Consider the following 72,089-nt stretch of genomic DNA (forward strand, 5'->3'; position numbering starts at 1 on the left):
GAAGAAAAAAATGGAGCCAGGCCTGGAACAAGGCAAGAAACCAAAACTAGATAGCATCACCAGCAGCAAGAGCTTTGGGAGCTCCAGGTTTCAGGAAGTAAAAGTCTGAGTGATGCTGATGAAGAAGAGGATTCTGACGGTTTCTACAAGGAGCCCATCACTATGGAAGATCTGATTTCTTACAGTTTTCAAGTGGCCAGAGGCATGAAGTTTCTGTCTTCCAGAAAGTGCATTCATCGGGACCTGGCAGCGAGAAACATTCTTTTACCTGAGAAAAATGTGGTGAAGATTTGTGATTTTGGCCTTGCCCAGGATATTTGTAAGAACCCTGATTATGTGAGAAAAGGAGGTACTTGACTTCCTCTGAAATAGATGGCTCTTGAATCTATCTTTGACAAAATCTACAGCACCAAGAGCGACGTGTGGTCTTAAGGAGTATTGCTGTGGGAAATCTCCTTAGGAGGGTCTCCATACCCAGGAGTGCAAATGGATGAGCACTTCTGCACTTGCCTGAGGGAAGGCATGAGGATGAGAGCTGCTGAGTACTCCACTCCTGAAATCTATCAGATCATGCTGGACTGCAGGCACAAAGACCCAAAAGAAAGGCCAAGGTTTGCAGAACTTGTGGAAAAACCAGGTGATTTGCTTCAAGTAAATGTATAACAGGATGGTAAAAACTACATCCCACTCAATGCCATACTGACAGGAAATAGTTGGTTTACATACTGAACTCCTGCCTTCTCTGAGGACTTGTTCAAGGAAGGTATTTCAGCTCTGAAGTTTAATTCAGGAAGCTCTGATGATGTCAGATATGTAAATACTTTCAAGTTCATGAGCCTGGAAAGAATCAAAACCTTTGAAGAACTTTTACCAAATGCCACCTCCATGTTTGATGACTACCAGGGGGACAGCAGGGCTCTGCTGGACTTTCCCATGCTGAAGCGCTTCACCAGGACTGACAGCAAACCCAAGGCCTCGCTCAAGATTGACTTGAGACTAACTAGTAAAAGTCAGGAGTTGGGGCTTTCTGATGTCAGCAGGCCCAGTTCCGCCATTCCAATAGTGGGCACATCCGTGAAGGCAAGCGCAGGTTCACCTACCACAACGCCAAGCTGGAAAGGAAGATGGCGTGCTGCTCCCCGCCCCTCTGGGAGTTGTAGTTGGCTACAACTCGGTGGTCTTGTATTCCACTCATCTAGAGTTTGACACAAAGCCTTATTTCTAGAAGCACATGTGTATTTACACCCCCGGAAAACTAGCTTTTGCCAGTATTATGCATATATAAGTTTACACCTTTATCTTTCCATGGGAGCCAGCTGCTTTTTGTAATTTTTTAACAGTGCTTCTTTTTTTTTTTTTTTTTGACTAACAAGAATGTTAACTCCAGACAGAGAAATAGTGACAAGTGAAGAACACTACTGCTAAATCCTCATGTTACTCAGCGTTAGAGAAATCCTTTCTAAGCCCAATGACTTCCCTGCTCCAACACCCGAGACCTCAGGGCATGTAGGACCAGTGTGATTCATGAACTGCACTGATCACGCAATGCATCATGGACTCCACTGGGCCAGTTCCGCAGCCCAAAACCCAGGGCAACAAGCCCTTTAGCCCCAGGGATCTCTGGCTGGCCTGAGCAATGGCTCAGGGGTCCTCTAGCAGGCCTAAGACACATGAGGAGGAAAAGGAAAAAAGCAGAAAACAAGGGAGAAAAGAGAAACCGGGAGAAGGCATGAGAAAGAATTTGAGACCCACCATGTGGGCGGCGAGGGGGACAGGGCAATGCCATTTCAGAGGCTTCCCAGCTCTGACCCTTCCACATTTGAGGGCCCAGCCAGGAGCAGACAGGACAGAGAAGAGGGGACATTTTCTGGATTCTGGGAGACAAGAAAAGGATAAACATCTTTTTTGGAGTTAAAACAAATTTTAAAACTATACCTACGGAACTGGTTCTATGTCTATTCCCATGTGTGGCATGATTTGATTTATAGCACTGAGGGTGGTGCTCAACTCTGAGCCCATACTTTTGGCTCCTCTAGTAAGATGCACTGAAAACTTATCCAGAGCTAGGTGGTCTTCATGGCATGATGGTCTTACACTTAAAATGTCGCATTCTATTTCGAGTATTAATATATAGTCCAGACACTTAACTCAATTTCTTGGTATTATCCTGTTTTGCACAGTTAGTTGTGAAAGAAAGCTGAGAAGAATGAAAATGCAGTCCTAAGGAGGGTTTTATCTATACCAAAATTAGGACTGATGGAGGAAAAAGGTCAATAAGGTTGAGGGAAAACCCCGTCTCTATACCAACCAAACCAATTCACCAACACAGTTGGGACCCGAAACACAGGAAGTCAGTCATTTTTCCTTTTCATTGTATGGGGATTCCACTGTCTCATACTAATCTGGAAAGGTGTGGAAGAGCATTAGCTGATGCATATTAAGCACTTTAAGCTTCTTGAGAAAAAAGGTGGTATGTAATTTATGCAAGATATTTCTACAGTTGGGACACAGGATATTAGGTAATGAGCCATCACGAGAAGAAAAGCCCATTTTCAACTGCTTTGAAACTTGCCTGGGGTCTGAGCATGATGGGAATAGGGAGACAGGGTAGGAAAGAATGCCTACTCTTCAGGGTGGGCCTTGGATTGCTAAGCTGGCTGTGATGCTACTTATGCAAGTTAGGGTCTATGTATTTAGAATGTCTGCACCTTCTGCAGCCAATCAGAAGCTGGATGAGCAACAGTGGATTGCTGCTTCTAGGGAAGAAGAGTATGCTTCCTTTTACCCATGTAACTGAACTCTAAAACCTGAACTCTGAGTAACCGAAGAATGTATGTTTCTGTTCTTTTGTGTCACATTCTTGTTTAAAGCCTTTCTGTATGTAGAGATGGGACTGTCATCAGCACATTCCTAAGCAGGCTCCACAAAAGCCTCCAAACAAAACCAGTCTAGAGCCAGAAGAGGGGACAAATCTTTGTTCTTCCTCATCTTTACATACGCAAAAGTACCTGTGACAGCTGGCAGTATTATAAATCAGGTAAGTGGAATGAGGTTAAACACAGAGAAAAGAAGGCCTCAAGCAATTCTCTACTTACTTTTCCAAATCAGATAATAACCCAGCAAATAGTGATAACAAAGAAAACCTTAGCTTTTCATATAATGTCTTGATTTCAATAATCTAATTCTTAATCATTAAGAGACCATAATAAATATTCCTTTCCAAGAGAAAAGAAAAACTGTTAGAATTCCGTTACTTCGCTTCTTCAAACTCAGGTTTGTAGCATGCATGAGTCCATCAGTCAAAGAATGGTTCCATCTGGAGTCTTCATGTAGAAAGAAAAATGGAGGTTTGTAATAATGAGCTATCTAGTTACACAGTGCTTGTTCATTAAAATAGCACTGAAAATTGAAACATGAATTAACTGATGATAATATTCCAATCATTTGCCATTTATGACAAAAATGGTTGGCACTAACGAAGAACAAGCACTTCCTTTCAGTGTTTCTGAGATAATGTACGCGGAACAGTGTGAGTGGAATGGGGCTGAAACCATATGCAAGTCTGTGTCTTATCAGTCCAAGAAGTGACATCTAGATGTTAGTTTTAGGGATGTGTGCCTTGTTTCCTAGCCCATAAGAATGCAAACATCAAACAGACACTCGCTAGCCTCATTTAAATTGATTTAAGGAGGAGTACATCTTTGATCAACAGTGGTGCAACTGTGTGTGTGTGTGTGTGTGTGTGATTTGTGCATAACTAAGGAAACTGAAATTTTAAAGCTACTTTTATACAAACCAAGAATATATGCTACAGATATAAGACAGATGTGGTTTGGTACTATATTTCTAGTCATGATGAATATATTTTGCATACCATTTTCATATAATAAAATTAACTTCCAAAAAAGCGAAAATAAAAAAGGAAAATAAAAGTATTCTATCCAAATAAATATAAATAGGAGTCCTATTTTCTTCCCTCACCCTCGTGGAATATCTTCTACACCACCACCCTCAGCAGCCCCTACAGCCCCAGACTCAGCTGGAATAAAGAGCATAGCCTTGGACATCAAGCAGACTGGCTTCAAATCCTCACTCTGCAGAGGCAATCTCTCTGAGTCTCAGTATCCCCTCTATAAATGTCCTTTCCCTGTGACAGTATCTCATAGGGCAATTTTAAGATTTAAAACAGATAATTAATGTAAATTTCCTGGAATATAAGAGATGTTCAATAAATATTAGTTTCTATTTATCTAAAAGCTCCCTCGGATTCCTTTGACTTTATTTTGCCACTTAATACATACCACTGTGTGCATGTACATGTGAGTGTATGGATGTGTGTGTATGTGTGCGTTTTGTATGAGTAGGTGTATAATTGTGTGCAAGAGTGTGTGTTATGTATATGGTTGTACTTTCGTGTGACTGTGTGCGTGTGAATGTCTTTGTGTACATGTACCAGTATGAGTGTACAGGTAAGTGTGTATTTGTGTGTCAGTATATGTATAGGTGTTAGCATGTATATGTGGATGCTTGTGTGAACTTGTGTGAATCTGTAAGTGTATGTATGTGTAAGTGTGTGCTGTATGAATGAGTAAAAGTGCATTTGTGTATGAGTGTGCATGCATGAAAGTTTGTGAATATACATATGTGTGTTTGTGAGTGTGCATATGAACATGTGTTTGTATTTTATGGTATGTATGAATGTGTATATGTATGTGTGTATGTCAGTGTATGTGAATCCGTAAGTATATATGCATGTAAGTGTATCTGAGTGTGTATGAGTGTGCATGTGAGCAGCTTGTCTTTTCCACTAAGCTCTGTGCTCTCAAGGACCACATTTTATTCCTATCTGTATCCATCAAGGTGTCTGGCAAAGTGTTTGGTACCCGATATGTAATAAATCCATGATTCATGGCAAGAGGCAGACTTAGCACCACCCCAGGAGGCCCTAGTGCCCCCTCCACCATCAAGCAGAGAAATGGCCTAGGAGGCAGAAGTGCTGGGCCCAGATCCTGGGGAAAGGGTCTTCAGAGGCAGTCTCCATGGAGGCAAGGGAGGCAGGCAGCCCTAGGGAAATGAAAATGGTCATGTCCAAAGGGCATGTACAGTGGTCCAAGAGCTCTCCTTCCTTCCCACAGATCCATCATGATTGATATTCACCTTGTGAAGTGCTTAATGAATGGGAGAGGTCCCTAAAAGCCACAATCCCATTTGACCTTCACAGTAACCTACATCCACAGAGCAGATATTCTTGCTATCTTTGTTTTTAAGGAAAGGAAATTACAACCCACAAAGGCTATGACTTAATTAAGATCATTGTTGAGTATATCTAGCTTGTCACAACCTTGGGGTAAACAAGACCTTCTAAGTATGACACCAAAAGTATAAGCCACAGAAGAAAAAATAGATAAATTGGACTACATCAAATTAAAAAGTTTCGTGCTTCAAAGAATACCATTATGAAAGTAAGAAGAAAACCCAAAGAGAGAAAATATTTGCAAATAACATATCTGATAAGAGACTTGTATCTAGAACACATATAATCATACAAATCACAAACAAGCCAATTTAATGATGAACAAAGGGTCTGAATACATATTTTTTCAAAAAAGATATATAAGTAAAAAGATGCTTAACATCAGCCAGCAGGACAATGCAAATCAAAACCACAACGAAATATGACTTCATACCCCCTAGGACGGCTATAATCAAAAAGACAGATAATAACAAGTGTTGGAAAGGATGCAGAAGAACTGGAACACTCATGTGCTGCTGTTGGTAATGTAAAATGGTGCAGCAACTTTGGAAAACAGTCTGGCAGTTCCTCAAAAGGTTAAACATAGAGTTAACATATGATCTAGCAATTCTACTCTTAGCTACTTACCCAAGAGAAATGAAAATCTGTCCACACACAAAAAAATGTACACTAATCATTACAACAGACTTATTCATAATGGACAAAAAGGAGAAGCAACCTAAATATCCATCAATTGATGTATGGATACATAAAATACAGTATAGCTATACAAGGGAATATTATTTGGCAATTAAAAAATGAAAGAAGTAATGATGCATGCTGTAACATGCAGAATCTGAAAATAGTATGCTAAGTGAAAGGAGCCAGTCACAAAAGACCACGGGTATTTAATTCCACTTACGCTAAATGTCCAGAGTAGGCCAATCTATGGGGACAAAAAGTAAATTAGTGGTTGCCTAGGTTTTGGGTGGCAGTGGAGGGTGATTGCTGGGAAAGGGGGCTGACTGTTAATATGCATAGGACTTCTCTTTGGGGTGATAGGAATGTTCTAAAATTGATTGGAGTGATGGTCGCATAACTCTGTAAATATGCTAAAAATGACTGAATTTTACTCTTTAAGTGGGTGAATTATATGGTATGTGAATTATCAATAAAGATGTTATTTTAAGGAAAAGATGGGGCACAAACTTATACATGCTGAGGACATCTGGAGGGCTTCCTAGTAGGGCAATCTCTAAACTGAGTTGTAAGAATGAAGAAGAACGTGGTAGTAAATGCAGTGGAACGAAGAACATGCTAGGCAGAGGGATCAACAGACAAAAAGACTTGGAAGTGAGAGAGAAGAGTTTGACTCATTTAAGGAACTAAAAGTAGACCAGAAAGGCAGGAGCACAGAGCAAGGTGGGGTGAGCAGAGAGAGGGAGGAGACCAGGAGTGTTCAGCACGGCCCAGACCACAAGAAGCCTTGCAAGCCACACTGACGGTTTGGGCCCAGCTGAATCAGCAAATGAGTCAGACTTGGGAAAGACATGATCAGATTTGAATTTTAGAAGAATCATTCTGGCTGCAGAAAGGACTAAGAGAGGCTAAGACAGGAGATGTGGACTCTTTTTACCAGAAGGAGGTTGAGGTCCTGGAGGGATGAAGTGGTGATGACCCAACATAGAGAAGTGGCAGTAAGGACAGAGCCATGTGGACAGTATTCAGGAGCAGGAATCTGCAGGACTATGAAGCGGTGGGTGTGGCAGGGAGTCCCAGGTGCCTGTTTCTGGCCACTTCACTGGGGGCGCCACCATCTACTGAGCCAGCTCAGGGGTAGGAGCGTGATGATGGACTGGGTTCTGGATGTATCAGTTTCAGGTGCCTGTGAGATGCTCGGGGCACCTAAAGATGTGTGCTCCCAGAAGATCTTCTAGATGCCAGCATTTAGTGACCAAAAGATTTCAAACAAAATCCAGATTTCTGGCTTTTCTGGAGAATGAGACTATCTGGCCACTCTGGTTTGCATTACTCTCAGTCCCTGGCCAGATCCCTGGCCCAGGGAAAATGTGATGAGCTAGAAGAGAAAGGGCCAGAAGCCAAGGCAGAAGCAAACTTTTAGAGACAGAAAAAGACAAGACAGTAAAGGAACAGTCAGAGAAATGGGAGGAAAACTAAGAGAGGGATGTTTTCTAGGAGGTAAAAACAAAAACAACAGAGCATTTCAGGACACAAGGAGTGCTCTTAGTGTCTGGTGCAGCTGAGCAGTTGAGCAGCTACGACAAGGCCGCTGGACCTCCCAGAAGGTTTAACGAGTGACTCTGGAGCGAAGAGCTTCAGTGGAACGGGGAGGCCAGACATCAGATTTGAGTACTTTGAGGAGCAAATGGGAGTTGAGAATGTGCATTTGGCTTCACGAAGTTTAGTTGTGAAGAGAGGGGAGCAACAGGGCAGCAGCTGGAGGGATCAAGGGAAGGATTGTGTTCAATGGGGAAGATGTGAGTTATGGAGAGGGAGAGAGAGAAGATAGGCACAGCTGATGGAGCAAAGTCATTGTGGAGGGGAACCGGGGTAGATGGGATTCACCTTTACCATGTGTCAGTGAGAACAAGCCCAGGAGGGCTGAGAGTGCAGATGAAGTGGGAGGATTTCTGGCAAGAAGCTAAGAGTGTTTTATCCTGACACCTTCTATTTTCTTGGTAAAATAAGTGACAAGGTCATTTGCTGATAGTGGGGGCAGGAAGAGGGTCAGAGAATTTTAGTGAGTGAGGGAGTCTGAAATACATGTAGCACAGAAAGGGGAAACTCAGAAGTATTGCTGGGTAGGGCTGTGAACCCCCCAAGCCTGGAGGCGGGGGTCTTTGGGGACCTCCACTCTCCTAGGCTGCACGAGGCAGCCCCAACAGCCCAAGGAGTCACCCGAAACAGGTGAATCAAGACTTCAGTTCTCCAGGTCCCTCCTCGGCAAAAAAACACCAGGACAATCTTCCTCCTTTCTCCCATGGGGACATTTTAAGCATGAGCTGTGCCAGAAGTCAGAGTGCATTTGAATCCACACACTCCAATGAGGGGCTTCGGCAGAACTGTAGAGACAACTCCTCTCTTTAAATTGTGCTATGTTTACACTGAAGAAGGAGAAAAGGCAGAAGGAGATCTTTCTTTAAATCTCACTATAAAACCAATGTAGTTAAACATGAGTTATGAGTGAACATCTACACAGCACCTCATATTATAAGAGTGTTCATATTGACCGGCAATCATGGGTCATGGAGCAGTCTCTCCCATTTCACCTCACAGCAGCAAACTAACGTATCCAAAGGCACACCAGGAAGGTAAAACTACATCCAGAACTCTGAGCCCACCTTGTGATGAAGGAAAGGGCAGTGGAGGGTGTTGCCAACACTGGAGCCCCTTTTCTTAACCTTGAATTCAAAGTCCAGCCCCACTTTTCCCAGCTCGTGACTTTGGGCATCTACTTCACCTCCTCTCAGCCCTGGTTTCCTCTTTGGAAAGTGGGTATGGGCCACAGTATTGACCATAGAGGATGCAGAGCTTCAGGGAGGGTTCACAGGGAGAATGCACAGGGCGCACAGCACGCAGAAAGCAGTCGACACAGGCGAACCTAATTATGACAGTGGAAAAAGGAACTGGGTAGTTTCAGAAGACCTAGTCTTGATCCAGCTTCACTACCAGCTCTGTAACCTGAGCAGAGCTCATCTTCCCTCTCTGGGCTCAGTTTATCCATTGACAACATGAAGTCATTGGACTAAGTGGCCCCTATGGCTCTTCCCAGCACTGACATGTCTGAGTCCCTGGGCCAAGGTTTAGGAAGCTATAGATGGGGGAACAGCCATCGGAGGTGTCCTCAGTCTTTGTGGGCTGAATAAAGAGGTTCAGGCACAGTCAGCCAAGCCTGAAGTAGCCACTGCCTGACCTGGTCAATTAGGAGATATATATATCTCTCTATATATATAGATATATAGATACAAAATCTCTGCTTCATTCACTTGACTAGTTTAGGATATATTTTGAAGCTCAATCAATACTTTTTAAAAACCACCCTAAAACTTAGTGGTTTAAAATAACAAAACCATTCATTATGATTCTGTGGATTGACTGAGTGGTTCTTCTTTGTATGTCTTGGCTGGTGCTGCAGGGCTGGAAGGTACAGATTGGCCCCCCTCACAGAGCTGGTCAGATGGTTCTGTGTCTACCAGGAGCTCTGCTGAGGCTGTTGGTCAGGGCCTCACGCTCCACCACCTGGCCTCTCTAAACTGGGCTTCTCACAGTAGAGCACTGGGGTCCAGAGGGAGCAACCAAGAATGAATGTCCCCGGAGGAAGCAAACAGAATCTGCCAGGCCTTAAGACCTGGGCTCGGATGTCCCAGCATATCACTTCCACATTTGGTCAAAGCAGGTACAAGGCAAATCCAGACATGAGGGGAGGGTACATACACTCCACCCCTTGACGCATACAGGAAAGGACATTGGACCTGATGGTGACCACATTTGGAGATTATCTACCACTGGGTACAAATATATATATTTTTAAGTTTCATCAGTTAATAGTTCCAGAAGAATGGTGTCCAGTGCCTCCCACCTGAGGCCTCCTTTTCAAATAACAGAACACTGAGGGCTTGAAAAGCTTTTGTCCTTCCAAACACAAGCTAGGAGAGAATGGAAGGGGCTACTCTGGCCACCACTGCTCTGTTCTAGAGACCTCACATGGTCAGTGTTGAAGCCTTGACTGGTGCAGCCCCAGAGACAATTGCTTGCTGATGAGGCGAGACCCTCACTACTCTGGCTCCCTCCAAATCACTGTCAAGGTGCCACCCACCAGCCTCCACCTGGAGCTCCTTTGGCTCACACATGCTGCAAGCCTGGAGCTCCATCGTTCCCAGGGCATGGCCCCACGCCATAGTTGCTGGGCCAGGAGGCTGCTGGTCCTGGCTGTGCTATTCCATAATCTCCCTGCATACACAAAACAAAGCTCAGGCTCTTGCATTTAGCTCAGACTGCCTTTGCCCTGGTGAATTTACCTTTGCTCTTGGTCCTTTAGTCCTTTCCTCTCACCGTAAGCCACCCTGACAGATTTGCTCGACTCAATATCTTCAGTCCCTCCCCTAACAAGGTTTTTGGCTCCCGATGTGAAATGGTTTCCCTTCCACTAAAGTTCTGTGTGCTGAGAGCTCCCAGGACAAGCAGCTTTCATCAGGCCACACACTGCCCTTGTGTGCTGCACCCTCCCTGAGAGTAATGAGATCCTCCTTGCTGCCATACGCTATACATTTGCAGAACAAAAAGGGGGACACTCAAGGAAAGTTACTCCAGGGGATTATCCTTCTGGAAGCCTCCAATTAATTAGGCCAAAAATTAATATATAAAGTAAACACCATTAAAATGATAGTGAAATAAAACTACATGCTAGTCAGCAATTATTAATATTGGCAGAATAGATTTAAGTTGATCTTCCACAGAGAATGATTTTTAAAGAAAACAAAAAACCCAGTATTGGTTCAGTTGCTCCATTCACAAAGTTGGCTATATTCTCACCTTGAGTTTATGTTCCAGCCCAAGCAGAATCTAACCCTAAGGCTTTTCTTTGTAAGTTTCAAATTTGATATAACTTCAAATTTTATGCAGATGTTTCAAGAGTAGTTCAAAGAACTCTGTCCAAAGATCATCTTATCCAGATGCACCAATGTTAATATTTTGCCCCCATTTATGTTATTCTCCTCTCCTCACTTCTCTTCATATCTAATTTATATATTATTTTCCTGAACTGCTTGAGAGTAAGTTATAGATACCATGCCCTTAAAAACTTCCCCAAAATGCCCCATGTGTATTTTGTAAAAGTAAGGACATTCTCTTACATAGCCACAGAACAAGGATCAAAATCAGGAAATTTAACATTCATCTCATGCTGTTGTCTGGTCCATATTCCATGTCCACATTTTGCCAATTGCCCTTAAATAGTCTGTGGTGAGCTGTCTTCCCATAACGCAGATCCAATCTGGGATCAAGCTTTGTATCAGTCACCTTTCATCTAGAAGGGCCCTCAGGCTTTCTGAGTCTAGCTCACTCTTAGGTAGGCACCACGGGGCTCAGAGTTCTTCACTTTTCTCCATCCGCACCTGCTGCCTGCCCCAGTTAGAGCCTATCCACCTTCTTGGTCCCCTAATCCTCCCTGGAGCATGTAGTTCTCCTTCATGCTGAACATGGAGTGAGGGTTCTCTGTGTTGTTTTCTTGTGACTCCTTTTCGGTTAGGAAAATGTGATTCTAGTAATTCCATGCTTGTTCCCTTTTCACATTAACCATAGTTCCCTTTTTACGGTAATCACATTTTGGTGTAAAAACAAAGTCATGGTAAAGGAAACTTCCTGAAAAGGAATGAGAACATAATCCTCCTCTAAGAACCTGTTCATTTTTACTTGTGCTGGCCTAGTAATACGTTTTATACTGTAGTCATTGTGCTCACTTTTTTCATCTGCCCTTTCACGTTTTCTAAAATGCAAATTATTCCCTGTCACTCCCCTCTTATGACACTCAGGCCAAGGTGCAGACATGACCTAGTGAGGGCCCTGCCTACCCTCATCCCCTGACATGTGGTCCTGGTGCTCCCCACACCAAGCCGAATACACCAGACTCTTTCTCAGTTGTATCCTTCCACCCTACTCTTGCCTCTGCTCCATCAGGCCCACTTTGTGAAGTTCGCACAAGGTGCCTAAGCATCACGTCCCTCCTGCCCCTGACCTCACCACTCCAGCCAGCGCCACTCCCTTGCTTCTTGTTCCAACAGCGGTTATCAGAGTATCATTCTATTTTGCAGATGGGCTTATGTGCCTGCCTCCCGCAATGACTGTGTGTTTCCTGTGGGCAGCACCTGTGTCTTTTATTTCAATGTCGCCAGCACCAGGCACAGCGCACAGAGGTACCAAAAAACTCTGCAAGTGAATATTGTTGCTGTAAGGCCAGCATCCTTCTTTCACACTGAGTTCCCTTCTAAGCTGTGCATGCAAACACCCATCTCTTTCGAGCATCATGGGAGCTGCCTGGGCCAGCCTTCTCACTCATCATCCCCACCACTCCTCGCTCCCTTGGTCATGCCCCGTGTTTTCCAGCTCCTCTCTGGATTCTGAGTCTGGTTTGAGTCCCACCTCTCCCAGTGACTACCGGTGTAATCTTGGCAAAGTGACTACCTTTCTGCCCTTGCATTTCTTGACCTCAAATCCTTTGCCTCCCCCATCTTTCAGCTACCCACACTACAAACCTTGTCACCTCCAGGATCTGCCTTACCAAGAAATCTTTAGCATCTCCTTCTCTAACCACAACTGCCTATAGTTCCTATTTTTGCCCATCCTCCTTACCATCACCCCCACCTGTGTTTCCACCCCATCAAGCACTCCCTAGAAATTTTGACCCACCATTTCCCCTGTATATTATCATCCCCTTGCTGTCTTCACTTAATTCTTGATTAAGTCACATGGTCCTTACCTCAGTCCTTACCAGTACACTCCATTGACAACATGTGAAGTGGGTATGACCTCATTACCCCTGGGCACTCCCTGAACATACTCCAGGTATGCTCTTCTGAGATGCCTGCCTGGAAGAATCCAACCTTGGCCCTGTCTCGCAATTCCATTTCTCTAGTTTTGTGCCCAACCTGCTAGAGAAATTCATCCAGGTGTAGGGAAAACACAAATCCATAATGTCTAACTTCAGCTGGCCCTCGGTATCCAAGAGAGCCAGATTTATCATTAGAAGCCATGGTGTCAAGTACCGGCTCTGCCATTTCGGGCCATGAACGGAACTTCTACCTTGTACAAACCCAGCAGCATCCTCCTTTCCCCTCTGAAGCCAGCTCCCTTCCCCTCCAAAGCCAGCAGGTTTTAAAAAGTTCCAAAGTCTCATAATATATAATGCCCAAATTTCCAGGTTTTTTAATCTAGTAAAAAAAAAATTGATATATCATCAAATTTACCATTTTAACCATGTTAAGGGTACAGTTCAGAGGCACTAAGTACTTTCATGTCACACAACCATCACTATCATCCATCTCTGGAAATTTTTCATCTTCCCAAACTAAAACTCTGTACCCGTCAAGCACTAACTCCTCCCTCCCTCCAGCCCCTGGCAACCACTATTCTACTTTCTGCTTCTATAAATTTCACTATTCTTGTTATCTTATATAGGTGAAATCATACAGTACTCCTCTTTTTGTGACTGGCTTATTTCACTTAGCGTAATGTCTTCAAGGTTCATCCATGTTGTAGTAAGTGTCAGAATTTCCTTAAGGCTGAATAATATTCCATTGTACCTATATACCACATTTTGCTTATCCATCCAGCTGTCTATGGACATTTGGGTTGTTTCTACCTTCTGGCTATTGCGAATAATGCACTATAAACTTGGGAGTACAAATATCTGTTTGAGTCCCTCCTTTCAAATCTTGTGGGTGTATACCCAGAACTGGAATTGCTGGATCACATGAAAATTCTATTTTTAATTTTTCGAGGAACTGTCATACCCCATAGCCTCTGCACCATTTTACAATCCCACAACAGTGCACAATGTTCCAGATTCCTCACATACTCTCTAACACTTATTTTCTGGTGTGTGTGTGTGTGTGTGTGTGTGTGTGTGTGTTTCTTTTTTGCTAAAAGTCATACTATTGGGTGTGAAGTGGTATTTTCTTGTGGTTTTGATTTTTCATTTCTCTAATGATTAGTAATGTTGAGCATTTCTTCATGGGCTTACAGGTCATTGTATCTCTTCTTTGGAGAAATATCGATTTAAGTCCTTTGCCCAATTTTGAATCAGGTTATTTTGTTGTTTTTTGTTTGTTTGTTTTCATTTTTGTTTTTGTTTTTGAGATGGAGCCTCGCTCTGTTGCCCAGGCTGGAGTGCAGTGGTTTGATCTCAGCTCACTGCAAACTCTGCCTCCTGGGTTCACGCCATTCTGCTGCCTCAGCCTCCCAAGTAGCTGGGACTACAGGCACCTGTCACCATGCCAGGCTAATTTTTTGCATTTTTTTTAGTAGAAGCGGGGTTTCACCATGTTAGCCAGGATGGTCTCAATCTCCTGACCTCGTGATCCTCCTGCCTCTGCCTCCCAAAGTGCTGGGATTACAGGTGTGAGCCACTGCGCCTGGCCGGTTGTTTTCTTCAAATAGTTTTATAGATTAGCTCTTGCATTTAGGTTTTTGATCTATTGTGAGTTAATTTTTGTATATGGAATAACACAGGGGCCCCACTTCATTATTCCACTGCATGTGGATAATATCTAGTTTTCCCAAGACCTGTGGTATTTTGTTATATACCAGTTGCCTAGAGCTGTCATAACAAAATACCACAGGCTGGTGACTCAAACAACAGAGATGTATTTCCTCACAGTTCAGCAGACTGGAAATCAAAGATCAAGGTGCTGGTTTCCTCTGAGGCCTCTCTCCTTGGCTTGCAGATGGCTGATGTCTTGTTTCCTTTCCCCCTGGTCATTCCTCTGTACACACATGCTCCTGGTGTCTGTTCCTCTTTTTTATAAGGGCACCAGTCATATTAGATTAAGGCTCAATCCTAACAGCCTCATTTTAACCTAACCACCTCTAAGACTTTCTCTCCAAATGTAGTTACATTCTAAGATAACAGGGGTTGGAATTTCAACATATGAATTTTGAGGGAATATAATTTAGTCTATAACAAATGGCCTTGGCACTCTTGTCAAAAATTATGAGAGTTTAATTGTGGGCCCTCTGTTCTATTCCATTTGTCCACATGTCTGTGTTTATGCTATTGCCATTCTGTTTTGACTACTATATCTTCGTAGTAAGTTTTAGAATTAGGAAGCGTGAGACTTCCAACCTTGTTTTTATTTCTATTTGGGCTATTTGGGGTTCCTTGAGAGTCCATATGAATTTTAGGATGAACTTTTCTATTTCCACAAAATAGTCATTGGGATTTTGATAGAAATCGCATTGACTCTGTAGATTGTTTTGTAATACTTGTAGTTAACAATACTAAGTCTTCCAATCCATAAACACAGGATGTCTTTCAATTTATTTGTGACTTCTTTAATTTATTTCAGCAATATTTGTGGTTTGCAATATACAAGTCTTTTACCTCCTTGGTTAAGTTTATTTTCTAAGTATTTCAGCCTTTTTGATGCTATTATAGATGAAACGGTGTTCTTAATTTCTTTCTCAGGGTGTTCATTGTTAGTGTATGGAAATTCAACTAATTTTGGGGTATTGGTTTTGTATCCTACAACTTTGCTGAATTCATGTATTAGTTCTAACAGGTGTTTTTGTGGAATCTTTAGGATTTTCTGCATATATGATCGTGTCATCTGTGAACAGAGATAATTTTACATTTTCCTTTCTGATTTGGTTGCCTTTTATTTCTTTTTCATTCCAATTGCTCTGGCTAACACTTCCAATGTTATATTGAATATAACATTAAACATAAGTGGTGAGAGCAGGCATCCTTGTCTCATTCCTGATCTTAAAGAAAAAGATTTCATTCTTTCACCATTGAGTACTATATTAGCTGTGGGTTTCCTTTCACATATGACCTCTATTATATTGAGGTATTTTCCTTCTATTCCTACTTTGTTGAGTGTTTTTTATTATGAAAGGGTGTTGAATTTTGTCAGATGTTGAACAATTGAGAGGATCATTCATGCTTTTTTCCTCATTCTATCAATGTCATGTATTACCTTGATTTATTTTTGTGTGTTGAGTCACCCTTACATTCAAGGATAAATCCTTCTTGGTCATGGTGTATAACCCTTTTAATTTGCTGCTGAATTTTGTTAGTGTTTTGTTGAGTTTTGCAACAATAGTCATAAAGTATATCAGTCTGTAGTTTTCTTTTCATATGTTTATCTGGCTTCACAAAGATGAGTTAAGAACTGTTCCTTCCTCTTCAACTTTTTGAAAGAGTTTGAGAAGGATTGCTATTAATTCTTTAAATGTCATTAGAACTCACCAGTTAAGCCAATTGTCTGGGGCTTGTCTTTGTTAGGAGGTTTTTGATTATTGAGTTAATCTCCTTACTCATTATAGGTCTATTCAGATCTTCTATTTCTCCACAATTCAGTTGGATGGAAACTGTTCCTAGGAATTTGTCCATGTTATCTAGGTTATACAATTTGTTGGCATATAATTGTTCATAGTACTTTCTTATGGTCTCTGTTATTTCTGTTAAAATCAGTAGTAATGTCTCCATTTTCATTTCTGATATTAGTTATTTGAGAGTCTTCTTTCTTTTTTATCTTTGCCAATCTAGCAAAGATTGTTGTTGATCTTTCTGAGAAACCAACTTTTGGTTTTATTAATTTTCTCCATTGTTTTTCTATTCTCTTTTTTATTTATCTCTGCTCTAATCTTTATGATTTCCTTCTTTCTTCTAGCTTTTGGTTTAGTTTGATCTTCTTTATCTAGTTCTTTAAGGTATAAAGTTAGGTTATTAATTTGAGATCTCTCATTTCTTCTAGTGCAAGCATTTATAGCTACCAAAATTCTAAGATTTAATTGAAAATCATTCATCTTACTAAGGACCAGGAGTATCTCAAACTAAATGAAAAAAAAGGGGGAATGGAAATCAATAGGTGCTACACCAAGAGATATTAGAATTATCTGGCAATAATTTTAAGCAATTATCATAAAAATGCTTCAATGAGCAATTACAAGCACCCTGGAAAAAAAGAAAAAAATGGAAAGCCCCAGCAAAGAAACGAAAGCCTCAGGAAAGGCTGGGTGCAGGGGCTCACGCCTATAATCCCAGCACTGTGGGAGGCTGAGGCAGGAGAATTCATTGAGCCCAGGAGTTTGAGATCAGCCTGGGCAACACAGTGAGACCCCCATCTCTACAAGAAATTTAAATTAACCCAGTGTGGTGATGCATGCCTGTAGTCCCAGCTACTTAGGAGGCTGAAGTGGGAGGAACACTTGAGCCTGAGAGATCAAGGCTGCTGTGAGCCGTGATGGGAAGCATATGGAAATTTAAGAACTTAAAAATAAAATATCCAAAAATTTTTTTAAAACTCAGTGGACAAACTCAACAGCAGACTGGAGGATGTCAACAGCAGACTGGAGGATGTCAGAAATCATGCACCAGAAGGAGATAAACAGGCAGAGGAAGCTTTATTCAAGACAATTCCAACAGGAATCAATACTGTCACAATAGGGAAGACAGATTGAATTCAACCCCTTTGAAACAAAAAGCAAGAGAATTTTAAGGCTGGAATGGGCTAGCAAAAAAGTGCTGGAGGATGTAAGCTGGGAGTTTGGTCAATGTTACTAAATCATCTGTATTTGCTAAGTGGTATTTATCCAAGTTAGGCTTTCACCTTCCCACAGAGACTAGGAGGTGGGGCTCGCTCTTTCTTGATCAGTACATTTCAGAGAGATAACTCTCAGGATCTTGAGAAATACATTCCTGAGTTGCAAAACAGGCAGGAGACTGGGAGAAGATTTTCTACATTTCAAAGTGGGCAGTGAAATAATTTGCAAATACTAGTTTTCCAAAGTGAATGCTTTAAGAAAAGGGAGGTTAGGGTCTATGGCCAGGAAAAAGAACTGTGTGTAAAGTTTAGTCCAGCTGGGGAAAATATTAAGACCATCTTGGCTAGCCTCCTGTTTTATTCTAGGGAAACCATGTTTTCCATTGAAGAACTTAGCAAACTAGTCTATGTAATTTGCTTCAGCAGACTTCTGTTGTAGTACTAGTGAAATCATTCATTGCGACTTGACAGTACAGGATCTTTTCTGGATGGTATGAGCATAAGGCATTTCTATTAAGAGAAACAGAGAAACAAAGAATAATCATTGAAGCCGACTATAACCTAGTTTCCCAGTCCAGAGGGCAACCAGTAGAGAAAATTTTTAAACATGGGGCTCGGTGCGTCATCAGATAGTGGAGTGAGGATGACAGTGGCAATCCGACAGATTTCCTAGTTTGCATCCTCAATGTTTTTGGTGATGGCATAGACATTAGGGAGGTTTCTGTAAGACTGTCTGATATTTCCTGGAGCAATCTAAAGACTCAGGAGTTTAGTAACCTCCTGAGTGGCTCACATAGCAGCAGCTCCGGGCACCAAGGCTGCCCACCCGTGATCAGCAGTGGGGACGAGTCCTTCAAAGTTTACATCAAGTCATTCAGTTTCAGCTCCCCAGCAACTTTGGATGCTGGGGGAAAAGCCCAGCTATGAGAGAATCGAGAGCCCTCTAAAGATCTGGGCAGTAGAGTTTTAGTTCTTAGTGACACTACGTCAGGAGGTGGGAGAAATACTGGAAACATTAGTTTGGGGAATGTAGGCAGATACTGAAGAAAACTGAAAGAATTGAGAATTTGGTAAAGCCGGGCAAAATGTGTAAGATGGCAGGATCTAGTCCAATTTACAGGTAGATAACAAAGCCACATCGTTTACAAAGAGGTGAAAAATAGTGCAAAGACGATGAACAGAACTGTGTTCTGATAACCCACAGGGGGTGCTATGGTTTTCTACTGAAATAGAAAGTTTCCCTGTACAGTAACTCGCGCTTTGAATCAAAGATAATCAAAGTAACATTATTCTTTATTTTCTTTTTAAAAACTTTTTTTTAACTCTCTTCCCTGCACACTGATCAAAGTAACATTATTCTTGATTATGAAGTATGTCTGATCTCATTAGATTTGGCCTGATTCTTTAAATAAGTGCATCAAGAATGGTAGTTGAACCTTTTTAAGTTTGCTTTGCTGGAACATTTTATAAGGAATCTCAGATTGAACTTTTAAAAGCTTCTCAAGGCTAGGAAGCCAAGCCAAGATCTGTCCACCTATAGTACCTAGAGATTTGGGTGAATTCCTCTCTTCTAGGGGTTCCCAAAATTTCCTGGGCCAGGAAGTGACCTTTCTTTCTCATCTGTGAGGCTGGGAACCTATAAATCAAGTACGAGGCAAGTTTGCCCAATAGAACTTTGTAAACCTTGGCTCCATAAAAATCAATCTTAGTTTCTTAAAACTGTCTAATCGTATCTAATTCTGTGACACATTCCCAAATATGACACTTGTTGCAGCTCAGGAAACAATCCCCCAAAGTATGACTTTGGTATGTTGATTGATAAACAGCAGGAAACAGTGGATGCAAGCAGAGGTTATCTGAGGTCCCCGTATTTGCCTAAAAATGGATCTAGGAAAGATCTTCTCTCTGGAAAAGAAACCAAAGGTCAACACCTCACCCAGAGAGGCCTCAGGCTACTTGAGAGCTGCTACCTGAGAGGTTATATCTGCACAACAAGACAACTTTTGTTCACCATGGATTTTATCCCCCTACCAACCCCACTCACTGCCCCTGCCACCTTCCTGTAATCTGTCACCATCTCCCCCTAGAAGCTTGCACAATTCTGACTGAAAAATTAAAGTTGAGCAAACTTTCCACTCAATGGGTGCCAAAACCATTGTAGCCAGATCAGCTGCAGACAAGAGCAAAGCTTTAAACAAGGGGGATCAAGATCCTGAAGCATTTCTTTGAAGAATTGTGTAACAGGAGATGGAACATGGCTTTACCACTATATTACTGAAGGCAAAGCACCATCAAAGCAATGGCTACCAAGAGATGGAAGTGGTCCAGTTACAGCAAAAGTGGAGAGCAAAGGTCATGGCAACAGTTTTTTGGGATGCTCAAGGCATTTTGCTTGCTGACGTTCTAGAGGGCCAAAGAGCGATAACATCTGTTTATTATGAAAGTGTTTTTGAGAAAGTCAGCCAAAGTATTAGCAGTTGAAGTTATCCAAGTTACTGGTGGCGAACTCATAGAGGTTTGCAGCAACCTCAGTTCTTGCCTCCTCAAAAGAAAGAATTTGACTAAGGGGCATAAGGCAGAAAAAAAGAGACTGCGGCAAGTTTTAGAGCAGGAGTGAAAGTTTATTAAAAAGCTTTAGAGCAGAAATGAAAGGAAAGGAAAGTACACTTGAAAGAGGGCCAAGTGGGCATTTTGGAGGTAAAGTGTGGGCTTTGACCTTTTGACTTGGGATTTATATGTTGGCATACCTCTGGGGTCATGCATCCCCTTTCCCATGATTCTTCCCTCAGGGTGGGCCGCTGGCATGCAAACACCCTGGAGGCAAGTATATACAGTGTGTTTACTAGAATTATATGCATGCTCACCTAAGGCATTCTTACCTTTTCCAGTGCAATTTCTACCAAAGGTCATAGTCCACAATTATGCCTCTTAATGCTCGCCTAATTTTTGAGATGTTAATGGGAAGCCACTGATCACCAGTTCCAGGTGTTTTAGCTATTGGGAAATTGCCTTTCCCTGGCAATTATGGTCACCTGACACTCTTGGTGTTGGGGGGCCTTCCCCTGCCCTGCTCATGCCTGGCTAGCTACCTACTCTAACAAAAGCTTTAGCAGAAAAAACACTCAGGAAAGCTTCACCAGAGAGGCTTTCACCACAAGAATGCTCCTGCACATTCTCCCCATCAAATGTGGCCAATTTTGCAAGAGTTTTGATGGGAAATCAATGGGCATCCACCTTATGGTCCTGATTTGACTCCTTCTGACTTCTTTTTATTTTGAAATCTTAACAAATCTTTAAAGGGCACCCATTTTTCTTTAGTTAGTAAATTTTTTATCTTTTGATTTCATTTTTCTATGAATTTTTTGAAGCCCCCTCATATAGCCAACTTATCTTTTACAGGTGCATAAAAGCAATTCAATGGAGGAAGAATGGTCTTTTCAACATGGTACTGGAGCAACCCATAGGCAAAAAATTAACCTCAACCCAAGATCAAGCTACATACAGATCTAGAGAAAATTTGCAAACCATATGTATTAGTCAGGGTTCTCTAGAGGAACAGAACTAATAGGTTTTATATATATATATGTTTATTAAGTAGTATTTACTCACACAATCACAAGGTACCACAAGAGGCCATCTGCAAGCTGAGGAGCAAGGAAACCAGTCCAAATCCCAAAGGTGAAGAACTTGGAGTCTGAAGTTCAAGGGCAGGAAGCATCCAGCACGGGAAAAAGATGTAGCCTGGGAGACTAGGTGAGTCTAGCCTTTTCACATTTTTCTGCCTGCTTTATATTCACTGGCAGCTGATTAGATGGTGCTCACCCAGATTAAGGGTGGGTCTGCCTTCCGCAGCCCACTGACTCAAATGTTAATCCCCTTGGCAACACCCTCATAGACACACCCAGGATGAATACTTTGCACCCTTCAATCAAGTTGACACTCAGTGTTAACCATCACACCACATATCTGAAACACTTCTGTTTTCAATATGCAAACACCTCTCAAAATTTAATATTAAAAAAAACCCAAACAATCCAATTAGAAAATGGACAAAAGGCATAAAGAGATATTTCACTGAAGAAGTTATAAAGATAGCTAATAAGCACATTAAAAGATGTTCAACGTCACTTGCCATTAGGAAAATGTAAATTAAGACCTTGATGAAATATCACTACATATCTGCTGGCCAGGATGCAGAGAAACTGGATCACGCATACATTGCTGGTGGGACTATAAAATGGTGTGCAACAACTCTGGAAAAACAATTTAGCAGTTTCTTAGAAAACTAAACATGCAAATGCTTCATAATATAGCAATTGAAACACTGGGCATTTATCCCAGAAAAATAAAAAGTTATGTCCACACAAAAAGTTGTATGCCATTGTTCATAGTTTATTTGTAATAACCCCAAACTAGAAAATAGCACAAATGTTCCTCAACTATAGATTAGAGAAAAAATTGTAGAACATCTATACCAAACACAGCAATTCAAAGGAATGAGCTACTGATACACACAACTTGAATGGGCCTCAAGTGCATTATGCAGAGTGAAGAAAAGTCAATCTCAAAATAGTATATGATTTATCATTCCATTTGTATAACATTCTCAATGACAAAATTATAGAAATAGAAAACAGAATAGTGGTTTTCAGAGGTTAGAGATGATGGGAGGGAGGAGGTGCTGGTGTAATTGTCAATAGGCAGCAAAAAGAGCTGTTTGTAATAATGGAATAATTTTGTATTTGAGGTGGAAAGATCGTTGCTTAAGGCCAGGAGTTCAAGACCATCCTGGGCAACATATCGAGACCCTAACTCTACAAAAAAATAAAAATTAGCTGAGCATGGTGGCGCACACCTATAGTCCCAGCTACTCAGGAGGCTGAGGCAGGAGGATTGCTCAAATCCAGGAGTTCGAGGCTGCAGTGAGCTCTGATCATGCCACTGTAGTCCAACCTGGGTGACGGAGCAAGGCTCTGTCTCTGAAAAAAAATTGTATTTGAATACAATGATGATTATATTAAATATGAACCTACACATGTGATAAAAATGAGTTAGAACTACACACACACATTGCGCCAAAGTCAAATCCCTGTTACTGATATTGTACTATAATTATGTACAGTTGTAACCACTAGGGACACTGGGTGAGGGGTTTGTGGGACTTCTCTGCACTTACTATTCACTACTTATGAATCTTTATCTCAAAATTAAAAGCATGAAGAATTTCCAGACCTAATTTTGTTAAAATCACCTTCCTTTCCCTTTCAGTTGCTGCCCAACTTTTGTCTTTCTCTTTCTCTTCACATTTAGTGCTCTACTCTTTCCAGAGTGTTCCTACTCTTTCAAATAGTCCTTATTCAGCCTCTATTTTTCATTTACATTCCCTGTACTGAGCACTCCACTGGCAACTTTCCAGGTGCAAAATGCAATCAAACCCGTTCAGTCCTTATTTCACCTACTTGTATTGTTATTAGATGTTACTGACCACTCCCACCTTCTAGACACTCTTTCCTCCTGTTTCATGCTTCCTCCATTCTTTCTGGGGTGATATGCCCTGGAGTTCCATTCTTAGTACTCCTCTATCTTTGTGGTACACATCCTCCCTTAGTGATCTCACCCCACAAATGGCTCCAGTAACTGCAATATCCAAATTGCCTACTAAACATCTACCCTGGGACATGCCAAAGAACTTCAAACCTGGCATGCTCTACATGAACCTGAATTCATTGTCATTCTTCCTGAATTGACTCTTCGCCAGCATCCTCTGATCTAAGTTACGGGAGCACCCATCTCAATTCCCAAATCAATAACCTGGAATATTATTTGCCTGCTCTCTCAGCTCCCACGTTCAAACAGGCACTGAGGCCAGGCAAATATGCTTCCTACTTAATACCTTTGGAAGCCATCCCTCTTTTCCACCCCAAGCTTTCAACCTTAACCCAGGCACATGACTTTAGGAACCTCCTGGTCAGGCTGACTGGCCTCATCCTCCACCCTAAGGGCACAGAGAGCTGACTAAAATACACATTTGAGGATCCTTCTCCAACACAAAATACCTTCAATGGCTCCTCGTTCTCTTTATAACAAAATTCATTTGCATATTTAACAAATTTTTGTTAAGCATCTGCTATGCATCAGACACTATTCTAGGCACAAGGAATAGACTATTAAATAGATCCTAATAAATTAAAAAGCAAAGTCCCCACCCACATGGAGCTTTCATTCTAGTAGATGGTAAGATGAAAGATAGAAAATAAATACTAGAAGAAAAATACAGCTGAGTTAGAAGGCAGAGAACAGCAGAGTAGGTAGCAAGAGCAGCACACTATATTGTCCAAGTTTATCAGAGGTAGTCTCTCTGCTTATGTGATACTATCAGGCAGACACTTGAGGGAAGAGAGAAGAAAGCCATACATATTCCTGGGGGATAGTATTCTTAACAGAGAGAAGAGCATGTGCAAACGTCCTGAGGTGGAAGCATGATTGGGGAATGGCAAGGAGACCAATGTGGTTGGAGCAGAGTAGTTGGGATAGAGGAGGGATAGGACATATGATCAGAAAGGTGGTGGGACCAGAACACATAGGGTCTTGTAAAAAATATAAATTCCATAGAAAGCCACGTGAAGCTTTTCATAATCCAGCCCCTTCCTCCTTAAGCCTTCTCACATATAGTTCCTCCCCCAGTCCCTTCCATCACACTCGTCACCCTTTACTCCACAGTCTGTCTGCCCTATAGCTAGTTAGGATGCCTGTTTTTCTCTCTGCCTGGCCAAGCCCTCTTCCTCTTCAAAGATCAGCCTAGACATCCCTCTCTGGGAAACTATATCCCTGACATCCTCAGGCTATATGGGACACTCCTACCTGTGATTTCACAGTGCCCTGCAGCTAGATCCTGTAAGAGCCCCTAGTGTTCCAAATTGTAATTTTCTGTCAAGGTTGGTCATTTTTGTGTTCCCAGCCTCCAACGCAATGAGTGGCTCATAACAGACACTGAAATGTTTTAATGAGTGATCTGGCCCCCTCTGACCTCTCCTAAGCAGAGGGGCAGATGCCCTGCTGTGTTCTTCTTTTGCTCTGAGCACCAGTTAAGTTGGAGTCCTTCTTATGTCTTAAACATCTATACCTGGCTCTTGGTTTGAGCTGTGTGTATCAGGGTATCATCCGGGCAGAATGGCAAATTTTTGCCAAATACATTTAATAAAGAGAACCGAAGCTACTATATTAATAAATTTATTACAGACTTCTCTTCTTGCTATGTGCTTTTTCCACATTTTGTATTCTCATCAGCGTGTGACCTTGTTATGACCACATGAATCAGCTAAGGTTGGAGTCTTCATGTATTTCAGCAAAAGTGTCAGGAGGGTGCATGTGGCAGGACTGACCAGCTCATTCACCGCTGGGGGAGGTGGGATTAAAATTGGCACACACTTTCCAGAGGGTATCTTTCTCTAACTGTATTCTTAGATCTTAAAATCGTTCATACCTTTTGACCCAAGAACTTCGTTTCTAGAAATTATCCTCAAAAACGAATCAGAAATATTTGTACAAGAACATTCAATGCTGAACTAACATTTAAATTGAAAACCTGGAGACAGGCTAAGTGTCTAACAGTAAATTCCTGGTTAAAGAAATTATGGGCTGGGTACAGTGGCTCACGACTGTAATCCCAGCACTTTGGGAGGCTGAGGCAGGCGGATCACGAGGTCAGGAGATTGAGACCATCCTGACTAACACAGTAAAACCCCGTTTCTACTAAAAATACAAAAAATTAGCCGAGCAAGGTGGCGGGCGCCTGTAGTCCCAGCTACTCGGGAGGCTGAGGCAGGAGAATGGCGTGAACCCAGGTTGCGGAGCTTGTAGTGAGCTGAGATTGCGCCACTGCACTCCAGCCTGGGCGACAGAGTAAGACTCTGTCTCAAAAAAAAAGAAAAAAAAAAAAATTATGATGCACCCATATGATAAACTATATATATCATTAAAAATAATTTTGTAGAACTCAAATGATACAGGGAAATACACACAAGACAATGCTAAGTGATAAAAATAGAAAACAGTTTGATCTCAATTTTTCCAAAAAATAAAAAAAGACCAGAAGGAAACACCTCACAACATTATAAGTGGTTATTGCTGAGTTATGTTATTATAGGGGAAGTTTTGTTTTCATTTTTATTGTATTTTTCTAACTTTTCTATAATAAACAAGTATTCATTTTTTTAGAGTGATTTTAATATTAACTATGAAATATTTCAAATATTCAAATATGCAGAAAAATTAACATATGCATTAGTTTTCTTCTCACACACACACACAATTAATCCCAGATTGATTATGGTACATAAATATGAAAAACAAAATGGAGAAACTTTGATAACAAAATATAGAAGACCCTCTATGTGAAAAATCATTTTAAATGGTCCATTTTCAAGGCATGATAAATCTAAGTACTGGCAGCCAGCCTGCAAATGTAACAAACCACACGGCTCACGCACCTAGAAGTCATGATAAATGAACAGAATGTAGAGGAAGGGTCAGTCCGTAAAAGCGAAGAAAGTTTCATTATTGGGAAATGGAAACTTAAGCAAGGAAGGGGACCAGAGTATAACCTTATAAAGGGGATAATGAAAGTTAGGTAAAATCTGGGAAGATTGTAACCCCATAGTACTCAACCAGTGAGGAACTGGGGGAGGGACTTGCGTGCTAGGAGATAAACTACCTGCTGTAACTGCCCACGGTGTGCCTGCCTACCAGACACCTGATCTTGCAAGACCGTCATTAAAAGTCTCACTTCTGCTGTTCGTGTCTCCAAGTATATCTCTGAGTTTGGATGGGAGAATGTGTTTCTTACAGACTTGGGGACCCATCCGGGATCTCTGTGTTTGCATGGAGTGGGACTCCGGCCAAGAGAGGAGATGCATCCCACTCAATTTAGGTGGCCCACTCTGTCCAGGTGTCTCATCTCCCCATAGAGGCCTTAGACAAACCTAAGACTGCTATTCAGGAGGCAGCAGAGGTGACACAGGAAAAAAAGCAGGCACTGCGATACCCAGGTAACCTGGTGCACAAGCCAAGGTAGGAAAATTGGACTGTAAGTACTGCCTTGGTGGTTGGATATTTTTGGAGGTTGAGCATGTGTGACTGAGACATATCCTAGATACAAAGCGAGTGCAGAGTCCCAATCCGCAGTTCCATTCTCCTGCAAGTAATTCTCAGGGTGTGCAAGAAACCTCCAGGAGGGTGTGTTGAGTACACAGGGAAAAGCTCAGACACAGAGACTGATTGAAAGTGGGAAACAGAAACTCTAGGCCTAGGGGACAAAGGAAAGAGGGAGCCAAAGACTCCCTCTGACATTCCCATGGATAGTCTTTTGGGGAGAATGCTGCAGGTTTTGAGGGACAACCCTTGAACCAGGGACAAGGAAAAGCAAAAGATAATGAAGTATTGCTGTTTCATCTGGCCCAAAGACCCCATTCATAATCCTTCGGTCTTTTGGCCTAAGTTTGGTTCAGACAAGCCTTGGATGTGCCAAGCTTTAATTATCTATGTAAATAATAAAACCCCATCCTCACAAGAAGAGATAGGTTATGCTGTCTGCCAGATCAAGGATTTAACCCCTATGCCCCCCTCAAGGAAGGAGAAAAAGAGCCTAGTAAAAGCCCTGGAACCCCCCCATCATGCTTGCCCCCTCCATACGTCTCACAAAATAGGGGACAGGAAGATCAAGGGGCAACAAAGGGATTAGGGGAAGAAAAACCTAGAAACCATGGGGGAGCCGAACCAACTACTTCTTTAAATCCTTATCCAAATCTAAGAAAAGAATTAGAACACTGTAAGAGGACTACTAAGAACTTCGCTATCCCTTCTGCACAGCGGGTATCTAGCATGTTCCCTCTTAGGGAAGTGTCCTTGGGACAGGGAGAGATTGGCTTTGTAAATGCTCCTCTTACAAGTACTGATGTTAGGAATTTCGAGAAGGAAATGAAACCGCTCCTAGAAGATCCCCTCAGTTTAGCAGATCAGCTGGACCAATTCCTAGACCCAGCTTTTACACCAGGGCTGAAATGATGTCTATTATGAATATCCTGTTCACAGGAGAAGAAAGGGGAATAATTAGGAGAGGCAACACCCTCCCAGGCGAGAAGTCTTGCCAGCCAAACAAAAATTTCCAAATGTCAATCCTGAATGGGGTAATAATGATCCCAGGGACCGGGCCAGAATGCAAGGCTTCAGGGAACTAATAATTATAAGGGATCAAAGAGTCCACCCCTAGGACACAAAGTATCTCAAAGGCATTCAAGATTCAACAAGAAAAAAGAAGAAAATTCCTCTGCATTCCTACAGAGGCTCAGAGATCAGATGAGAAAATACTCTGGATTAGATCCAGAGGACCCACTAGGGCAAGGCCTTCTGAAGGTTAACTTTGTAACTAAGAGCTGGCCTAACTAACACCGTAAAACAGTTGCAAAAGATTGATGGATGGAATGAGAAACAACCAGGAAAAGTAGTTTGCAGAAAACAATATCCCATTTCTATTGGACTGTTAGAACCCTGCATGTTACCATACAATATTCCAATTCTCTCTGTCAAAAAATCTGATGGGTCGTATAAATTGGTGCAAAATCTAAGGACTCTAAATCAAATTGTCCAGACCCGCCACCCTAGGGTGCCTAACCCCTACACTCTCCTTAGTAAGATATCCTATAAACTAAGTGGTTCAGTGTGGTGGATCCAAAAGACACATTCTGGGCATTTCCCCTAGACTTTAGGAGTAGGGACCTTTTTGTCTTTGAATGGGAAAATCCTATAACTGGGAGAAAACAACAGTGCCACCAAACTGTGCTGCCACAAGGTTTCACGGAAGCCCCAAACTTAATTGAAAAAGTCATAGAAAAAGTCCTGGAGGAATTCCAACCTTCCAAGGGAACCCAGTTGTTACAACATGTAAAAAATCTTTTAATTTCTGGAGGCCCGAGGTATCAAAAACCACCCTAAGCTTATTTAATTTCCTAGGAAAAAGAGGATTACAAGTCTCTAAGAACAAATTGCCATTTGTAAAAAAAAGAAGTTAAATATTTAGGATACCTGATTAGTGAAGGGAAGTAGAAAATAAACCCAAATAAAATATCGAGAATAGTGGCTCTGCCTTTGCCTTAAACAAAGAGAAAGCTCCAAAAATGTTTAGGTTTAACTGGCTATTGTAGGTTATGGATTAATTCATATGCTCAAAAGACAGAGATTCTGTATGTCAAGTTACTAGAAGAGGAACCCGATCCCTTGCAATGGTCCCCAAAGGAAACTCAGGCAGTAAAAGAGCTAAAACAGGCCCTCATCACAGCCCTGGGCCTGGCCCTTCTGTCTTTAAAGAAACCATTCCATCTCTTTGTAACAGGAGAGCAGGGCATGGCCCTAGGAGTGCTCACTCAAATCTGGGGAGGGAAGAGGTAATCTGTTGTTTTTGTCTCCAAGCTTCTTGATCCTGTCTCTTGGGGGTGGCCTGAATATGTGCGAGCAGTAGCTGCCACAGCCCTACTAGTAGAAAAGAGTCGAAAACTAACCTTTGGTGGGGCCCTAATAGTAAGTGTCAGGCCTCTGAGCCCAAGCCAAGCCATGACTTGCACATATATACACCCAGATGGCCTGAAGTAACTGAAGAATCACAAAAGAAGTGAAAATGCCCTCACCTGCCTTAACTGATGACATTCCACCACAAAAGAAGTGAAAATGGCCGGTCCTTGCCCTAAGTGATGACATTACCTTGTGAAAGTCCTTTTCCTGGCTCATCCTAGCTCAAAAACTTCCCCCACTGAGTACCTTGTGACCTCCACTCCTGCCAGCCAGAGAACAACCCCCACTTTGACTGTAATTTTCCTTTACCTACCCAAATCCTATAAAACGGCCCCAGCCTTATCTCCCTTCACTGACTCTCTTTTCGGACTCAGCCCGCCTGCACCCAGGTGGTTAAAAAGCTTTATTGCTCACACAAAGCCTGTTTGGTGGTCTCTTCACATGGACACACATGGCAGTAAGCACCCCACACCAGGTCAGGAATGTATTAAATTGAAAAGCCAGGAGATAGTTAACGGATTCTCAGATTATAAAATATGAAGCCATATTACTAGAAAAAGATGATTTGGTTGTAACAACAAATACTTGCCTGAATCCAGCCAGTTTCCTATGGAAAGGAGAGAAGAACAAAGAGACATGAGACTGTAACTGTTAGATATCATAGAACAGCAAACCAAAGTTAAACTAGACCTAAGGGAAGCTCCACTACATGATGGGACAAGGCTGTTTGTGGGTGGGTCATCCCAATGATAGATGGCAAAAAAAATATTGGCTATGCTGTCATTAATGAAAATAAACACTCCTTATGTGAGAAGGTAGATTATCTAATGGCTGCTGGGCCCAAACTTGTGAATTATATGCTCTTAACCAGGCCCTGAAACTCAAAGGCCAAAAAGGCACTATATATACTGATTCTAAATATGCTTATGGGGTGGTACACACTTTTAGAAAAATCTGAACAAAGCAGGCCCTAATAAATAGCAGGGGAAAATAATTGGTGCATGGGGAACTGGCCAAACAGGTTTTAAAAAGCCTCCTGCTTCCAGCAAAGGTAACCATACTTTATGTAAATGGTCATCAGAAAGGGAACACTATAGAAGCTGCAGGAAACAGACTTGCAGATAAAGCTGCTAAGCAAGACTCCCTGGAGGAACAAATTATACTATTTAGCCAGATCCCAGACATTCCTAAGGTAGTATTAAGGCCCCGGTTTACCAGAGAGGAGAAGGAAGAATTAGACTAGGGGTCACTTAAACTAAAAATGAGAAATGAGTACTTCCTGATGGGAGAGAAATAATCAGTAAACCCCTGATGAGAGAACTAATGTCTATATTACACAAAGGGAGTCAGTTGGGGACCCCAGGCTCTCTGTAATGTAATACTATAGGAATTTTACCCTCACTAAACAAGTATGTGGAAGTTGTGTAATTTGCCAAAGGATAAACATAAAGGTAGTTAGAAAACAGTCCATGGGAGGAAAACCTCCCAGACTAAGACCATTTCAAAGCATTCGAGTAGATTTCACAGAAATGCCCAAAGTAGGAAAACTAAAGTATTTACTGGTGATCATAGATTCCCTTTCTGGCTCGGTGGAAATCCTTTTCCCTTCCAACAGCCACCACCAGGAATGTGGTCAAAATAATATTAAAACAGATTGTGCCTAGGTTTGGCCTGGTGGAAAGTATGGATTCAAACAATGGGAGACACTTTACCTCAAGGATGTTAAAGGGAATTATGGAAGGTTTACAAATTAGATGGGAGTATCACATCCCATAATGTCCCCCTTCCTCTGGAAAGGTAGAGAGAATGACTCAAACTCTCAAAAGGCATATCACCAAACTAATCTTAGAAACAAAAATGCCTTGGACTAAATGTCTCCCAATATACTCCTTAGGATTAGGACAGCCCCAAGCAAGGACTTAGGATTGCCCTCCTGAGTTATTACATGGGCTCCCATATTTAGGCAGAGCTACAAATCTCCCTACTATGGAAACCAAGGATCAATTCTTAAGAAATTATATACTGGCCACATCCTCCACCCTGTCATCCCTCAGGTTAAAAGGACTTCTGACTCAAACTCTGCCTCTTAAATTCACGGTTCACCACTTCCAGCCTGGCAAGTTGGTGCTGATTAAGACTTGAAAAGAAGACAAGCACCGCCCAAGCTGGGAAGGTCCCTATCAAGTGCTCCTGACCACTGAGATGGCCATGCAAACAGCTGAACAGGGGTGGACTCACTATACTCAAGTCACGGGACTGGTAAAAGAGATCCCAGAAGAGAGGGGAAAAAGACAGGTGGAAAGTGTATGGGTCAGCTGAGAAACCCTTAAAGTTAACTTTGAGAAAAATCTAAAAAGAAAAAATGGGCTGGCCCCATTTCTGGAAGTTAATATGGCTGGGATAGGCTACTATACAAAGAGCAGAAGCTCAAAACGTAAAATGGCAGGGGACTTCTCCCTACCCAATTAGGTTGGTAATTAATGTAACCAAGACGGTAACACCCCAGATTATAAGATTTGATGCTTGCCAGGTCTTACTCTGTGGGAATTTAGAAAATCAGAGACTACTCTTGCAGGTGAATAAATATATTTGCCCTAAACCAGATACAGGTTACAGTAGGGCTTCATCCTGCCCCAGCTGGGATGATGTATGGTAAACTGATCAATTTCAGGGTTGAACAGTAAACATGGGGTGGATAACTCTGAGCTGGAAACCCTTAAAGAATAAACTACAGTTGTCCAAGGGAAGGGCTCCTTGCCAAATAACTGTCAGAATTTAGAATGCAATCCTACACTCATCACCATTGACAATCCAGATGTTCTAAACCAAGAACCAAAAGTAGCATCTCAGGTGTATGGGTTAGGAGCAGACATCACAAGGAAAGATCCCCCTAGGGCAATTTGTTCTCAACCTAATCAAGAACTCAACCTCCCATTTGCCTGGGACTACTCCAACCCCAAATTGTAATAAACACTTTAGTCCACCATATAATAACCCTAAAAGAGTAAAAATAATTGAGGTAAAGGATTTAAGGCAACCCTTAAAACTTAAAACAGAGTACAGGGATGTGAATATGGAATGGTTCAAATTTTCCATACAAGCCCTCAACAACAGTAACTGCTACACGTGTGCTGCGTGACAACCTCAGGCACAGGTGGTTCCATTTCCCCCAGGATGGGATACCGATCTTGAAGGAATGCATTGAATGTTGGCTCTACACCAAAACGAAGATGCATGAGGAAATGAGACTTGTAAGAGTCTCTCATTGCTCTTTCCCACATTGCAGAGGTCAGATCCAAGAGCAATCCCCTTGTTCTCTGTAGGAAATATGAACCACTCCTCTTGCTTCTCTACGCAGGTGGCAGAATTCAATAAGCCCGTGGTAGAACTCTCAACTTGTACCCACATCCTAAACATCACTGGTGAGTCAGGCAATGGCAACTACTCAGCCCTTATATACCCTGGGCTGATGTCTGGTGGTATTGTGGGAAAAGGAACCTCCGTAACCTGTTACCCTCCAATTGGACCGGGACTTGTGCTATAGTCAAATTGGCCATTCCCTTCACCCTGGCATTCCATAAGATACCCCAAAATACACACGGCCACCAAAACCAGAGAGACTTGACAAATTCTTTTAATCTCAATATATGTGTTGACTCAATAGGAGTCCCTAGTGGGGTGCCTAGTCAAATTAAGGCCCAAAACCAAATAGCGGCTGAGTTTAAGTGAACACTCTTCTGGTGGTCAACTATTAATAAGAATGTGAATTGGATCAACTACATCTATTATAATCAACAGAGATTCATCAGTTATACTTGGGACACCCTCAAAGGGGTGGTTAGCCCATGAAATGCCACCAGCCAAATGGCCTGGGAAAACAGGCTTTCACTAGACATAATACCAGCAGAAAAAGGGGGTATATATGTTATGCTGGGTAGGAAATGTACTTTCATTCCCAGCAATACTGCCCCAGATGGGACCATCACAAAAACTTTATAAGGACTGACAACTCTAGCCAACAAACTGGCACAAAATGCTGGCATTAATAAAGCATTTACGGGTTGGCTAAAAGGTTGGTTTGAAAAATAAAAAGGCTTTAATCCTTACATCTCTCATAATTGTAGCAGGAGTCTTAACAGCAGTGGGATGTTGTATTATCCCTTGTGTGAGGGGACTAGCACAGAGATTAATTAAAGCAGCTATTAGTAAACAAATGCCCATGCCTTACCAGCAAAATAATCTGCTACTAGTAGAATCCAAATTAAACTCACTCTAATATAAGGAAGAAAGTAAACGACTTCTAAAGTGATTCAAGGACCAAAAGGGTTTAAATGAAATTGAGACCAAAGGAAGTAAATACAAAAGAGGAGGGAATCTGTAAGAAAATATTTTAAATGATCCATTTTCAAGGCATAAATTTAAGTACTGGCAGCCAGCCTGCAAATGTGACAAATGGCATGGCTCGTACACCTAGAAAGTCACAATAAGTGGACAGAATGTAGAGGAGGGGTCAGCCCATAAAAGGGAAGAAAGTTTCATTATTGGGAAATGGAAACTTAAGTGGGGAAGAGGACAGGGTATAACCTTATAAGGGGGATAGTGAAATTTAGGCAACGTCCGGGAAGATTGTAACCCCATAGTACTCAACCAATGAGGAACTGGGAGAGGGACTTGCGTGCTAGGGGATAAATTACCTGTTGTAACTGCCCCAGGTGTACCTGCCTACTAGACACCCAATCTCGCAAGACCGCCTTTAAAAGCCTCGCTTCTGCTGTTCTTCGTGTCTCCAAGTCCATTCTTTGTGTTTGGACTGGTGAGTGTTTCTCACATTCTATAATCGCAAAGTAGGGAGGACTCTCTTCAAGAGGACAGGTATCATTTAAATATTTCTGCTTAACAAACCAGTACAAAACTTAGGGGCTTCATGTAATAAACATTTGTCATTGCTGATGATTCTACAAGTCAGCAATTTAGGCTGAACTCAGCAGGGCAATTCTCGTGGTTTCACTCATGCAACTATGGCCAGCTTCCAGTTAAGCTAGGAACTGGCTATTAGCTGGGGCAACAGGGGAGTCTGAGTCATACATCTCACCATCCAGTAGGCTACCTTGAGGTCATTTACATGGTGGCTGGCAGAGTTCCAAAACAGAGCAAAATCATGGAAGGCCTCTGTGCTTAGAACTGGCATAGCATCACTTCCACATTCGTTTAGCCAAAGCAGTTGTAGAAATTCAAAAGAGTAGAAATAGATTTCACATCTAGACAGGAGGAGCTACCAAGGCACGACGCACAGTCATGAAAACCCGGAAAGAGAATATTGCATCCATTTGTGCAATCCACCAGGAGACATTAAATATACAAACCATAAAGGAAAAGATTAATACATTTGAATACAGTAAAATTAAAACTTATATATGAAAAAAGATACCTTGAACATATATTACTTTTATAATCATAAGACAAAGTTAAAAATTAAAGATTTAGGATGCTGTACCAGACCACTTTATTATTATTTTTAAAGCACTAAAATACAATACCTATGCAAAAATCTGAACTTCCAAAATGAAGAAGTTGTTAAATCAATAATTTTATTATGCTTGAAAGTGTTCTCCTCAAACAGAGGCATTACAAACTTCAGTTAAATATTAAAGCCCTCCTACTGTATTTGAAAAAGAATTCCTTCCCCAGAAACTGTTATTCCAGGAGATATTATACAAAATAAGGTGTGTGCCTGTTTAAAATTTTAAGTGTTTCATCATCTTAATTTCTTTCATTCCAGAAAAATTAGCAAACCAATCACCAGAATCTTGGAGGGAAGTTCTCTTTTTAAAGAAGCAATAAACTGGGGGAGTTGACATTTGCCCAATGCAAATGTCCCCTCTTTCTTTCATGGGGTCTTCCTGCTTTCCTGCCATCCCCCAGTTGGCAGGAAACTGTCTTCAGGAAAGAGTAAATAAAAGGAGTGTGTCCAGGGAGTGAAAACGTTTCTCCATCAATACTCAAGAGTTTGACCTCTTCCTTTTTGACGACTTTGATGTGCCCCAAACACCAGACAACCCCATGGTCCTATCCCTGTGGCCCACTTCAAAGCCAAATATGAAAAATTTGGAGTCAGGCCATGTTGTGAGTTATCCTAGTAGCTTACACCCCCTGACAGTGTGAAGAGAGGGGGTTGAGGTTTCTCAAGAACATTAACACCAATGCACTTCTGTGGGCAGCAAGAAGCCTACTGGGTGTGTCAAAATCAGAAGAAAAACTTTCAGCTGAGAAAAGCAGTCCTGGTTCCTCTCTGGGTATCCAGATAGGATTGGTAACAAAGGAGAGCGGTGAAAGGACCACAGAAGCCTCCAGATGCTTCTGTTTCACCTTCCCCCCATCTTATTTACCAACCACACCAGCCAGAACCCTGGAAAAAGCCAAGGCTGGCTTAGAAATCTTATATAGAGAACACTGGGGTAGTGAGTCACCACTGACTTTGAAGGGCCACCAAAGGTGACAGCAGGGAGCTGATGTGGCCTTTCTACGCAGCCATGCACAGCAGCTTCCTGCCAAAGGAGGGAGAGACACAAATCACACCCCCAGGCTACTTGCTGGCCCAGGGAGGGGGATGGCCAGGATGGTACCTCATTTATATATGACCAGGGCCCTGTGTGAAGGGATTCTTCAATCCAATAGAATGGCAGCATCGTGACCCTGGGCCACCTGGCCCAGGCCTGGGAGGCCTTGAAGCACTGTGTGCATGGCCCAGGAGAAAAAAAGAGAGAGAGCGCCTCGGTTACAGAGAGCTGCTCCCAGCCTGGGAAGAGACTGCCAGGGCAAGCACCACACAGTCCTACTCACAGAGGACTAGGAAGTTGGGAACTAGGGCTGGTCCAGGAAGATGGACAGAGAAAGGGAACTATAGGGAGAGGAAGTGACGTGTTTAAAAGCATGAAGCATGGTGTGTTGGAGAACTTCCCACAAGTTGGCATTACTAGTGCAAGATCATGAGCACTTGCTGGTGCTTGGAGGTATTGGGAAAAATTAAAATTCCTGCCAACCTAGAGAATCCTCTCCACAATAGGTAGAAAAGAAAGACAACAGCTTTATTATTGAGTAAGCATTAAACCAGATTAAAAAGTGCATGGCAGGTAGCCCACTGACGAGATGACAAAAACAAAAGAAATGTTTATACCACCAAACAGTTACCATCCATTACATATCTGTGCTCAGGATTAACAGCAACTTGTCTTCCTGTAGGATCTGGCAGCACCATTTTCTGTGCATTCTTTTATCATTCATCCATGTTCACCTGCTAATTAGCTTGCTAATTGCCTTTATCCGAATTGCCTTTGCCTCCATGACAGGCAGTAGTTATAGCTTGAAGCAGAGTGCCAAGGCCAAACTCTCATGATGACCAGGAAGTAGGGACACTGTCTTCCTTGATGTTTTTATATCAAAGAGATGGCTCCCAGACCTGTAAAGCATTCCCAGGTTGTAAAGCTGGCAAGTCTTTCTTAGCCTTTACAAATATTTGCAAACACATCAAAGGGACAGAAGAAGGATTCATAAACACTAGATTTCCCACGGGAATGTTCTAAGAAAAGAAAGGCAAGGGGTTCTTTCCATTTAACCACTGGGAAAGTTCAATTTTTATATTTACTCTTGCATGGGTGATGATGAGGCACTGAGACATGGGGAAGGCATGGGCCTCCTTCCCCAAATTCTGTGGGAAATTCCACAGTCAGCTGCCTTTCAAATTTCTAGAGGGAAACAATTAGAAAGCTGGCCAGGACCAAACACCAACACAAAGGAAATTTCTTCAAGACCGGGAGGTGGGGACTGCTTTTCTGGGAGAATTAGATGGAAGGTTCTTTCAAGAAACTTGCCCTATTTAATTTGGTGTTCTCTCTGCTCTTGTGAGAACTCCATGCATAGGAAGTGCCTGGCCAGGTGTGAAACCAACTGTCCTCACGGGTTCTTTTTGTGGGGCACAGCGTCTGTTTGGTGGGGCCCCTTCTTGACATCTAAACTACCCCATTGCTGCATGGCATGCAGTCATTTCCAGTAATAGAAACTTGCAAACGTTTCCAAAGTTGCTTCTGCAACCCACAGAAATTGCCTGCAGCATCCCATCCTCCACCTCAAGTCACAGGTGTCCTGGAGCCTGCAGTGACTTCAGCAGGAGGAAACTCGCTCTCACAAAGACCAAAGGAGCCCTCAATCTATTGTGAAGATCACTCCATTGCATCCCCAATCCACCTGCCAAGAGAAGTGACTCCACTCGGCAGCAGAGAGGCTCAAAAACAGACACAGAGGGAAGAGTATGACTCTAGGAAAAGAGGATGCTTTTAGAACCAGCTCAAACCCATCATTAAGTCCTCAGGGTCTTCTCTTGTTAATTTTGTACCATTTCAAGGCCCAATGCAAATGTCCCCTCTTTCTTTCATGGGGTCTTCCTGCTTTCCTGCCATCCCCAATCGCCTCTGATCCTGCCCACCTCCAACCCTTCCCAGCCCAGAGCCTGTGTTTGCCTTGCTTCCATGACATCCTCATGTCAACTGGACAACTAAATAACTGCAATACTTTTTTTTTGAGACAGGGCCTCACTCTGTCACCCAAGTTGGAGTGCAGTGGCATGATCTGGGCTCACTGTAGCCTTGACCACCTGGGCTCAAGCGATCCTCCCACCTCAGCCTCCTGAGTTCCTGAGTAGCTGGGACTACAGGCATGTTACCATGGCTGGCTAATTTTTGTATTTTTTGTAGAGATGGGGTTTCACCGTGTTGCCCAGGCTGAATGCAATAGTTTTTTAAAAAAATTTTCAGAAGAATGAGGTAGCTGTGGAAATGTCTTAAAGTTAGATAACAGGGAAGTTTGCCAAATCCATCAACTCATTCTTTCATACCTTTTCACTCTACAGCATGTGATTCTGGTTGGTAATATTTTACCCATAGCAGCACTTATTTTAAAATTAAAGTCTATCCTCTCAAACTTTGCCTCTGATTTATCAACTAAGTTTATGTAATATTCTCATTCTTCAGGAGCCACCACCCTGATCTTTCAACAGCCATAAGCATCAAGACAAGACCCTCCATCAGTGAAAAGATTACAACTCACTGAAGGTTCAAATGATCGTTAGCATTTCTAGGCAATAAAATATTTTTAATGAAAAAAATGTGCATTTTTAGACATAATGCTATTGCATACTTAATAGACTACAGTATAATATAAACATAACTTTTATATGAAATGGGAAACTAAAAAATTATTGTGAATCACTTTATTGTGATATTTACTTTGCTATAATATTTGCTTTCTTGTAGTGGTCTGAAACTGAACCTGCAATATCTCCAAGGTATTCCTGTACTTTAACTGGATGAATTGTATGTTATGTGAATTAAAACTCAATAAAGCTGTTTTGAATTAAAATCACAAATATTCTCATTTTGGTAGACATCCTTCCATTCTCTGTCTTGTGTATTTTTATAGACTTTAAAAGAAAGAAAGTAATGGTCAGACTGAATGCATTGCTTTGTAACCTGCTTTGTCCCCTTAAGTCAGATGATGTATATTTTTCCCATGTTCTTCTAGAACATCATGTTGGTGTTCAGAGACCAGTCTATTTGAGGCAGTAGAGCATGATGATTAACAGTGTGCGTTCTGAGGTTGGATCGCCTGAGTTGAAATCTTGGCTTGATGAACTTGGGCAAATCACTTAACTGCTCTGAGCTCAGTTTTCTTATCTGTAAAATGGTGATATCAATAGTACCTTTCTCACTAGGTTGTTGTGGAATATCAAATATATGGAAAGCGCTTAACACAGTGTCTAGCACATACAAGCACTACACAAACTGCTGTTCTTGATTTGTTCATAGTCCCCTAGAGTTGAGCATTTAAGGGTCAAGTTTGCTATTCTAAGCATCACTGCAGTGACTGGCCATGACTTTTCCTTAAGATAAGTGGAATTTCTGGGTTATAGTGTTCGCACATTTTAAGGTTCCTATAGGTATTGACAAATGACTTTCCATCGATAGGAACTGTTTCAACTCTCAGCAGTGGTGTGTGGCGACAACTGTTCTCCCATCGGTATCACCAGCAGCCCCTCTTGACCAGCACTGGCTTGTTCCCTGACACACTCACATGCCCCATTACATGTGCTTACACCCAAATGCACACACACACTTACACACATAAACTCAAATGCTTATACACACACCTACACACTTACACACACACAAACACACACACATACACTTACACACACACCCAAACACTTATATACACACCTATGCACTTATACACACACACACAGATTTATTAAGCTTGGATATAAGCATGTAATACATTTATTTTAAACCAATTTGATAGGTTGAAAAGAATCCTCTTCCTCTCTTAATTTTCATTGCCCTGATTGTTAGCGAGGCTCATCACTTATTCCAATGTTCACTGACCATGTGTCTGTAGCAGGATGTTGACAGCCACTTCTCTTGCTGCCTGAGAATTGGCTGCTGTGAACCAAAGGGCATCAAGAAACAAACAACTGGGGAAACAATCACTGCTTCTGTGGCTAATTCAGAGGAAGTTAAACTTTTCTGATACTTAGAGAGAAAACAAAATATTAAGAGTAGGAAGTCATAGGGGAGAGTGCTGTGGCTTTTCCTCTCTAGTAGAAGAGGTAGTTTTCCTGATCACCTCCATCCCTTCACTCCCCTAGGCCATGTGAGTAGGGGCTTCAAGAGAATCTCTTGTGCATTTAGGAGGTGGCTTTGAGAAAGAAGATTGATATCTTGCTCCCTAGCTGGAGTCTGTTTAAGCATGGGGCTATTTAAGCAGGGGAGGAGGGAGGACTCTGAGAAAGAGAGGATGAATTGGAGAAGGAGCAGGAATAACTTGCAAGGGGGTGGTCCTGCAGCAGCCTGCTTTTCCAGCATTAGGAGACAAGAATGCAAGAGTCTCCTACAGACCAGTTGGACAATCACAGAAAGCAGCTGCACTTGCACCATCTTGCCAGGACCTCACCCAGAAAGTCTGGCCACCTAGAAAGGAGAACCCTGCAGAATAAGAAGCAGTGGGTTGGAAGCTGAGTGAGGTCTGGCCAGGGTCAGACCTGAGCAGAACCACATCAGGGAGTGTACAGAGACCGGCTTTGAGAGCTCCTCCACACAGCCCCAATCTCTGGGTGGGAACAGGAGACAGTCACAAAGAGAAGGCTGTAGCCCCACCAGGAAGTTAGAGATTGTGTCTCCCTCCTCCTCTTTCTCCCCACTGCCCAATCCCAAGGAATCAAGCCAGTGGGACAGTGAAGACCATGTTCCCTCCAAGGGAAAAGGTCTGGCAGGTGCTTAAGGCAGAGGACGAAGCAAGGGCTAAATTGTGTAGGAGACTGGGCTTTAACCTGTGCTGCCCTGGGCTGAACCTGTCCCTTCTGTATTCGGAAGTCACTGGAAAGCCACGGGAGCTGACCAAATATCCTCAAAGAACGGGAAAGGAAGCCCAACACAGGACAATGGACAGCAATGGTTAGAGAAACAAAAACATTTATGGCTATGCCCCTCCACTGTCAGATAATTTAATCAATCCGCTGCATGTTTTTCTTCCTTTATAAATCCATAGGTTGTGCCTATGACAAGTGTTTCTGGATCTTCTCTGCTAAAGAGGAAGCACTGAGAGGCTGAACTATCTCTGACTAAATATTTTAAATGTTTTGAAAAGAAGCAAACTTGGGTCCTTTAAAAGAAAAGCAAGTCTGTGTTAGACGTGTAGATTGGAGAGTCAGTAAAGAAATTTCTCTTCTGTTAGTTTCACACTAGCTTTTCTGCCACCAGGCATTGGGTCTCCCAGCCCAAATCCAGTGGGTCCCAGAGCACTGTCCATTTCACCCCTTGAACCCAGCCTTATGCTGTCAGTTGTAGGGAAGATCCTCCCTGTGGACTAGAAAAGCTATCCCAAAATAAAGAGCACACAGGGCTGGGCGCGGTGGCTCACCCCTATAATCACAGCACTTTGGGAGGCTGAGGCGGGAGGATCACAAAGTCAAGAGTTCAAGACCAGCCTGGCCAACATGGTGAAACCTCATCTCTACTGTAAATACAAAAATTAGCTGGGCATGGTGGCACGTGCCTGTAATCCCAGCTACTCAGGAGGCTGAGGCAGAATTGCTTGAACTGGGATCCAGGAGGCAGAGATGGCAGTGAGCCAAGATCCGGCCTGGGCTACAGAGCAATACTCCATCTCAAAAAAAAAAAAAAAAATGCACACAGAGGTGATTGCCAACAGTCAAATCACATGGGGGAAAAGCCAAATCCTCCATCCCTCCCAGAAGAACCCAGTGAATAGGCGCCAGTGGACACCATAAGAACCCAGGGCTATTGGAAAGACACGTGTAACAGAAGATTCCCGGAGGGTTAACCTTTAATGTGACAAGGTTCTTAAGGCCTCATGGCTTCACCAGTGTTCAGAAGAGGCAAGAAACAGGAGGGAGCATTCTCTTCCTTTGTAGAACAGCTTGCAGTTATAAAGTACATTCTTATCTGAGTCTCATCACCATTCTTCAACATAGGTAAGGCAGGGCTAGTATCTCCACTATGCAGGGGAAACATGAGGCCCAGTAAGCTAACGTGATTTATCAAAGGTCACATGATTCTGCTTGACAGAATCAGGTCGTCTTGACTCTCCATTGCCTACTCCAATGTATAACTGAGGTCTCTGCTTAGGCCAGGGCAGCACCCAGGCTGGAAATCTAGTGGTGGGCACCTCTGGAAATACTTAGTGAGATGGTCGTTAGGTGACTATCAGAGTTTGCAAATTTTAAATCTTGCAATAATTCATTTTGTAAGTGTATTATATTGATATTAGTCAACACTAATTGATTCATTCTTGCAACTTCTGGTGGATTTTGAAACATGCTTATAAATTATTTGACACTCTACACATTAAGAGACAGAGTCAGTATCCTCACCTCTTGAACTTGGGCAGACCCTTGTGGCTGCCTTAATGAACAGAATGTCGTAGAAGTGTGACTTCTGAAGTTAGATTAGAAAAGATCATGCAGCTTCTACCAGTGTCTCTTTAGGAAAGTTACTCCAAGGTTCCAGCTGTCATGTAAGAAGTCTAGTTATTTTGGAGCCACTCTGGGGAGAGATCACATGGAGGGGATCAAAAGATAGATGATAGATAGATAGAAGATTGTAGATAGATGATAGATAGATAGATAGATAGATAGATAGATAGATAGATAGATAGATCGATCCTCCAGCTGTTTGAGTTCTCTCAGCCCAGATTCTAGACCTGTGAATGAATAACTCTTCAGAATGGCCCTAACCCAGCCACTATCTTTTTGCACCTTAATGATAGACCATGTAAGAACCACCTGGCTAAGCCCAGCCAACCCTAGATTGTCATTGCTTTAAGCCACTGTTAGGGGTGGTTTGTAACAGCAATAGCTAACCAGAGTGCATCTTATCAATTTATCTAATAGGAGTTTATATTTATAGAAGAGTCATGATAGTATCCTGTAATCTGGGACTCCCTTGTCCATGCTTTTGGCTTGAGCTCCCAGTCCATATTCCAGGTAAAGTTATTCCCCTTGGTGGCAGTGACTCCAAGAGCAGATATTGTCTCTGAAACAGAAACACAAATAGTCTTGGTCAATGGCAATTGTTGTTATTTCCATTATTAATGAAACCATACTAACCAAATTAGAGTTGAATGTAGATATTAATTATTCTTCCCCTTCACATCCTCTTCTGCCCTTACTTGCTCTTTAGAAGCCTACTTTATAAGGAATCATGGAGTTTTAGAACGTAAAAGGAACCTGGGAGACATCAGGACCCACCCACTTATTTTACAGAGGAGGAAAATGAAGCTGGGGAGAGGCTACCACTTGCCCCAGCCTGCACAGTTGATCAGCAGGCCAGGTGGGACTATAACACAGGTCTCCAGGCAATCAGGTCCACATCCTTGATTCTCTCTTTCATATCATCCTGCCTTGGACTGAAAATGGACTCTGCCACTTTTCAGACCCAGAGCAAGGACCCTCCTGAGGAAAACCCAGACCCTGAAGGCTGACCACTACATCATCTCATAGTCGAGAGGAAGCAGGCTAGTGTCCTCTCAGCCACCTAGTATGACTCTAGGTCAAATCGAGATCCCATCCAGGCTAATACATTCATGTGAACAGCTATTAAAAGCAAACAGAACAAAACAAAATGGAACCAAAACAAGCAAGGTTGGTGGGGTTTTTTGTTTTTGTTTTTGTTTTTTTTCCCACTGAAAGTGGGAAACAAATGAGAGTTGTCTGTACTTCTTGGTATTAATCATGTGAGGTGGCAGAGAAAGATGTGGGACTTGAAGCAGATTCAAAATTCTCCCTCCCACCAAATCCAAAACACACCAGAGAATTTTGTTCATTTGTTTGTTTTGAGAAAACAGGTAAAAGTCTTCCAAACCAAAGAAGGAACAAGCATCATGCCATATGCTACTTTGCAAAATGCGGTCAAAAGCAGAACTGGAAAATACGTGGCATATTCAAATGGCTTCCCCCAGAAACCATAAGGATGGAAATGGGGTGGAGCTGGAACAGAGGGATATAGACTGGAAGCTGAGTGGACAGATTCTGAAAAGTATTACTTAAATCCCCAATTTTAAGGAAGTTGATGAGGAAGGCTAATTTCTAGCTTCCCAGATGCTCAGAGCACATTTTGGGGTTGCAATAGAAATGGAAGTTATTGGTGAGGGCAGTGGCAGGGGGTGATGTCCTTCATGTTAGAGCCTCTGGAGGTTTGCAAGTAAAAAGACCAGGGTGAGCATAAAAGGAAGTGATTGATGGAATGACTGGACCTAAACTACTATGGAAACTGGCCTTCACCATCCCACCTCTCCCTAATCCCATGGGCAGAAAATGGCAGCTTTTCCCTTAAAAGCTGGAGAAATAATACTTTTTTATTTTTATTTTGTTTCAATAGTTTTTGGGGAACAGGTGGTTTTTGGTTACAGGGGTAGATTCCTTAGTAGTAACTTCTGAGATTTTGGTGCACCTGTCATCCAAGCAGAACACTTTGCCTAATGTGTAGTCTTTTATCCCTTACCACCCTTGCACCCTTGAGAAATAATCTTTTTAAAAAGCAAATGAAAGCTGACTGGAAGGGACTAAGGCATCCAACATGGGAGTAACATCTCAGAGCAGGGGTCTCCATGAATTGGTTTGACTTCTCCCACTCTCACAGAAGAAAGCAAGGTTTACCCATCACCCTTCCACACCCAGAAAGCTCACAGTCCCACCTTCTCATTCAGAGAAGAACCCCAGTCCCCCATTTACTTCAACTTAACAACCCAACCTAGAATGCATAAATAGAAATGAGCTGCCAAAAATACCATTCACTCGGGAAAAGAAAAGGACCAAGATAAGTCAACAGAACAAATGAACTTGGAAGAGGTAGAACTAAGGAAAGGAAAAAGAACTAAGTAGAAACCTTAAACTCTAATTATCCTGTTGGAGAACCAAGATGATACATCCATAAAACAAAATCCACACTTTGGGAGGCCAAGGTAGGTGGATCATGAGGTCAAGAGATTGAGACCATCCTGGCCAACATGGTGAAACCCCATCTCTACTAAAAATACAAAAATTAGCTGGGCGTGATGGTGCGTACCTGTAGTCCCAGCTGCTCAGGAGGCTGAGGCAGGAGAATCGTTTGAACCTGGGAGATGAATGTTGCAGTGAGACCAGATCACGCCACTGCACTCCAGCCTGGTGACAGACCGAGACTCCATCTCAGAAAAAAAAAAAAAAAAAAAAAAAATCCATCATCATTAAAAAGGAGCAGTTGGAGACCAAGAGTTTGTTCTAAATCCCTTTTAAAATATATTTACTTTTTATTATCACAATACATGAAATTTTTTTAAAACCAAAAGTCAAAGACAGAAAAAATACATTAAAAATTCAAGAAGAACTTGCAGAATACAGAGTAAAATGACCAAAATAAAATGGGTAATTGGAGAAAAAAAAATACATAGAGTCAATTTAGGTGGATCAACATTTACATTGCAGGAATTTCAGAAAAGGAGAAGAGGAAAAACAGAAAGCAGAAAATTATCAAAGAAACTATGGAAAAAAATCTGCCAGAGCTGAAAAAAGATACAAGCTTTGGATTGAAAGACCCCAAGCACTGAGCACAGTGAACAAAGAGTTATCCATAGAAATAACCTCTTGGAATTTCAGAGCACCAACAAGCTAAGGAGATCCTAAACACTTTCGGAGAGAAACAAAAAACAAATAAGCAACAAAAGAATAAGAACCAACTTTGGGAGGCCAAGCCAGGTGAATCACTTGAAGTCAGGAGTTCAAGACCAGCTTAGCCAACATGATGAAACCCCATCTCTATTAAAAATACAAAAGTTAGCTGGGTGTGGAGGCACGCACCTGTAATCCCAACTACTCCAGAGGCTGAGGCAGGAGAATCGCTTGAACCCAGGAGGTGGAGGTTACAGTGAGCCGAGATCACACCACTGCATTCCAGCCTGGACAGCAAAGCAAGACTGCATCTCAAAAAAAAAACAAAAAGAATAAGAACCAGATTGGCATCTTTCTCATCAGCAGTTTGCACCTCTGAAGCAGAGAGGAGTTAGCTTTAAGGATTCTCAGACCCTGTTTCACTCTAAAGCTTATGAATCCAAATTTCTAGCAAGTGTGAGCATTGCCATTGAGATCATGTGACCCTGACAATCTTGATGACAAAAATGGCTGGGCTCTATTTTCTGTTGTTGTTGGACAAGAATCTCCCTTGATATCTGAAGCTAAGAAGTGCTGAGAACCTCATGTTCCTCCAACAGCATTGCAATAACTTGCTTCAACAGAAGGCAAAGTACACATAGATTAACCTTGATGTTCACATAGAAAAAGGCCAAAGACCTCACACACTGAAGGTCAGCAATTCCCCACAAGCCCTGCTCTAGCCCTCGAAGAAACTGGCAAACATTTGGGCTGTGGACTCCCACAGAGGAATGAGTCTTCTCTGTTTTGCAAGAAAAGCAGGAAGTATGTTGAAAGTCATAACCACAGTAAAAACTGCCACATCAAACTGAGAGGTGCTCTCTAAACACGGAGATATCATTCACCACCAGGAACCCAGATGAAAGCAAATCCGACTGTCCACAGAGTTACTTACACACCTGTTCATGTCTTGGCCAGGATTTTATCTAAAATGAAGTTCTGTGTGTAGTAGGTTATTAGTAAGAGCAAAACAAAGAGAAATAGAAATAGAAACTTCTACCCTCACCTGTTCAAGTGAAAGCACACTTGTGGTGAGATCCTGTAACAAATGACAATTCATTTGACCTTTCTAACTAGTGTGTCTGGAATTGTGGGGTCAGGTTTTGAAAATGACAGACCATAACTAAGAAATATCCACTAGCAGTCACTAGAGTCTACAACCTTGCCTTTTAAAGTGTAGTTCTCAGAGCAGCAGCAGCAGCAGCAGCTGCTGCAGCACCAGGAGGCTTTATGAGACACAGAGTCTTAGGTCACAAGCCAGACTGCCTTTCACCAAAATCTCCAGAGGATATATTTGGGCATTAAAGTTTGAGAGGTGCTTGTGTACAAGACCTGGGTGGATGTGGACGTGCTGGGAGGGACCCTTCTCAGAATTTTGTACCAGAGATTGTGACCCTCTTAGGCAATCAAGTCTGAGTCATAGAGGAGGTGAGTATAACAGCTAGCCCCAGAAATTTGGCCTAGAAACGCCTGTGTTTAAAAACAGAAGGCCGTGGCTTCCGGGAAGGATGATCTATTTTATAATACCTTAAGGTTTCAAAATCACTACAGCCCCCTTATCCGCCTCCTCTGAGCTACACACCATCATCCAACCTGACACTCTTGGTTCTGGAGACAAAGGGGTCTGGAGCAAGGCAATCACAGGGGACAGAAACCTTGCTTTTTGAGACCCTAAGCCCCAGAACAGCTCTGGTCAAGGCTCCCACACCCCTCATGGTATGACCTGGGGAAATGAGCATTTTCTAGAAAGTCAGGCCTGCTTCAGGGAAAGGAGGTGAAGGTGCCCATGAGTGAGCTGCTCAGCAATCCCTTCTCCAGTCCCACTCTCTCAGTGACCCCACCTGGGCATCATCTATTCTGTTCACAAGAAGTGGGTTCAGCCGAGGGGACTGCCCAGAAGCTCAGGTGTGAGCCCAAGGGCTGACTGCTGGTTATTTTTCTGTCCTGAAACAACTTGACCCACCTGCCTGTCTCCATGTTGCCAGTGTGGGGAAGGGAAGAGACAGAACTAACTACAACCAGGAGGGTCCCCGCAGTGGCTCCGGCCTCACCTCCCCTTTCTTGCCTGAGACACTAACTTAGTTCCTGGTTTGCTGCCTGTCAGTGCCTCCATTACCAGTAGCTTAGCTCCCACCGTGGTGGAGGAATCGAAGGAGTTGTGCCGCCCCTGCCACGCAGCTGCCCCTGAATCTCATTCAGGTCAGTTCCAGATCACAAACTGAATTTTTTTCATGATATTGTCAAAACAGTGAGGAAACATTTTTTAAAAGTCCTGTAGAAAAAAGAAGAAGAAAGAAAGAAAGAATTGGGTTCAGCTGCAAATAACAGGAAAAAAATAATGTCTTAAACTAGCGCCTTTCAAACCATTCTGTGCATAGAAATCACCCAGGGATCTTGTTAAAATGCAGACCCTAATTCGGAAGCCCTGGGGCTGGCCCTGATGTTCTGCATGTCTAACGAGCTCCTGTGTGATGCCCAAGCTGCTGGTCCACAGAGCACACTCCATAGTGAGGGCTTCAGCAAGACAGGCGTGTATTCCTCAGCCACAAGAAACCTGGAGTCTGGTCCTCCAGGCTATATCCATCGCTGGAGACAGGACCATTGGTACACCAAACCTCAGCAACATTCAATTTGCCAATCTAACAAACCTGTACCCTCAGAACCTAAAATAAAAGTTGAGAGAGAGGGAAAAAAAAGAATTTGTTGTGTTCAGTCTCTTGATTAGTGAGATGGAAACAAACCATCAATACACAATGCTGTCTGGCTTCCTCTGTGTGGAAAGTGCAGATAGGAATTGGGAGGGTCATACTTGCCCAGGCCACAAGTTTGGGATGAGTCAGCCGCATCATACGTCAGCAGATGAGATGTGAGGCAGGGATACTCCAATGAGCACAGAGAAGCTGGACCCACAACCTGCCCTGAAGCCACTCAGAGATCACAGTCCAGTTATAGGGTACACAGTGGGCAGCCTAAGGATGGGGAGAAATTGGGGACCCAGGACCCAGGACCTGGCCACACTGAGTGGACAGGATCAGCTTCAGGTCCTAGGAAAGTTCTTCCCAGAAGGCAAAAATGATTCCTGAAATATATGGTCATTGTGATACCTTGGCTGGCAATATAATTTGTAGTCCAAACCAGGGACGGTGTTGAGAATAGAAAGTCAAAATCACTTAATAGGCCTTAACTGATCTGTGGTATACATTAACCAGTTGTGGGCAAGTCCAGAACTGTGGACATTCTCCTAACCCTGGGAGTGGGCAGCTGCCAGGTGAGCTGGCCACAAGCAGACCATACTGGAACACTGAGGGTTTCCATTTTGGCCCAGATGATCCTCAGGTCAGGATTCAGACATGTTGGGCGGCATCAGAAGGACAGGGTGGGTGATTGTGGTCCTTGATAGCAGGCATAGGGTTTCAGTGAGGAGTGAAAGCTCCTGTAAAGCAACTACTGGCTGTTGTCAGTGAACAAGTTCATCAGAAATTCAACTCAAACCAGCTTGAGCAAAAAAGGGAATCTGTGGGCTGTGTAACCAAATCACACAGAGTGCAGGGGTGCAGCTAAACCCAAGGACAACTGGATTTGAAGATTTGAATATTGCCAGAACTTCCTCTTTCTCCACCTACATCTTTGTCAGCTTGGGTTGCTATGATAAGTTACTATAGAGGGGGTGGCATAAACAATAGTCATCTATTTCACAGCTCTGGAGGCTGGGAAGTCCAAGATCAAGGTGGAGACAGATTTGGTTCTGGTGATGGCCCCCTTCCTGGCTTACAGATGGCCAGCATCTCAGTATGTGTTCATATGACAATTCTTTGTGTGTGCACACTTGAAGAGAGAGTTTCAGTGTGTCCTCTTCCTCTTCTTTTAAGGGCACTAATCCCATCATGACCTCATCTAAACCCAATTACCTCCCAAAGTTCCCACCCTTTAAATACTATCACATAGGAGGTTAGGACTTGAACATATGAATTTGGAGTGAGGGACACAAACATTCAGTCCATAACAACATATGTCTCTGATTCTCTCTGCATATTGGACTCATTCTCTCAGTCCCGTTGTCCCCACAAAGTCAAAGCCATGCCTGCAGGCAGCTCTGAACCAACAATGCCAGGGGGGAGAGTCAGCATCCTCACCAGCACCAGGTGGAAAAAAAAATCTCAGAGAACGCTCGTGATTAGCTTTGTGGGCCCACTTACCCATTCCTGGCCAATTGCTTAGCCAAAGGGATGAGGCCACTGTGATTGGCCCAGGCAGATCATATGTTCACTCTCACACCACAGGGATGGTTGGATTGGTGAAAAAGCAGCTGTCCCCCAAAATGGGAAGACTGTTGTAGGCAAGTCAAGCAATGAATGCCCATTGCAAAGGGGGCTGGAAGTGGTTAAGGGATGAAGCAGGGGCTGTGCTAAATGGAACTATTGGTGAGTCTGTGTAAGATGCCTAGGGGTGCTTAAAATACTTTAGGGGTCTTACTTTGCAAGGAGCTGAAATCATGAAATAACATGTCGTAAACCAAAGAAATGTGTTCATTACTATTAATATAGGGGCTGCAGTACCCCGGTACTATGATATCTGCAATTTACTTAAAAATATTTTGGCACTGAAAATGTAATCTAAGTGTGGGTGTAGCCTTTTAAATCTTCACTCCAGAGGAGGCCAGTTGCCCTAATCAAGACAACTCCAGGATAGTAATTAGAGTGTCATCGGAAGGCCATACCCCAGACAGACACCCACAAGTGCTTCAGCTGTCTTTTTCTCTGATTAGTGCCAGCAGTTTTATTCATTAATATAATGAACATGGACATGAGTTTTCATCAGTGAAGCATGAAATTCCACAGCAAGAAACTCCACAAACATACATAAACAGGCCATTCGAATCTAGTGGGCCTTTCTTCCTCCCCGCTTAGGAATGTCACCCATGACCTTTGTGTCAGCTTCTGGTTCAGGAGAATGCGGACCAACCTGAGTCTGACTAGATGGTTCACCAATCCTGCTACTAGACTGTGGTGATATTTGCCTCAACTGAACCTGTCTTTCATGCATGATCTTGTTGGAGCCTCCTAAAGAACAGAGATGCTGGATTTTATCACACTCAGGAGGTGACTGATGTGAGCCTGCTTGCTAATAAATGTCTGTTTTGGGGGAAATAATTCAGTCTGAGACTTGCTTTCATGGTAACCTGCAGTGAGGCTGTGAGGACGAGCTGGCCCTAAACACCTATTACTAATGGTGGCTGCTGATATTAACCAAAAAGAACCTCCCAATTGTACAAGACCAAATTGGGAAGTAGAAAGTGCCCTTGTAAGCCCAGAGTGTGCGTGGGGTGGGGGAGAGAGTTTTCATCAGAAAGATCTATCATCTGTCCTGTCTTAGGGTCACAACCACTGGGTTAGAGCCTAAGTCAGGAAGCCAGCCCCCAAATAGGTGGGGAAAGGGTTCTGGGTACAAGGCAGGGCCCATTCTAGAGAGACTAGGGAATGAGCAGATTTCCAGGAGGAAGAGAGAGAAGACCCAGGAAATGAGGCAAAGGCCTAGCAGCCAGAACTGGAGCACAAGATTGGAGCCAGAGCAATGAGAGGACCTCCATGGAGGTGAGCCGTCCTAGAGCCCAGCAGGAAAGAGCATGAGCATGGTCTTGGTTGTTGCAATAAGAAGGCTAGAGAGACCAGGAAGCAAACCAAGCCTGACAGCCCTCCATCCATCTGAACCACACCCCAAAACTACCATGAGGAAATGCAAAGAGGTCAGAATTTACGATGCCTCACTCTCTATCACGAACCTTGAACCATCATGTTTCCCTTCCGATGATCAGCATTTTCAAGGTAATTGCAAAGACTATCAAGAAAATACCTTTGTAGCTGCTGGCATGAGGATTTCTTTGAGGAGAAAGGGCCTTTGAGAAACCCACTTCTCAAAGAGTCAAAGGGAGCTTCCAGCCTGGACTTTGGGTTGTTACCAAATTTTCTGTGGAAGGAAAGAGATTTTCCATAGTACGAAGGAGGAACAAGGATCAGAGCTGGGTACTGTCGGAAAAAGGCCAGGGAAGAAGAGGGGAGGCACTGCCATAGACCAGGGAAGGTTTCAAGGGGTTTGCGAAACACATTATGTGTAAGGTTAGCTTTCCCTGGGTCCCTCTATTAAAATCTTTAGCAAATTCTCACTGTTCATTTATGCATGTGCACGTCCTACTGCCCAAGTGTTGAAACTGACCTAAGCCAATTTGGTCATGGACAACCACAAAGTTCCTTTTGGTTACTATCAGCTGCCACCATCAGATAAGAGTGGAAACTCACCCACTCCCCTGCTATGTCAATCCACGTTACCCCAGGAGCAAGTCTCAGAATGAATTCTGTCCTAAATACAAATATTTATTAGCAAGCACGTAATGTTTTCAAATGCAAGAGAACTGTTTAGAGCCACAAAGAGATGATGAGGATGAAAACAGAGACCTTAACCAAACATAAGCACATGTCTCAGTGAGAAGATGTTAACTTTTTCTAACTATATTTATTTATGCACACTTGTTACTTCATTCAAACACTTATTGGAGACAGGAACAACGTGTGTTGCTTTCAAAATCCCCATGGGACCTCACTCTCCGAACAGCAGGGGAAAAATAAGATAAAACATGAACCTTGAGTGCATACAAAGGAGCCTTGGGCATTGTGAAACATTAATGATGATTCTTTGTTCTGTGAAGGTTTAGACATTACAGGGGTAGCTATGGGATGTTGCACCTCCCAAACCAAGCACTTTCCCCCAAGGTCTACCAGGATGATCTGCAAGAAGATTCCCTCACAAAGACACAAAGGGAACAGTGGGAGTGGCAGGCTTCACCTGTCTAGTTGCAGATGCAAGGAGGACGTCTACTCCAGCAGGAAAGTCTGGGTGTCTGGAATCTGTATGGTTCAATAACTGCTGTGGTTTGAATGTTTGTCTCTTCCAAAAATCATGTCAAAATTTAACCCACAATGCAACAGTGTTGGGAGGTAGGGCCTGAAGTAAGGTCTTTAGTAATGGGGGCTCAGCTCACATAAATTGATTAATGTCTCTGAAAAACAGGCTCAAGGGAATGGGTTAATTCTCTTTTTTCCCTTCCACCATGTGATGCCTTCTGCCATGTGAAACCTCCTGCTTTGCAATGACACAGCAAGAAGACACGCACCAGATGACTTGATTTGGACTTCCCAGGCTCCAGAATTATGACCCAGTCTGTGGTATTCTGTTATAGCAGCATAAAACAGATTAAGACAATAATAGACAAAAAACAGGTGAGCATATAGCACTTGGGCCCAACTAGCCATATGCTAAGAGGGGCAGAATTTAGCACTCAACAAAGAAGACTCCAGGAGCAGTGATTCTCTGAAATCCAGGAAGATAAGCAGCAGGTGAGAAGGCACCTGGGACAACAGTGAGTTATAAGGCTATAGCCATTAGAGTGAAATTTTGGAAGTGGAGAGGACTCCAGCCCTGAGCAGCAACTGTGAGTGAGAGAGTACTAAGAATGGGTTCTGGAGGGATGGAGCTCCTCTCAGGTAGAGATATGAATCAAGAGAATGAGAGAAAATCCAAGTTTTCAGAAACTAGGCTTAGGTCAGGGGCACACTGTCAATGCCTGAAGCATAGACCTATAGTATTGACCTAAATCTCCTTAAATTCCCCTTCCCAAAGTCAGGATTAATCCCAGAAATAGGAATATTTTCTCAAGGATTCTTTCAGTTGCAAGTAACAGAAAACTGAACTTAAAGTGACTTGAATACTAAGGAGACAGTTAATTCACAAAATGGGAAGTTCAGCAGAGCAGGCCTGTGCCAACCTAATCCAGTGGCCCCAGCTCTGTTTTCCACTGACAGTATTGACTTTGTGACTCAGGATGGAGGTTTCCACTGCTGCAGACTGGCAGCAAGCTGCTCCTGCCATGCTGGCCTTGGCTATAGGTAGAGCAACATGGCAGGGTCAGCTTCCCTTGGAGCACATAAGCCATTTGGGCAGGGTGAATACCTGAAGAAAATCACCCTGTTGGAAGAAAGAAGGGGGGTGATTCCAGTGAGGCAACCATCAGAGTTCCCCAAGGGTGGGCTGGAGCAAAGAGGGCAGGAGCCTGGGATTCTCCGCGAGGCTCTGCCTCTGGCCAGCTAGGTAAACTGGGCAAGTCATTTCAACTTGAGGGCTCAGCGTTTTTCATCTTACAATCCAATGACTAAACGAGAGCATCTTCAAGGTTCTATCAAACTCTGAATTGTCTTTGACCCTTTGGAATGAGATTACTTAATTTAGATAATAAAATATTCAATCACGACTCAATACAGGCCTTCAAATATGGGAGATGACTCTGGTCCTTAATGAGAGATTATATTTTCCAAAAATGACCACAGCAACTTCTCCCATCCCACATGCTCATCTACAATGGAACCTTGCCACTCTCCCATCAGGAAGACCTCTGAGCTGCCAAACTTCACAGCTGACTGTCCCCATGTTCCTCATGGAGCTTCTTCTAATGTCTGTGGGCTCCAGCCCCAGAAGCCCCTTTACCAGCTGTTTTTAGCAGATGCTGCCTTGACTCTTCACAGATGCATCCTCTGGGTGCTGATTTTCCTTGCTGTGGGTATGCAAACAAAACCTCTTGATGGTTCTGTAAGATGGGCAGGGCAGACATTAACAACTCCACTGTGCTAGCCAGCCTCAGATGGCCCACAGTGGTTTGCACCATCCTTGAATAGGATTTTTTGTGACAAATAGGATAGTGCAGAAATGACAGAACTTGACTTCAAAGGCTAGAATGCTCACTCTGGAGGAAGCCAGGTACCATGTCAAAGGAACTCAGTACCTGAAAGACCCTAATCTGAAACCACCCTGTGTAGTCACCCCCAAATTCCTGACCCACAGAAACTGTATGAGAAATGTTTATTGTTTAAGCCACGAAGTGTTGATTTTTTTATATAGCAAAGTATAACTAACATTAATATACCTATTATATAAATAAGAAATCGAGCCTCAGAGACATATAGCGACTAGCTTAAAGCCACACAGCTACAGCTGTGGAAGAAGTGGGAAGAGAACCTTCACCTTGTGACTGCTGATCCACACAACATGGGTTTCCTCATAGCCTCATGAGTCTGCAGTTCTCTGATTTGGCTTCAGGAGAGATAAGACTGCAGGCATGGGGCAGTGATTGCTCAAGCAACCCTGGCACACTCAGGGCCTGGGCCAACACACCTCCTCCGACAGGAAACACAGAGTCAGGGACGGGGGTAGAGATTTTTGGTTCCCACTTGCTTGTGTTCTCTACAACCCAGAGAAACAATTCATGGAGACCTCTTAGGCCTATACATGCACATGCATCTTGGGCCTCCACTCATGCTATACATGGAACTATGGCTGGCCCACAGTGCTGCAACTCCTCCGGGCTGTGATGGAAGCCTGTGAGGCAGGGGCTTCTGCTTAGGGTCCCTGACTGACTGCAAGTCAGGGTCAGCCCTTGCTTTCCAGCACCCCACACTACTGATTCATGGGGCTACTTTAGAGAAGTTGCCCCACCGAAGGGAGCTTTCAGTTCCCATGTGAGTCACTGGCCATGTGGATACCAGTCACCCATGCACAAGACAAGTCTGAGCTATGTGAGCACTCAGCAGTGAGCTGAGTGTTGTGGTCATGGGGTCAGCGAGTGACAAGGCCAAGCTGGCTCAGTTTTCTCATCCTTCCAACTAGATTGGACTTATTCCAGCAAGAGTTACTATGGTCCGGTGAGCAGGACTGGGATTGGGCAAGTCAAAAGGGTAGTTTAAGACAAGAGGGCAAGAAGGGCTGAGCAGTCACTGTTTGTCTCCAGGGTCTCCAGCCAAGAGAGACTTGAGATGGTGAAGCTTTCTGATGAAGGACCTCAAAGGCCCAGCAGAGTGGCTTGTGCCTACATCCTCCTATGGTATTCAAGGACCTCCAGGATAGGAAAGAAAAAAACAAACAGGGCATAGAACATCTGAGTTTTCATGTGAACTCAAGATTCTGTCACTTGGATAGCCATGAACAAGTTGTTGGCCAATTCCAGCCTCAGTTTCCTCATGAGTCAAATCAAGCTAATGGTTTTCAGCCTGGGTTCCTTGGAGCCTTAGGGTTCTTCAGAGTTACTTGGAGTTTGCCATAAGGAGGCATCCCCTACACCAGTGTTGTTCAATAGAAATATAAAGTGAGTCACATATGCAATTTTCAATTTTTGGTAGGCTGGGTGCAGTGACTCACGTCTGTAATCCCAACACTTTGGGAGGTCGAAGGGGGCAGATCACGAGGTCAGGAGTTTGAGACCAGCCTGACCAATATGGTAAAACCCCATCTCTACTAAAGATACAAAAATTAGCGGGGCATGGTGGCACACGCCTCTAATCCCAGCTACTCAGGAGGCTAAGGCAGGGGAATCACTTGACCCGGTAGACGGAGGCAGATGTTGCAGTGAGCCGAGATCATGCCATTGCACTCCAGCCTGGGCAACAGAGTGAGACTGTCTCAAAAAAAAAAAAAAAAAAAAAAACTTGGTAGCTACATTTTTTAAAATCTAAAAATAAATAGGTAATTAGCCAGGTGTGATGGTGGGCATCTGGAGTCCAAGCTACTCAAGAGGCTGAGGTGGGAAGATTGCTAGAGCTCGGGAGTTTGAGGCTACAGTGAGTCAGATCATGCCACTGCATTCTAGCCTGGGTGACAGAGTAAGACCGAGTTGGTAATAAGTAAATAAATAAATGTGAAATTAATTTTAATATTATCTTTTATTTATTGAATATATCTAAAATATCATTTCAACATGTAATCAACTGATTGCACATATTAATAAGATGTTTTACATTCTCTTTATTGTACTAAGTCTTCAATATCTGGCATATGGTTTGTATGTAAGCACATCTCAGTTCAGACCAACCACATTTCCACAGCGCAGTGGCTGCTAGGTTGTGCAGCAGGAGGAGTAATTGTCTTTAAGAAGAGAAGACCTCTCTCTAGTGGACAAAACAGAAAAATACATGAGAGACCAATGGATTAAATGAGCAAAACACTGGAAAGCACAGGCATATTTGGGGGTGCAAAGGGGTCGGTTGAGCTAGAGTGTGATGGGGAGAGTGATGGGGAAAGGAGGGAGTGTGAGAGAAGAAACTATGAGATCATTGGGCCTCTCCTGAACCCTGTGGTTTTGATGACATCAGTTTCTCTGAAAAGTGCCTTTGGATTGTGAACTATCACACAAAAGAGTTCTGTCTTTATAGCTGAGACTTAGTGAGGCGTAGGGGATACAATTAAAGTAGAATATGACTCTACAGCTTAAAGCATAGACTATAGAGCCCAACAGCCTGGGTTCTAGTCCTCACTCTGCCTCTTGTTGGCTGGGATAAATAGACACAGTTTCCACATCTATTAAATGGGAATGTGGCCATCAACAGTTCTTACCATCCTTCTACATGTATGCCTGCTGTCTTCCCATCAAGATCTGGAGTTTACTTCCCTTCCTTTGAATCTAGGGTTACCTTGTGATTTACTTGGACCAATACAATGTGGCAGAAGTGAGGCTGGTGGCCTCTGGGAAGCCAGCTGCCGACCGTAAAGCTTAGGCTAGACAAGCAAATGATGAGAAACCACGTGAAGAAAAAAAGTCCATATGGAGGAACCCGAAGCACTAGACATGACTGAATTCTTCCTGAACCTTCCAGCTGAACCCAGCCACAGGAAGAATGAACAGAAGAACTACCTAGCTGAGCCTCACCTGAAATTCCAGACCAAAGAATCATGAGAAATCATACACTGTTATTGTTTTAAGCCACTAAGTTTTGAGTGGTTCTTTAGATACTAATAGATAACTGAAACAAATATGATATTTGCTATACTTATCTCATAGAGCTGTGTGAAGATCAAATGAGATAAGGCATGTACCATGCAGTGCCTATGATAAACACTCAAAAATTGTAAATATTTTTGTAATAGTAGTCATATGAGTATGGTCCATAATAACTGTTGTCATTTTGATATTAGGACATGCCTAAGTAATACAAGCCAGACTCACCTACCAGTACTTTTGAAAATGAAAATCTATTTCTTTGAGTGATCATTTGGTTCCAAAAATATCTTAAGCTGAAGTATGGGCACTGGAAGTAGGGGGCAGATGTGACTGTCCAGACATCAAGAATGTGCTCATAAAATAATGTATTTTTAAAGTTATCAAATGACAACGGACAATTAAAAATTCTCCCAGATGACTTGAGGACTGTACAGAATACAATCCCATTTTAGGAAACACTGCTGTGCATGCCAGGCAGACACTGGGGACTTCAGGCAGGAGCAACATGACAAGACATTGTATCCTCCAGGCCAGCATGTGCAGAATGGGTGGGTGTGGGAGGATGGAGGAGGATGACAGCAGCCCCCATGTCATGGCCCAGGGTACGAATGTGTGAAATCCAAAGTAGGGGAGGACAGGGGACAGAGAGTCTAAGGGTGTGGAAAACAGCGTCAGCCACTTTCAGATCAGAGGATGAGAAGGGGAGTGGCACAGGAGGAAGAGAAGGCACGGGGGAAAGATTTGAGTTCAATTTGGGGTTAGTTGAGTCTGGGGTGGTGCTATCCTTGTCTTGGGTTGGATTTCTGAAAGCAGAGCCTAAGAAGGAGATTCTTGTGCAAAGTAAGGCATGGAGAAGGGCTCTCAGGAGAAATGTGTAGGAGTAAGGGAAGCAGGATAAATCAGAGGACAGGGTGGGCAGAAGTCTGGCCTCAGCCTGGCCACGCCCAGGGCTGGAGTAAGGTAAGGCACTGCAGAGGCATCCCTTGCTACGACAGGTGGCTGAGCTTCTATGGCCCAGCATCATTCAGCTGCTAGTCACAGACAGCTGGGAGGAGTATGAGAAAGCTCCAGAACCTCTAAGCACGGCAGCGCCCCATCAGCTATGGTAGTGAGTCCCAAACACGTCTGTCTAAGGGCAACTCTTGGGCTTCAGAAATGCTGATGTTGGATCCCACCCTCAGAGACTGTGATTCAGTTGGCCTGTGGTGTGGCCTGGCTTTGGACATTTTACTATATCCCCAGGTGACTGGAATGTACAGACAAGCTTGAGCTAAGGGCCATCCTCCAGAGAAGGGTGCAGGTGTGAAAAGTTAGCAGCCAGGACTCTTAGCACCTAAGGCATGGGTGCATCAGCAGGTAGAGCCATGGGAGAGCATTACAGCAACTGCTACGTCACAAGACATCACACTGCTCAGACTCTGTTGTGCCCAAGAATCTGCTAGGTCAGAGGAGTGTCCTACCAAAATGCAGAGTCTGATTCAGCAGGTCTGGGGTTAGGCCCAGAACTGCATTTCTACCAAGTTCCCAGATGATGCTGTCACACCAAAGACCACACTAAGTAAGGAAGTCTTACACCAAGGTTGACCACTGTAGATCTGTAGCTCAAGAGGGAGGTTTGGACTGAATGTATGGAGCTGGGGGTGCCAGCATTATGCATGATTATTGGGACATGGAAGTGAGTGGGAGTATTGGGGGACAGTGCACGGGCAGATCAGTGAGCCAGGCCAAGGCTAGACTCCTGACCTTGGGAGTGAAAACTGATGGCAGGCTTGCTGCTGGAAGGAGAGTGAATGTGGTCTATGCTTTCAAGAAATTTGCTGTGAAGGGGAGGGGCAGACAGGATGGAGCGCAAACTCAAAGTGTTTAAAATGGAGAAAAAAATACTCAAACCACAATACAGGCTGCAGAACAATTGTCATGATAAGATCAAAAGCATCAGAGGCAGTCAAGAGGCTGGTTAGGAATAAAGACTGGAGCCAGCTTTGCTGCTCTCTGGCAACATGACTTTGGCCAAGTTACTTGCCTCCTTGTGCCTCAGTTCCCTGGTCTGTATAGATGTATATCACATTAGTACCTGCCTCTTGTGTTTGCAGTGTGATGGGTTGTGTTTGTGGTGATGGAAACCTTTTTTTTTTTTTTCCAAAATAATATATGTCAAATGCTTAGAGCAGACATAGGCTGCTCCATGTGTTAGCTATCATGATTACAAGAACTTCTTAAGAGGGGCAAGGTTTTCTGTGAGTGCTGTCAACCTAAAATGAAGAAGCTGAGCACAAAATATAATTTTAAAGACTTTACTTGAGCCAATGTGAGGCCAGATGCCCGGCACACCCTTCCAAGTTGCCTTGGGGAGTACCCCATCCGGCTTTTGTTGCATTCAGGCTTTTAAAAAAAAATAATTTCAACTTTTATTTTAGCTACGGGAGGTACATATGCATACTTGTTACACAGGTATATTGCATGTTGCTGAGGTTCAGGGTACGACTGATGCCATCACCCAGGTGGTGAGCATAGTACCCAATAAGATACTTGTTCAATTCTCACCCCACTCCTTTCTTCCGCCCTCTAGTAGCCCCCAGTGTCTGTTGTTTCCATCTTTATGTCTTTGTGTGCCCAGTGTTTAGCTCTCACTTATAAGTGAGTACAAGCGGGTTTTTAAAGATACAAAGAAGGCAAGGAGTGAGCTGATAAAAAGTTGGCAGGAATTCTCATTGGTTTACAGAAATAACATTGATTAGGGATTGGCTCTACATTGTTGAGCTGGAGGATATGAGTTATGGCATCCAGTGCATGGCATTTTACAGCTACTTAGCATCAGTTAGTCTAGAGTCCACATAGCAAGTGGCTTCCAGAGTAATTACTTAGCTCAAGGGAGGCATGAGATGTGATGGCTTTTCATTCCAATGCCTTTCTGGGACTGATAATTTAAAAGGGCTCACATTCCTATGATTAAAAGTTTCTTTTTGCTCTCATTTCCTTCCTTTTGATCACAAATTTTTCTCCTCAAAAGCACTGATGATACAAATCTGACTGTCAGCTTGTCCCCGGTCACTGGGAAGGCTCATTCCTGGGTAGTCATGTCCCACATGGGGGAGTGGAGACATCTCAGGGAGAAATTTTAAGAGCACCAAAAAGCTGAATCAGGATGACATTAAGGAATGGCAAAAGTGAGTCCTCAGTCAAAGTATTGACTTACATAGCTGCCGTCGCTTGCTCCATCATCACCAGTCTCTGGAATACTATGATTTTCTTTTTCTCAGAAGAAATAAAACAATGAAAGATATCTAGCATTAATTTGAAAAATAGAAATATATAATGCACATAGGATTATAATCAAAAAGAGAATTTTTATGCCAGAGTGAAAAAGAAATCTAGTCCGTTAAGAGTCAACTAAAAACATCATGAAAAAAATGAAATCCCAGCTTTTCTTTGGAGACTGTAGCCAAGTAGCTTCTTCTCCGATTTTTCCTAGGTGAGTTTCTGCTTCATGGGAAATACTTATGTATACACAACAAGAGGTATTTGCCACCACATATCCACCTCCTTGCTTAGCTAATGTAGAATCTAAAGCAATGTGATTATTTAGCACAACCTTAGTCAGTAAATCTGTAGCTTTTTGTTGAGCTGTGATGGAGAGAGCAGTTTCATCAGCAATGTTTCCTAGGGTTTTAGAAAGATTTTAGATCATGTGCTCATGGGAAGTTACAGCCAACAAAGGCAAAAGTATTCTCCAAAAAAAAAAAAATGCCATGGAGCTATCTTCTTGATGGCTAGCCAGATAATCAGCACGTTTTCTCTAAATAGAATCTCCATCTAAAGTAGATCTGCAGTCATGCCTAGAGAAAAGTATGAGGGAACTAGTCCAGTGCTGAGTTTCTTCAGAGCTGTACATAGAGAAGGGTAATGAAATATCCTAAGACACATTGCCCTTTAACATTCCATGCTCTTAGACACTTATTTTTAAAAAAGAAAAGAAAAGAAATAGTTGCAAATCACTCTAGTGGGAAATTCACAAAGGGCAAAAATGCTTGGAATGCCAAAACTGCTTCACTGGCCTGTGAAATATTAGACATCAGAGACCTTGAAAAAGAAAAAAAAAATCTCCAGTTATAGGCCATGATTTTTGATGATTTCATCTCGCCAGAGCTCTCTGCAGAAGGAACTCTTGATTAATTTTGAGTATTCTGAGACCGTGGCAGTAATGGAGGATATCACCTTTAAAAAATGCAAGTTCATAAGTTCCTTCATCTAGTCACTTGGCCCTTCCTATTATTATTTGGAAGAGAGAGAGCTGGTGTTTTCCAAATGGTGTGGATCACAGGTTGAGCAGAACTAATGAGACAGCCTTTGGCCAGGAGAGGTTAAAAACTTCAATTAGTTTGGCTAATTGAGTTTTTATTACACCATTGGTGTGTTTCACCAGTCCAGAGGATTGGGGGTTAAGAGGACAATGGAAATATTGGAATATAGGCCAAATGTTGCAAATGGATTGAATTACTTGACCAGTAAAATGTGTTCCTTGGCCGTTCTGGAGCTCAGATGAAACTCCCCATGAAGGAAGGAAATTAGAATTATCTTTTCTAATAACAATTTTCTTACTTCTTGGACCATGGCTTATTGGCATGGGCAGGTTTCATCCCAATGAGAAAACACACAAATTAGCACCAGAACGTATCTATAACTCTGAGATAGGGGCAGTTGGATAAAGTCCAATTGCCATATATCGAAGGGTCCTAAAGGTCCTAAAGGTAAAGGAAAATGTCCCTGTAACCTATGAAGGAGTTTTCCAGGATTATGTTTGGTACAAACCATACAGCAAAAATAAACAAGAGGGGATGGTTTCCAATAATATTGCTTTCCCCAAGCTGTCATTTCTTCTGGATTCCAATGAGTCAGCTCATAAACACATCATTTAAAGGGTAACTGAAGCCCTAAGGGAAAGATTGGTCTATCATTAAGTCCATATCATAAGCCTGTTTCTGGGGAAAACTTGGTTCCTTTATCTTTCCCAAGGTCGATTTCCTTCTTGCGAGCTCCCGTTTGTGCTGCTTCTAATAAAGTTTTTGTTTGTATGTTTTTTTTGTTTGACAGGGGGCTGGTGTTTTTTGTTGTTTTTGTTTTTGAGACAGGGTCTCACTTTGTCACTCAGGCTGTAGTGCAGTGGCGCAATCTCAGCTCACTGCAACCTCCATTCAGGAGATTCTCATGCCTCAGCCTCCCAAGTAGCTGGGATTACAGACGTGAGCCACCATGCCTGGTCAAAGTTTTAAATGGGCAATAAGTCTGTAAGGACATTTCAGGGTATCTATTGTCTGATGTAACCTTCAGGGCTGCATTCTTAACGGCATTGTCAGTGAAATGATTGCCTTTGCTCTCTGGAGTATATAATTTGGCATGGTCAGGAATTTTTATATTTTTATGAGATTTCAGCTGGGGACTGCTTCCAAGAGGTCAGAGACTTGTTAGCTTTTTTTTTTTTTTAGACACGGACTTGCTGTGTTACCCAGGCCAGAGTGCAGTGGCACAATCATAGGTGATCTTGGAGGCTAGCATCAGGCATCCCATTCCAGAATATTGTTAAAAGGTTTTTTTAAAAACTGTTCAAAATAATTAAGCACAAATTCATCTGGCCTTTGAGTACACTGTTGAATTATCTTCCAGTCTACTTTTGAGGAAAGACCCAGGAAATGGCATCACGGAGAGACTTGGCTAAAGTATGGATCCTCTCATGGTCAGCTTCCGTTTGTTTTTCCAAATCCTCTAAGGGATTTTCCCAGATTGCCTTTTTCAGCCATTCAGTGGCCCTGCCTTCTCATACCAGCATGTGAACTAATTGATAAAGATCAGGATATCTGGGCTCATAAGTCTGGACAATGAAAGCAGATTGTTCTGCACACCTTATGGGATCTCGGAGTAGGTCAGGGAAGTCTTTTATAATATTCTTCAGTTCAGTTTTCGTCCAAGGGGTGTACATAATAGTGGTCTCACCTCTTGCTGTGGTTTTACCTGCAAAGGGGCTGCCAAAATGGGGTTTCAGGGAGGGGGTTCAAGTTCTAGGGAATTTCCTAAGGAGGTAGTGGGAGGGAAGGAAGGTCAGCACAGGGGACTTGAGTAAGAGAGGATATAAAGGTGCAGGGGTAGGATGAGGAGAAACAGCTGAAAGTGGAAGGGAGGAGGCCTTCAAAGTCTTTTTAAATTCAGAAATAGATTTAGGATCTTCTTGTTTACCTCCTGGATTGAGGCAATTTTCTCAGAATTCATCTTTTAAAAAACCTAGGTGACATTGGAAGTAATTACCCTATTTCATGTTCTAAAACCAGCTTTTTTCTCTATTGTGCACAGAAATGAATCATTTTGGGCATTTCAAAAGACCCACATTTTGGCCATTGTTGCTGATGATCATCCAGGGCTATATGGGTCCATTTTCCTAGATATTTATAAGAGGATGTCTCATAAGTGTTGTACATAAAACCGGATGGTGTTTCTAACAGTGGTTGTCCCTTAAAAGAGCGTTCAGATTTTGAAGGTTGATTTCCCATAATAAAGGAACTTCTCAAAAATGACCAAGGCCCAGGATGTGTTTGGGTGGAAGTGTGGTGCTTATGAGCACCACTCCTCTGGGTGTCACCCAAAAGTCACGAGTTGCTCTCTTACGGGTCTCAGAATGCCTCTAACCACCAGGTGGCACCAGAGTGCTAAAGGTATGAGCGATCGGTACCGTATTTTATGCGCATGCAGATGATAGAGTCCCTAAAAAATGTTCTTGTAGTGAGGAATGCCCTACGAGGCTCCTTTATGTCCTAGACAACAGTCTTTGACACCTCTGCAAAGTCTCCAGTCACCTAGAGCACTCGAATTGGTCAAAGTGAGCAATTACCCCTTCTTCATAGCAAGAAAACTCACTCTCATGCACTTTTCAGTTTAGAACCAATAGGAATTGGTCACAGATAAAACATCCAAGTCTGAATTTCAAACAATAGGAAGTAGCTGCAATTTAAAAAGCGTGCTATGTAAAGCAAAACCACCAATGTCAAACTGCCAATCCCAGATCTGCCCCAAGGCAGAGGTGAAAAAACGCTGTTCCCCCTACCCTTTTTCTTTTCTGGAACCCAAATCTCCTGCCCATTAGGCACAGATGGAAAACTTCCATTCTAGTAAGGGAGGATTGGAAAACGTAGCTCAGGCAAAATCTAGACCTTCAACCAAAAAATGGGAAAGGCCCAGATCTCAGCAGGACTCATACCTTACATTCAACAATTTCTCTCAAAGTCAGAATACAAGGGGTTCCCAGAGCTGGCCAGGCGCTGAGTCTGGGAGGTAAGTCAGATGGTAGAGCCAAGGGGGTTATTCTGAATCCTTCTCATCGCACCAAAAATGCTGACCTCAAAGGAAGAAGATGAGGCACAAAATGTATTCATAATTTTGAAGACTTTACTTGAGCCAACATGAGGCCAGCTGCTCAGGACACACTTCCAAGTTGCTTTGGGGAGTGCTCCATCCAGCCTTTGTTGCAAGCAGGGTTTTAAAAAAATAACTTCAACTTTTGTTTTAGATTCAGGGGGTTACATGTGCATGTTTGTTACATGGCTATATTGCATGATGCTGAAGTTTGGGGTTCAACTGATCCCATCACCCGGGTAGTGACCATAGTACCCAATAGGTGGTTTTTCAATCTTTGCCCCTTTCTTTCTCTCACCACTCTAATAGTCCCCGGTGTCTGTTGTTCCCAGCTTTATGTCCCTGTGTGCCCAATGTTTAGCTCTCACTTATAAGTGAGAATGTGCGGTATTTGGTATTCTGTTCCTGTGTTAATTCACTTAGAATAATTGCCTCCAGCTGCATCCATACAGGCAGGTTTTTAAAGACAAAAAGCGAGCAAGGAGTGGACTGATACAAAGTTATTTGACACGAATTCTCATCGGTTTGCAGAAATAACATTGATTAGTGATTGGCTTTATGTTGTTGAACTACAGCAGTGGTCCCCAAACTTTTTGGCACCCAGGACCAGTTTCATGGAAGACAATTTTTCCACAGACCTGGGAGGAGTAGAGGAGATGGTTTTGGAGATGAAGCCAGTGCGTTACATTTATTGTGTGCTTTATTTCTATTATTATTACATTGTAATATATAATGAAATACATGACTCACCATAATGTAGAATCAGTAGGAGCCCTGAGCTTGTTTTCCTGCAACTAGATGGTCCCATCTGGAGGTGATGGGAGACAGTGACAGATCATCAGGCATTAGATTTTCATAAGGAGCATGCAACCTAGGTCCCTCGCATGCACAGTTCACAATAGGGTTCACAGTCCTATGATAGTCTAATGCTGCTGCTGATCTGACAGGAGGAGGATCTCAGGTGGTAATACTAGCAATGGGTAGCAGCTATCAATACAGATAAAGTTTTGCTCGTTTGCCTGCCCACCACTTACCTCCTGCTGTGCAGCCTGGTCCCTAACTGGTCTGTGTCCCAGAGGTTGAGGACCCCTGAACTAGAGGATATGAGTTGTGGCATCCATGATTATGGTATATGATATTTTATAGCTACTTGAAATCAGTTAGTCTAGAACCACAGCAAGTGGCTTCAAGAGGTAATTACTTAGCTCAAGCAGGGACTGAGATGTGATGGCTTTTTACTCCAGTGCCTTTCTGGGCTGGATAAATTAAAGGGATTTGTATTCCTCACATTAAAAGTTTCTTTTCTTTCTCAGTGCTCACACAGGGGTCAGCTTTTTCCCCACTGAATTGAAATCCAAGTGCACTCCTTGACTTCTCCTATGGCAAGTCCAAGTATTCTTTCCTCAGAAGTGATAATATTACTTCAATAGAGGGCAGTGGCCCACAGCAAATTTCTCTACCACCTTGAAACTGAAACTATCAAGAAGGCCAACCTGATAAGGACAGTTTGGGACCACTGAGGTACAGCCCCTTGTTTTCTATGCCCCAGCATAGAAACTTTCCTCCTTCCCAGAGACATATGTGAACTAAACAGGAGTCACAATTCTGTCTTTTAACTTTGCTGCTGATGATTTCAATGATTTCCTTTTTTTTTTTCCAAAATAATGGCTACCATTTGTTAAGCTCCTACAAAATGGCAATCACTGACCAACATCACATCTGAAGCACTCAACTCTGCAAGATGAGTGTCTTTCTCGTTTTACATCTGAGGCAGCTGAGGCACAAAATATATTAATAATTTTGAAGACTTGAGCCAACGTGAGGCCAGCTCAGACAAAATCTTCAGCCAAGAAGTGGGAAAGGCCCAGATTTCAGCAGGACTCATACCTTACACTCAACAAGTTCTCTCAAAGCCAGAAGAATGCAAGGGGTTCCCAGAGCTGGCCAAGTGCTGAGTGTGGGTGGTACGTCAGATGGTAGAGGCAAAGATATCTTTCAAATGTCCCTAAATTGTAGGATCACATGGAGTAATTGTTTTGCATACAAAATCCAAGTCTCCCCTGGGCAGTGGTTCTTAATCTTAGCTGCACATGGAATCACTTGGGGCAGGGTTGGAGGGTGACTGTTAAAAAATCTCGGTGGCCCAGGCCAGCACTATGTATTGTGTTGGCTGTTTTTCCTGGAGAACCCTCACTAACACATATGGCGCGTGCTTGGTTTTTTAAGAGACTGCTATACTCTTTTCAGAGTGGCTATGCCATGTTACATTCCCCAAAACTAGATAACAAAGTATGAGATACCTAGATTTTCCACATCCTTGTCAGAATTTGGCATTGCCACTATTTTTTCCATTTTAACTGTTGTGATACGTATGTGATAATATCTTATTGTGGTCTTAATTTGCCTTTCCCTTGTAGCTAGTGACATTGAATACATTTTCTTGTGCTCATTTGCCATTTGAAAAATCCTCTTCCATGAAATGTCTCTTCAAGTCCTTCGCCTATTTTTAACTGAATTCATTTTTGTTTTTTGTTTTTTGTTTTTTACTGTTGAATTTTGAGGATTGTATATATATTCTAGACATGAGTTATTTGTCTGATAGGTGGTTGGCAAATGTTTTCTCCCATTCTGGAGCTGGTCTTAATAGGGCCTTTTGCAGAGCAAAAGTTTTTCATTTTCATAGTTTATCTATTCTTCCTTTTATGCATTATATTTTTGGTATTATGTCCAAGAACTCTTCACCAAGGTTTAGGTCTCAAAGATGTTCTCTTATGTTTCTTCTTAAAGTTTTATACTTAATCCATTACATTTATATCAATGATCCAATTTGAGTTAATTTGTGTATAAGGTCAAAGGTTTAGATTGAGGTTTCTTGGTTTTGATTTTTGCTTGTTTGTTTTGTTTTTGTTTTTGTTTTTGGTCTGTGAGCATCCAGTTGCTCTAGCACCATTTGTTGAAAAGACTATCCTTCTCTCATTGAATTGCTTTGGTGCCGTTGTCAAAAATCAGTGGGCCATACTTGTGTGGGGCTACTTCTGGGTTTTTTTATTCTCTTCCATTAATCTTTGTGTCTATCCCCCTGCCAATATCACATATTTTTGATTACTATAGCTCTGAAATAAGTCTTAAAATTGGGTAAAGTGATTCTTCCCATTTCATTCCTTTTCAAAGTGCTAATTATTCTTTAAATATTTGAAATAGTTTCCAGTCAAACTCTCTGGGCCTAGAAATTTTTTTCTTGGGAGATTTTAATTGTGAATTCAATGCCCTTAGTGGTTACAGGGCAATTCAAATTATCTGTTTCATAGATGAGTTATAGTAGTCTGTGCTTTTTGAGGAGTTGGTTTATCTCATCTAAGTTGACAAGTTTTATGTGTGTAGAGTTGTTCATAGTACAGTTGATTCTTGAACAACATGGGTTTAAACTGGGAAGGTCCACTTACATCCAAAATTTCCTCCACATTTGCCACCCCTGAAACAGTAAGACCAACCCCTCCTCTTCCTCTTCCTCCTTTAGCCTACTCAGTGTGAAGACAATGAGGATGAAAGCCTTTTTGATAACCTACTTCCACATAATGAATAGTAAATATATTTGTCTTCCTTATGATTTTTTTTAAAATATAAATTTAAGTGGTACAATGGCATTGTTACATGGATATATTATGTAATTATGATGTCTTGGCTTCTAGTATATCTATCACCCAAATAATGTACATCGTACCCATTAAATAATTTCTCATAATTCACCCCCCTCCCACCACCTCCCATTCTTCTGAGTCTCCAGTGTATATTACTCCACATTCTATGTCCATGTGTATACATTATTTAGCTCCCACTTACAAGGGAGAATGTGCGGTATTTGACTTTCTGTGTCTGAGTTGTTTTACTTAAGATAATGACCTCTATCACTTGAGCCTTGGGGGTGCAGGCTGCAATGAGTCATGACTGTGCCATTACACTCCAGCCTGGGCAACAGATTAGAGACCCTGTCTCAAAAAAACAAACAAAACAAACAAACAAACAACAACAACAAAAACCATGGCCTTCAGTTCTATTCGTGTTGCTGCTTTATGGTTGAATAATAATTTCATTGCATATATATTGTGAATTGTGCTGTGATAAACATGCATGTGCAAGGTATTTTTGATATAATGATTTTCTTTTCCTTTGAGTAGATACCCAGTAGTGGGATTGCTGGATTCAATGGTAGTTCTATTTTTAGTTATTTGAGAAATCTCCATACTATTTTCCAAAGAGATTGTACTAATTTACATTCCCACCAACAATGTATAAGAATTCCTTTTCTTCACATCCTCACCAGTATCTATTGGGGTTTTTTTTTACCTTTTAATAATAGCCATTCTGATTGGTGTAAGATGATAGCACGTTGTGGTTTCCATCTGCATTTCTCTGATGATTAGCAATAATGAGCATTTTTTCATATGCTTTTTGGTCATTTGTATGTCTTCTTTTAAAATGTCGATTCATGTCCTTTGCCCACTTTTTAATGGGGTTATTTGTATTTTGTTGTTGTTGAGTTGTTTGAATTCCTTGTAAATTCTGGATATTTGTCCCCTGTCAGATGCATAAGTCGCAAATATTTTCTCCCATTCTGCAGGCTCTCTGTTCGCTCTGTTGTTTATTTCTGTTGTTTTTGGTTTTTGTTTTTTGTTTGTTTGTTTGAGAAAGAATCTCACTCTGTCTCTCAGGATGAAGTACAGTGGCATGATCTCGGCTCAATGCAACCTCTGGCTCTCAGGCTTCAAGCGATTCTCATGCCTCAGCCTCCCAAGTAGCTGGCACTACAGGTGTGTGCCAGCTAATTTTTTAGTAGAGATGGGATTTCGCCATGTTGGCCAAGCTGGTCTCAAACTCCAGGCCTCAAGTGATGTGCCTGCCTCAGCCTCCCAAAGTGCTGGGATTACAGATGTGAACCACTGCACCCAGCATCTGTTATTTATTTCTTTTGGTGTGCAGAAGAGTTCAACTAAGTCCCACTTGTCTATTTTTGTCTTTGTTGTATGTGCTTTTGAGATCTTAGTCATTAATTCTTTGCCTAGACCAATGTCTTGTTTTTCCTAGGTTTCCTTCTAGTATGTTTATAGTTTTGAGTCTTACATTTAAATCTTGAATCTATCTTGAGTTGATTTTTTTATGTGGTGAGAGATATGGGTCCAGTTTCATTCTTCTGCATATCACAATTCGATTTTTCCAGCACCATTTATTGAGCAGGGTATCTTTTCCCCAGTGTATGTTTTTGTCACCTCTGTCAATGATCAGTTGTCCCTAAATATGTGGTTTTATTTCTGGGTTCTCTATTCTGTTATACTGATCTATGTGTCTACTTTTATACTACTACCATGCAGTTTTGGTTACTATAGCCTTCTAGTGTAATTTGAACTCAGGTAATGTGATGCCTCCAGCTTTGTTCATTTTGCTTAGGAATACTTTCAGGCTTTTTTTTGGTTACATACAAATTTTAGAATTTTTTTCTAATTCTGAGAAAAATGATGTTGATAATTTGATAGGAATTGCATTGAATCTGCAGATTTCTTTGGGCAGTATGGTCATTTTGACAATATTAATTCTTCTGATCCATGAACATGAGATATTTGTCCTTTTATTTGGGTCATCTATAATTTCTTTCATCAGTGTTTTGCTGCTTTTCTTGTAGAGCTCTTTCACCTCCTTGGTTAAATTTATTTCCAGGATTTTTTGTTTTGTTTTGTTTTCATTTTCATTGAGACAAGGTCTTTCTCTGCCACCCAAGCTGGAGTACACTGGCATGATCTCTGCCTCCCAGACTCAAGCAATCCTTCCACGTCAGCCTCCCAAGTAACTGGGACTCTAGGTGTGCACCACCATGCCTGGCTAATTTTTTGTAGAAATGGGATTTCACCTTGTTTCCCAGGCTAGTCTTGAACTCCTGGGCTCAAGCGATCTGCCCACCTCAGCCTCCCAAAATGCTGGGATTACAGGTGTGAGCCACTATCCCCAGCCTAAGGTGTTTTTTGTTTTTGTTTTTTTTTTAATTTTAGTTATTGTAAATGGGACTGCTGTCTTGATTTGGTTCTCAGCTTGATCATTATTGGTTTATAGAAATGCTACTGATTTTTGTCTGTTGAATTTGTATCCTGATACTTTACTGAATTCATTTATTAAATCTAAAAGGATTTAGTATTTTCTAGATATAAGATCATAACCTCAGCAAGCAGAAACAATTTTACTGCCTCTTTTCCAAGGTGGATTTTTGTTTGTTTGTTTCTCTTGCCTCATTGCTCCGGCTAGGACTTCCAGTATTATGTTAAATAGGAGTGGTAAATGTGGACATTCTTGTCTTGTTCCAGTTCTTAGAGGGAATACTTTCAACTTTTCACCATTCAGTATGAGGTTGGTTATGGGTTTGTCATATATGCGCTTTATTATTTTATGGAATGTTCCTTCTGTGCCCAGTTTATTGAGTGTTTTTATCATGAGGGGATGCTGAATTTTATCAGATGGTTTTTCTATATCTATTGAGATGATCATATGGCTTATGTCCTTAGTTCTGTTTATGTGACGAATCACATGTATTGATTTGCATATATTGATCCATCCTTGTATCCTTGGAATAAAACCCAGTTGATCATGCTGTATTATCTTTTGGATATGCTCTTGGATTCTATTTGCTAGTATTTTGTTGAGGATTTTTGTATCTATGTTCATGGGGAATGTTGCTCTATAGTTTTCTTTTCTTCTTGTATCCTTGTCTTCGGTATCAGGGTGATACTGGCTTTGTGGAATGAGTTAGGGTGAATTCCCTCCTCCTCAATTTTTTGGAACAGTTTCAGGAAAATGGGTACACCTCTTCTTTGTACATTTGGCAGACTTCCTCTGTGAATCCATCTGGTGCTGGCCTTTTTTGAAACTTAAAAAAAAAGTCACCTGGGCCTTGGATTTTTTGGAAAAAAAAATCTGGCAATTTTTTTATTATCAATGTATTCTCACTACTTGTTATTAGTATGTTCAGAATTTATATTTCTTCCTTGTTTAATATCAGTAGGCTGTATATTTCCAGGAATTTATCCATTTCCTCTAGGTTTCTAGTTTATGACTATGTAGTTGTTCATAATAGTCTCTAATGATCTTTTGTATTTCTGTTGTATCAGTTGCAATGTATCATTTTCATTTCTGAGTATGTTTATTCGCATCTGCTCTCTTCTTTTTTACAAGACATGCTCAAAGGAATACTAAAGATGGAAACAAAAGGTTGGTATTCACCATCATAAAACCACATGAGAGTATAAAAACTCACAGGTTTTATAAAACGATTACACAAAGGAGGAACAGGAAGGAATCAAATGGCAACATGACAGAATTCTACCAAACCACAAAGACAACAGACAAAGGAAAAAAAAAGCCAAGAATTGATAAAACAACTAGATAACAATTAACAATATGACAGGAACAAAATGTCATATATCAATATTAACCTTTAATGTAAGTGGATTAAATGTTCCAGTTAAAAGATAAAGATTGACACACTGGATTTTAAAAAAATGATCAAACTAT

The 72,089-nt window shown here is 42.3% G+C and overlaps 1 pseudogene; it reads left to right on the forward strand.

Moving 5' to 3' along the window:
- Positions 1-1,225, forward strand: part of LOC105540485 — a 1,336-nt pseudogene extending 111 nt beyond the window's left edge.
- The last annotated feature ends 70,864 nt before the right edge of the window (positions 1,226-72,089 follow it).

The sequence above is a fragment of the Mandrillus leucophaeus genome, unplaced genomic scaffold (assembly GCF_000951045.1).
Source record: "Mandrillus leucophaeus isolate KB7577 unplaced genomic scaffold, Mleu.le_1.0 Scaffold22, whole genome shotgun sequence".
Classification (NCBI taxonomy): domain Eukaryota; kingdom Metazoa; phylum Chordata; class Mammalia; order Primates; family Cercopithecidae; genus Mandrillus; species Mandrillus leucophaeus.